We start from the raw sequence: 72,089 nt of genomic DNA on the forward strand, positions 1-72,089 counted from the left end.
CTTCTCTTTATTCCTTCCGGTAGCGTTCGGTTAGTAACCTCTACCTGGCCATTGCTTTGGGGGTATGCCACTGAGGACATACGATGCTCGATCATATATGTTCCACAGAATTGCTCAAATTGTGGACGGTCGGGCCGAGTACCATGGTCGGTGACAATAATCTTTGGAATCCCAAAGCGATATATGATTGATTCAAGCACAAATTTCTCCACTTTTTTCTCGAGTAATTGTCGCCGGTGCAGCTTCTACCCATTTTGTGAAGTAATCAATTGCTACTATCGAGATATTCCCGTCCGCTTTGATGCCTTGGTGAATTTGCCCATGATATCAATTCCCCACATTGCAAAGGGAATGGGATTTAGAATTGAAGTCATAGTTTCCGCCGGGCGCTTCGATCTTGTAGCATGATTTTTGACAGTTACCACATCGACGAACGTAGTCCATAGCAGCCTCTTGGACCTTAGGCCAATATAACCCAAGTCTTAGAATTTTGTGGGCCGGGGCTCGGCCACCCATGTGAGCTCCACAAATTCCTTCATGAACTTCAGCCAAAGCTGATTTTGCTCCTTCGGGGCCTATACATCTCATAAGGGGTCCAGCATAAGATCTTTTGTATAGTCTCCCATTACGAATGACAAATCTAGCTGATCGAATCTTGATCAACCTTGCCTCTCTTTGGATCCTCGGGTAATTTGTCATCCCTTAGATACTCGATTATTGGATCCATCCGGCACAGCGTTACTGCTTCAATATAAGAAATTTCTTTCTCATGATAACTTGGAAAAGTTATCTCTTCAATGTAGACCGAAGGGTCTAGATTCTTTTCCTTGGCATTGGCTAGTCGGGATAGCTCATACTGCCCTTGAATTTTCATTCCTCGAAATCCGAGATATCTTCAAATTCCGAAATTGGTTTTGAAATGCTGCACTATCTCCGATATTTTTGCAAGCGTGGTTCTTTAATGCCATACTCCCCCTGGACTTGGTTGACTATAAGGTGAGAGTCACTATAAATAGTAACATCTGCAATAGCTAATGCTTTTGACAACCGAAGTCCTGCTATCGGGCCTCATATTCCGCTTCGTTATTACTTGCATCAAATGCGAATCTCAAAGCATATCGAATAATAAATCTGCTGGACTTTTTAATAGAATTCCAGCGCTTTGCTCCATCTTTATTACTCGAACCATCCACATATACCTCCCAAGTGGTTGGTATAATGGGATCCTCAATGGTGGGCTCCCTTGGTGCGGTAGTTTCTACTACAAAGTCGGCTAATGCACGAGCCTTGATTGCGGTTACGGGCTTAAAGCTCACTTGGAACTCGTTGAGCTCAACCGACCGGGACACCATCCTTCCGGACAAATCGGGTTTGTTAAGAACTTTACTAAGAGGAAAAGTTGTAAATACCTCAATTGGATGAGCTTGAAAATATGGCCTTAGCTTCTGGCGGCCATCATGAGAGCAGAGCACTGCTTCTCAATCTGCGAATATCTCGTCTCCGCATCTAGCAACACGTGGCTTACATAGTAAATCGGCCCTTGTTTCTTATCTTTCTCCCGAACAAGTCTTTGCCCGACCGCCGAAAGGGACGTCGCTAGATATAGCTGTAATATTTCCCCCTTCTGCGTGCTCGGACAGGATCGGTGGTTGTCCAAGTGCTTCTTTTAATTCCTCGAAAGCTTTCGGCACTCTTCGATCCACTTTGCTTCCTTACTTGCCCTTCGGGTCTTTAAGTGCCTTGAAGAAAGGCAAACATTTTTCTCCAGGACTTGGAGATAAATCGATTTAAAGCGACAACTCTCCTGTCAAACATTGTACATCCCGAACGGTTTTGGGAGCCTCCATATCAATCGAGCTTGTATTTTGGCGGGATTAGCCTCAATTCCCCTCTGTGATACCATGAAACCCAAAAATTTGCCCGAGGAGACTCCAAAGGCACATTTTTTCGGGTTTAACTTCATTTGATGTTTCCGCGATCTTGAGAAAACCTCGATCAAATCTGCAATATGATTTGCTTTTGTAAAGCTTTTCACTAGCATGTCGTCAACATAAGCTTCAACATTCTTTCCTATCGGCTCTTTGAAAATCTTGTTGACGGCCCTACGATATGTTGCTCCTGCATTCTTGAGGCCAAAAGGCATGACCTTGTAATAATAGCTCTCACGATCGGTCATGAAAGCCGTATACTTCTCATCCTCCTTATTCATAAGGATCTGATTATACCACTGAGTAGGCATCCATGAAACTTAAAGTTTCATATCCTGTGATCGCATCTATCAAGAGGTCAATCCGAGGCAGCGGGTAGCAATCTTTTGGGCAAGCTTTGTTTAGATCTGTGTAGTCTGTACACATCCTCCACTTCCCATTCGCCTTTTTCACCATCACCACGTTGGCCAACCAAGTTGGGCACTCGATTGGTTCTATGAAACCAGAATTCTTAAGTTTTTCAACTTCGCTCGAACGGCTTCATACTTTTCAATGGAGAAATTTCTTCTTTTACGTATCCTTTGGTTTCGCCTTAGGGTCTATCCGAGTTTGTGCTCTGCAATGGCCCGATCGATCCCGAGCATGTCCTCGGCGAGACCATGCGAATACATCTTTATTCTGTTGAAGAAATAACTTCAACTCATCTTTAAACTCTTCCATTTGTTCGGACCCGATATAAGTAATCTTTTTCTCATCTTCGGTACACAGCTGGATTTGCTCCGATTTCTCCTTTGGTTCGGGCCTTTGCATCTCTGTCTCTTCCCGATCATCTCGAACTTCTATGGGGGGGCGGTTACCTTCCTCGGACCCTCCTTGTCTTTTAAATAGGCAACATAACATTAGCTGAGAGATCTTACGAGTCGGAGGAGACTTGACCAATTCCCTATATCGTCGGGAATTTTATCTTCGGGTGTTTTGTTGAAACAATAGCACCTATCTTGGATAAAGATGGTCGCCCGAGAATCATATTATAGGCTGGTAGTTCTCGAACCACCAAAAAATTGATTCGGACAGTTGTTTCCTTAGGAAAACTTCCAATGGATAAATCCAACTGAACCGATCCTTCCGCTCTGAGATGACCTGCAAAGCCATATAGGTGTGTAGATGAAGGTTTCATCAAGTCTGATCCACCTTCAATTTTTGATACACTTCGTAGGAAATTAGGTCAGCTGCTGAGACCACTGTATCAATCAAAACTCTATGCACTTCCCGCCGTGCAATCTCTACCTTGATGACTATAGCATCATCATGAGGTAAACAAACGTCTCTTTCGTCTTCCTCGCTAAAGGTGATAGAATCTTCACCATTCGGCTTCTTCACCGTTCTGCGCCTCTCCGGCTCCAACAAATTTGGATTTTGTTTTCGAGACTCCGGAATGATTCGGGCTCTGGTCCCCGAAGATGGTAAGGATCGGTGACCGAGTAGCGGCTTCAATCACCTCCTTGCCTTTTTTAGACTTCGGGGCCTCCCTCGATCGTTCTGAACTAACCGAACGATCCCTCTTTGGAGCAGCCGCACGTGGCCCACGTGGCTCCTCCCTTCTCCTGCTAACAAAACTGGACAGATGTCCCTGAGATATCAATCTCTCAATATCCGCCTTGAGATGACGACAGTCATTAGTATAATGACCATAGTCCTTGTGGAATCGGCAATACTTTTCCCGATCCTGCTGCTCTCCGGGTTTCAAAAGAATTTTAGGCGGCCACTTTAAAATATTTTTTCTTTTGAGGATATTCAAAATATCAGCCCGAGGAGCATTCAATGGAGTGTACTCACTTTTACCGGGGGACCTTTGGCGCCAAGGCTGGGATTTTCCAACCCGATCGCGAACATTTTTCTTTGGCTTCTGCTACCTGCTCGGGGAGCCTTTTGTTCCTTATTGGAGACTTTATTATCTCCTTGGCGCGCATCTAGAATCTCCATGACTTCAGCACTGCTACGGCATCTCTGTACCAACTCGGCATAAGTCGTAGGCATATCCTGTAGTAATAACTCCGGGAGTTTCCGATTAGTGAGTCCTGTGAATAGAGCGATTACGGCTACTTGTTCATCCAAGTTTTCTATCTCCATCGTCACTTTGTTGAATCTTTTGAGAAACTCTACGATCGATTCGCTCTTTCCTTGTTTGACGATAAACAAGGTTTCTTCCGTTTTCTTGACTGTATCCCACTCTGGAATCGCCCTATGAATTGGCGTGCCAATTCGTCAAAGTTACAATCCTTCCCGAGAGGGGAGGTTCGAAAACCACTTTTGTCTTTGCTCCAGTTAGAGATGAACCAAAAAACCACATAAAATTTCATCGAATTACAGAAAGCGCCATGGTGCATTGGTAATAGCCGATGTGAGCTGTTGGATCTCCGGAGCCATCGAATGTTGAGAAGGTAGGCAAACGGAAGTTATGGGGAAACCGATATCCCGCAATTGGCTCGGCAAAAGGAGTCTTCCGAATGGTGAGTAAATATCCTCGATTATTCTTCCCTTAGCCAAGCTGCCCTAATTTCTCATTGATGTTGGCCAATTCTTGACCAATCCGGGTCGGGTGATCTTCGACAATATGATCACGACCTCGATTAACACGATCATCCCGTGCTACTCGATCATCACGAACAGCCCGTCCTTCCCGAGCATTCCTCTCGTCACGAGCTGCTCGATCATCACGAACGGTTCTTCGACGGTGGGTGAGTGAGTTCTTACCCCTGTATCCAACCTTGTGTTTGAATCGGTTGTACTCTCTTGCGGTCCGTCGAACCGATCGCCTCGCCTCGGTTGATCATCGATCCTCCGAAGTCCTCGGTCTCCTTCACGGAAATTCTGATCAACATTCCGGTCTTCGACCATTCTCTGGTCACGTGGCAATGCACGTCTCCCTGAATCGCGTTGATCGGGCTCTTGTGGTAAAACCACTCGTGCAGTGAGCATGCGGAGTGCTTGGCTCACCTCCAAGAGTTGAATCTTTACCTGATCCAATTGATCTTGGATTGTATCGGGGAGGAGGATTACGTCCTCCCTGGCCATCATCCACCTCGATAGGATTTTGGCTTTCTGGGGAATATCCGGATTATTCACTCCAGTGTATCGAACACCGGAATTGCGTTGTGCGGCTGGCTGCTGATCTAGTCACCATGGCTTTTCAAGTCGTTTCCCACGAGACGGCGCCAAATGATGCGTCCAAAATCTGCTCGGCCCTTGGATCTCCACGTGATGTCTGCCAAAACGAAAGCGTCGGATGTGGCCCGACCGCTGGGGTCGGGAGTCCACCTCCGAAGGCTAAGTCGGTTGATGAACTTAATCACAAACGGCTCTGCTAGAAGCACGAGCTAAGGAATGAAGAAGCGGGAAAGGTGATCTAGATAGCGAGATCGGCTGATAGTTTAGGTCTATCGGTATGTATCGAACTTTGAGTCTCGAGATAGTATTCTTTTTGATCGATTGATCCGTCCCTCACCTTGTATGGTAGTGAGGTTTATATAGAGTGTACCTTCGAATCTCCTTCGTTGGATGCACTTGAGCCTTCTTCGGGTAGTCGTTGGATCTTATCAGTTAGATCCGTTGAGCGATAGACTTCTACTAGTTTGGGCTAGTAGAGGACTCTGAGATAACCTTTAGGTTATGCGATGGTTATCCCTTCGATAATGATTATCCGCGGCCGGGGGTTTGGGTGGCGCCCTTTTGGGGGGGTGATTACCCTAATCCATAAGTAAGATTAGGGCACGCTTGTAGCCGAATAAGCTTTCTTCTTCAGCAAGCCATCTTCCGGATCCGGTTCGCTCGGGAGCGATTCGGTTTTCTCCGTCTCGACCGGGGTCGAGGGTCGGACCAGGGCCCGCGGGGGCCGAAAAACACACACCACAAAAAAAAGGGGGGAAAAAAAGAAAAAAAAAACAAAAAAAAAAAGAGAAAAAAAAAGGGGGGGGCAAAACAAAAAAAAAAAAAGGAGGGGGAAAAGGGGTATAGAAAAAAAAGGAAAAAAAAAAAAAAAAAAAAAAAAAAAAAAAAATAAAAAGGAAAATAAAAAAAAATCAAAAAAAAAAAAAAAAAAAAATAAAATAGGGGGTGAGTGGATTAAAAAATTTTTTTCACATAAAAACAATAAAAAAATAAAAAAAAAATAATAACAACATATTTATAAGGCTCACTCGAGTGTGAAATTTATATGAAAATCCCTAAATGATTCAAAATTCCTGAAGCACATAAAAATTCATAGGAAGTTTGTTTAATAATGCTTTAGAGATTATCAGAGCATATATGCTATAATCTCGTTATGAATATTTACTAAATGAAGGATATCAATTATCCAATTTATTATTGTGCCTTTATTAAATGATATGGATCTAACTTGTTATAATAAATGTATATAGTGATACTATCAAAACTCTTAAAGAGTTTCCAATAACAATAGATTATTTAAAGAAAGTTGAAATGAAAGATGTTGAAAAGACAAAATTTTGTCTAAGCTTACAAATTGATCATTTGATGGATAGAATATTCGTTCATCAATCAACTTTTATAGAGAAAATCTTAAAGTGATTTTACATTAATAAAACACATCCATTGAATACCCTGATGGTTGTGATATAGCTTGATATAAAAGTTGGATGTTAATGCAATCGAGATATTAATGCATATTGCTAATATTACACAATCGAATATAGAATTTTTTTTAAAAGTGTATTAGCAAGATTTATCTCTTCTCATATACGAAGACACTGAAATATTGTTAAACATATATTTCAGTACCGTCGAGGAATTATTGATATAATGTTTTTTATAAATGTGGACATCAACTTACTTGTTATGTAGATGTAGGATATTTATCTGATCTACATAAAAGTATATCTCAAACATTTTTTTTCGCTAAAAGGGTCATTTTATAACGAAAAGAAGAAAAAGAAAAGAAATACAACAATTAGTACCTACCTTGCTCACCCACAACAACAGTTGCCCCTAATACACCCTTCCTCATTGGTTCGTACTCATAATTGACGACAACTAACCCATCAGAAACGATATCTAGGACGTCTAAACGCATCCAAATCAAGATCTTTGAGGATGGAAGCTGACCGAAGAATGTTAATTTCATAAGTTTACATCCTAGCTGCTGAAGTCGCCAAAAAATCTGCCATGACTTCCACTTTTAGTTGGGGTAGAAAAAAAAAATGTGGGGGGTTTTTTTTTAAAATGTTTAAAGGCCCCCCCCCCGGAATAATTAAAATAAGTATGAAAAAAGTAAAAGAGAGATTTTAAAGTATTATTGCAATGTAGTACTATCTTTTCTTTTGAGGGGTTGTTTTTTTTTTTTTTATTTTTTTTTTATTTTTATTTATTTTTTTTTATATTCTTATTTTTTAATATTTTTTTTTTTTTATTATTTTTTTTTTAAGTAAAATCTAATTTATGGGAAATATATTAACTAAATTAATGTGTATTTATGATATCTTATAACATAACATATTAAAGTTATCAGTTAGTTATAAAGCATCGTAAAGTGTGGCCTCCTATGTGTAGAAACCAAATGCAAGTTAAGGTTATTTATGAAATCAATATAATTACTAAACTTTATGATGGGTTAAGTTAGTAATTGAAACTGTTCAATATTGAATAGTATAAAAAGGGTCATGGTCCCCAAGCCAAATGCATTACTTTCCTCTTTAAACTCCCGTCATTAGAGAGAGAATAGAAAGATCAAAGATCTTCTCAAAAGAAGGGCTTGCATTCAAGGCTTGGAAGATCAACGATCATCATTCAATCTCAGGGATTCAGATCAACGATCCAAATTGAATCTTTTCTAAATCTTATGGATTCAGGTGAATTTCCGCACTTAATATTTTCTCGATGATTTGACATGTTTGATCCTAGGTTAATTAAGATTCTACAAGTGGCATCAGAGCCATTTCATGTTGAATCATTGGGATTAAGATCATATGAGAATGTGATTTGAGAATTAGGGATATTTTTTTTTAATTAAAAAAAAAAAAAGTGGGGGTTTATTCAGAAACGAAATCTATTCGTGAATTACTAATTTTCTTGTCGGCTACACATTTATGATATTCAGATTATTGTTTTTCATTATTATGGTTAATATGTTATTATTTTGTTCCCTTTATTCATGTCAATTAATATAGTTATTTAAGTGATTAATTAATTATGAAAGTACATTTAGTTAATGTTATCTTCATTTGAAAATTCATTATGGATTAAGTATTTGAATTTTCGTATAATTTATAATTCAAATATTAGTATATGTATTTTGGAATAAATCGGTTGAAACAATATGTCGCCAAAGTGACCTCTTTGTGGAAATTAATTTTATTCCAAATTACAAATAGTTGTGTGCATGTAACTTATGTGAATATTAATCCGCCCAAAGGAAGATTCATATTCAACAGAATTGCATACACATTTGTGGTAATAAGCATGTGACAATTATTCAGTTTTACAAGTGATTAATAAATCGGCCCAAAGGAAGATTTATTGATTCGACGTGTTCTTTATTATCTGTGTTTGATTATCACGCCAAGATATCAATCGTAAGTTAATATTTCTGTTCAAAGACTAAATATTAATGGAACGTCCGATATCTTATGATGGATTACTCTTATTTGAATTTATAAATTAAAGTTATTATTATTTGTGAGCATGTTTATTTGAATTGTTATATTCTCTATTTCAGCTATGGGTTCTGCTTCTAATATATCAGCCAACATTAATTATATTCCTATGTTGAATGGTTCTAACTTCAAATCATGGCAAGAGAACCTCTACATAGTTCTCGGAGTCATAGATATTGACCTTGCATTAAGGGAAGACCCTCCAGCACCTCTTACAAATGAAAGTTCCTCTGATGAAAAAAGGAACAATGAAAGGTGGGAGAGGTCAAATCGCATGTGTCTAATGATCATGAAAAAGGCCATTCCCGAAGCATTTAGGGGCACAATTTCAGAAAAAATAACTACGGCCAAGGAGTTCCTTAAAGATATTGAGCAGAGGTTTGCCAAAAATGAAAAGGTTGAAACAAGTACACTCTTGGCAAACCTAATCTCAATGAGGTATAAAAGCAAAAGAAACATTAGGGAGTACATCATGGAAATGTCTCATCTTGCTTCTAAATTACAAGCACTTAAGCTTGATCTCTCTGAAGATTTGTTAGTGCATTTAGTTCTTATATCTCTTCCCACACAATTCAGTCAATTTAAAGTGAGCTACAACTGTCAAAAGGAGACTTGGTCTCTTAATGAGCTCATCTCTCATTGTGTGCAAGAAGAGGAAAGGTTGATGCAAGAGAAGACAGAAAGTGCTCATTTGACTAGTATTTCCAAGGACAAAGGGAAGAAAAGGAAGAAGGATAATAAGGTTGCAAATACAGCACCTAATAAGAAACAACAAAAGGCACCAGACGGTAAAGGTTGCTTCTTTTGTGGAGCTGAAGGTCATCAAAAGAAGCATTGCACTAACTATCACGCATGGCGTGCTAAGAAAGGTATGCTTCTTAATTTGGTTTGTTCTGAGGTTAATTTAACTTCGGTACCACGACACACATGGTGGATAGATTCCGGTGCAACAACTCATATTAGTGTGTCTATGCAGGGTTGCCTGAGTTGCCGAAAGCCAAGTGATGGTGAAAGATACATCTATGTAGGCGATGGCAAGAAGGTTCAAGTTGAGGCAATAGGAAAATTTAGATTATTGTTAAAAACTGGATACTATTTGGATCTTGATGAAACGTTTATTGTACCGTCGTTTAGACGAAATTTGATTGCTATTTCTACTTTGGACAAATTTGGTTATTCTTGTTCATTTGGGAATGGGAAATTTAATCTGTTTCATGATTCAAAATTGGTTGGTTTTGGTTCTCTATCAGGCTATGATAATCTTTATTTAATTGAATTAGTTGCTTCATTTAATGAATCCCTACAGTTAACTACACAAGGTACTAAAAGAAAATTAACCAGTGAGGATTCAGCTTCGCTTTGGCACAAGAGATTAGGTCACATCTCCAAACGGAGAATTGAGAGACTTGTGTCAGATGAAATTCTTGCACCCCTAGATTTTACAGATTTTCACATTTGTGTTAATTGTATTAAGGGGGAAACAAACCAATAAAAGGAGATTTGAAGCCAATAGAACTTTAGATGTCTTGGAACTTATACATACGGATATTTGTGGGCCATTCCCTATAGCCAATCGGAATGGTCAACAATATTTTATAACGTTCATAGACGATTTTTCCAGATATGGCTATCTATATCTTATTCATGAAAAAGCACAGTCTTTGGATGTGTTCAAAAGTTTCAAAGCTGAGGTTGAAAACCAACAAAGTAAAAGGATTAAAAATGTCAGATCTGATCGTGGTGGTGAATACTACGGCAGGTATGACGGTTCAGGTGAACAACGTCCAGGACCGTTTGCTAAGTTCCTAGAGGAATGCGGTATTGTCCCACAGTACACTATGTCGGGTTCACCCACTATGAATGGTGTTGCTAAGAGGCAAAATAGAACGCTTAAAGACATGGTAAGGAGTATGATTAGTCATTCTACCTTACCTAAATCACTCTGGGGAGAAGCACTTAAGACTGCAACATATATCCTTAATAGGGTTCCGACTAAAGCAACTGCCAAAACCCCTTATGAGCTATGGACAGGTAAGAAGCCTAGCTTGAAGCATCTACACATTTGGGGATGTCCAGCTGAGGCAAGGCCTTATAGGCCTAATGAAAGTAAACTGGATTCAAGAACAGTAAGTTGCTATTTTGTTGGATACTCTGAAAGGTCTAGGGGTTATAAATTTTACGATCCCACTACTAAGACAATTTTTGAAACGGAAAATGCCCGGTTCTTTGAGGATGTTGAGGTTGCGAGGGGAGATAAGGTTGGGGATTTTGTCTTTGAAGAAGAAGAGGAATACGTTGAAATTCCTACAACTGCTATTGACATTGATCAGGGTCCTGTTCCTGACATTGTTCAAGAAGCAGACCAAAATCAAGACAACATCCAAGAGCCTCTCATTCCAGAAGAACAACCTCCACCACCTCAAGAACCTGTGCCACCAAGGAGATCCACTAGGGAGAGGAGAAGTGCAGTGCCAAATGATTGCATCATATTTCTCCAAGAACATGAGTATGACATTGGTGCGGTGGAAGATGATCCAATCAACTTCCGTCAAGCCAAGGGAAGTTCTAAAGCTCAAAAGTGGATCGATGCCATGAATGATGAGATGAAGTCAATGAAGGACAATAACATTTGGGATCTTGTCCCATTGCCTATAGATGCGAAACCCATTAGTTGCAAATGGATATTTAAAACCAAAAGGGATTCAAGAGGCAATGTGGAGAGGTACAAAGCACGTCTTGTTGCTAAAGGCTTTACACAGATAGAAGGCATCGATTATAAAGAGACTTTCTCTCCAGTTTCAACGAAGGACTCTTTTAGAACAATAATGGCACTTGTGGCACACTTTGATCTTGAGCTTCATCAGATGGATGTTAAGACTGCGTTTCTCAATGGGTACATTGATGAGACAATCTATATGGTGCAACCAGAAAATTTTGTATCTGGAGATGCGAAGAAGATGGTTTGCAAGTTAAAGAAATCCATCTATGGACTTAAGCAAGCTTCTCGTCAATGGTATTTTAAATTTCATCAGGTAATCATCTCACACGGGTTTGAGATGAATATAGTCGATGAATGCATATACCATAAGTTCAGTGGGAGTAAATACATCTTCCTGGTTTTGTATGTGGATGACATATTGCTTGCCACCAATGATATAGGTATGTTGCATGAAACCAAGAGATTTCTCTCAAACAATTTTGAAATGAAAGATCTTGGTGATGCCTCTTTTGTGTTAGGTATACAAATTCACCGAGATCGTCCTCGGGGTGTCCTTGGTTTATCACAAAAGAGATATATTGAAAATGTACTTAGAAGGTTTGGCATGCAAGACTGCAAACCAGGTAATATTCCTATTGCTAAGGGAGACAAACTTAGTCTCAAACAGTGTCCCAAGAATGATTTTGAGAAAATAGAAATGCAGAAGATTCCTTATGCATCGGCAGTAGGGAGTCTAATGTATGCTCAGGTTTGTACGCGTCCAGATATTGCGTATATTGTTGGCATGTTAGGCAGATACTTATGTAATCCTGGAAAGGATCACTGGAAGGCAGCCAAGCGAGTCATGAGATATTTACAAAGAACAAAGGACTATATGCTCACGTATCGGAGGTCGGATCAGATTGAGATCGTTGGGTATACTAACTCTGATTTTGCCGGATGCCAAGATAGTATGAAATCCACTTCAGGCTATATTTACCTGCTCGTTGGAGGCGCTATCTCCTGGAAGAGTGCTAAACAGTCTCTTATTGCCTCTTCCACCATGGCAGCGGAATTTATAGCTTGTTATGAAGCATCCAATCACGGGATATGGCTGCGGAATTTTGTCATTGGGCTGCGCATTATAGATGGCATTAAAAGACCACTAAAGATATTTTGTGACAATAAATCAGCAATATTATATTCTAACAACAATAGGAGCTCGACAAAGTCGAAGTTTATAGACATCAAGTTCCTAGTTGTTAAAGAAAGAGTTCAGAGTGGACATGTGTCTATAGAACATATCGGTACAAACTCCATGATTGCGGATCCGCTTACTAAAGCATTGCCACCCAAAGTGTTTCATGAGCACATTGCTTGCATGGGTGTGATTTCACTTGAGGATGTTCAATTTTAGTGGGAGTATGTAACTTTGGATGGTTTCTTTCGTTATAGACATGTTTTAGTATGATTTCGGTTTTTGGGTATTTTAAAAGTTGTTTACTGCAGTAAAGTATTCAATTTATTTTCACTCTGATTTATGTGTAGTTTGATCTCACTAAGGTTTTAGGTGGACCAGTTGGAAATAGGCATGTTAAATCACATAACATGATATTTCCATGCTACACATCCACACTTGATGTTCACCATAGTTGTATAGATATATGTGATCATTGATGGGTCTAATCACGACATATAAGTGATAAAGATCGCCTTGGTCCTATGTCTATATAATTAAAGGAAAGGTTGTTAAGATGCATAATGTTTTGATAGCAAAAATTCATGAGCTCATAAGGTATAATATTCATTTATAAAGTTAAATATATTGCCCAAGTGGGAGATTGTTAGAGTAAAATCTAATTTATGGGCAATATATTAACTAAATTAATGTGTATTTATGCTATCTTATAACATAACATATTAAAGTTATCAGTTAGTTGTAAAGCATCATAAAGTGTGGCCTCCTATGTGTAGAGACCAAATGCAAGTTAAGGTTATTTATGAAATCAATATAATTACTAAACTTTATGATGGGTTAAGTTAGTAATTGAAACTGCTCAATATTGAGTAGTATAAAAAGGGTCATGGTCCCCAAGCCAAATGCATTGCTTTTCTCTTTAAACTCCCGTCATTAGAGAGAGAATAGAAAGATCAAAGATCTTTTCAAAAGAAGGGCTTGCATTCAAGGCTTGGAAGATCAACGATCATCATTCAATCTCAGGGATTCAGATCAATGATCCAAACTGAATCTTTTCTAAATCTTATGGATTCAGGTGAATTTCCGCACTTAATATTTTCTCGATGATTTGACATGTTTGATCCTGGGTTAATTAAGATTCTACACTTTCTTCACTGCGTGAGCCTTCTTCGGATGACCAGGCTTCCGACGAGGAGAACCTTCAGCCCGCACTGATATAGACGAAGACGAAGGTGGAAGAACTACTTCCAATTGCAAAGTTCCATCATTGGCTGAACTCTCCAGCCTGGCCGAATTCTGATGGGCCCCACAACAGTCCAAATCATCCTCCTTAGTTCCTTTTTTTTCGCTAAAAGGATCATTATATTAAGCGAAGAAGAAATATTAAAAATAAATCAATTAATACCATATAAAGAACCAACCTCTTTTACCCGCAACAACTGTTGCCCCCAATACACCCTTCCTCCTTAATTCCTTCATTGGCCGAACTTCTAATAATATTTGCAACTTCAGGTCCCACCAATGAACACCCCAAAGAAGGGTTTCCAATTTTCTTAGAACTCTTACCTACAACAAGCACTTTTTGAAATTCAAATGGACTAGCCGAACCACTTTCGAGCTTATCAGTAGGTCCCACTAGTGAACTCCCCAAAGGAAGTTACCAATTGAATTAAAACACTTTGCCGCATCTAAGGAGTTTTGAATTTCAAAACTAGAGTCCACGGCCAAAGAAGCTGCTTCAAAATTATTCAAATTTTGTTGGGCCCCGCATGACCCCACTTGAAGCTCCAAACTAGAGTTCACGTCCAATGCATTCCAATCTAATCGAATTTTGTTGGGTAGAAGAGTCTTCCACTGTAACTGAATTTTGTTCCATAGAAGAGTCTTCCACTCTAACCGAATTCAGCAAGGCCCCACAAGGCTTCTCATGAAGCTTTTCAAACCATTCAAAAGAGCCAATATCCTTAGTGGTCGAATTAGGTGGAAGTTGGTTAGTCGTGGGACCAGCAAAGGTAACCACATTCTTTGAAAGATTACCAACCAACATCGAACTCTTGCCCTTATTAAAAAATTTTGAAGTTGAAAATGATCACTTTCTAGAGAGAGAGAAAGATCAAGAGAAGAGTTCTCGCTAGATGCAATCACCACATCAGAGGGAACCAACCTTGTGGAATTGAAATTTGAAATTGAATTTGCCGCACCCTCATTGGATGAAATAGAGTCCTCCAAACCCGCCTCCTCTAGAGCCACACAAATCTGATGTTGGAGTGAGCTTGGAGTCTGCACTCTCACACCGTCAGTAGGAATCCCATCCACAATAGGATTATCTACTGGGAGATTTTCTGCAGGAACGATAGAGGGCTGAACCTGCAAACCATCCACAGCATCGTTTGAAGCAAACCTACAATGAAGACCCAAGTGGCCTTCTCGATTACACCGTGAGCACCGCTGAATACCATCCTCAAAAATTACCTTCTGAAGAAAACGAAAAACTCGAAGAGTTCCTGGTTCAAGGTGCTCAATCTGCACCTCATTCACTCGAACAACATCGACCTCCAATTTAACCAAAATTCGAGCATAATGACCAATAGAGCCATGACGAGTTCATCTATCAGGAGAAACAGGTTTCCCAACAGATTTTTCTATAGAAAGAAGCACTTTCTCATGCCAATACTCAAGAGGCAAATCAGGGAAACAAACCCAAACCAACTTATCTACTGGTTGAGGAGAGTGGATATTAAAGTTTGGCCTCCATCGCTGAAAACGGATGTATTGCTTTCCAACATTCCAAAAACCTCTACGCCACACCTTAGTCATATCTGCCTCACTATGAAACTAAAAGATGATAAACCCTTTCCCTGATGAATGTAAGATCACCCCCTGAGACAACTTCCAAGCACCCCTAGCTAGCTCTCGCAATTCATCCATGGTTGTTATGCGAAAATTAGCTTGTCCAATCAACGAAAAACGAAACTGATTTCGTTACAGCTCGTATTCCTGTTGCGAGATTACAATCTTGCAAAACTTACCCTCTTGTATAGGAGAAGGGAGGGAATCGATCTCAGGCAACAATGAACTCCCCACTACTCCCGCATAAGATTTGTCCTCAGTGGCAGGCACCTCAGGAAGTTTCAAACACAGGAAGACCGATTCCCTAGGCACCTCCGAATTTCCTAGAGCTTCCATCTCCTCCATCTCACATCTTACTAGAGCTTCAAACGCAATAAAGCTTTCTGGTTGCCCTCTATCAGATAGATTTTATTCACAAGTGAGTGTTATTTATTCACAAATGAATGTTAGCTATTTCATATCGTTCAACAAAACAAAATAGCTATCATTTCTTAAAATCATGCAGAGAAAATAGTGATTCATGAAGGAGTCGACAATATATTTGATTAGATTAATGATACAACACATTCAGGGAGCATGCGGTCTTCTATTAGAAAAAGGGGTTTCAACAGTATTATATGAAGATAATGTTGCATGTATAGCTCAATTGAAAGGAGGATATACCAAAGAAGATAGAACAAAACATATTTCACCGAAATTCTTCTTCACTCATAATCTTCAACAAAATGGTGAAATCGTTGTTCATTATATTCGTTCAAGTGATAATTTGGCAAGTTTATTTACTAAGGCATTGCTTACTTCAAATTTTGAAAAGCTAGTATATGATATTGGAATGTGCATACTCAAAGATACTCAATAATGTTATCATCGGGGGGAGTAAAATACATGTTGCACCCTTTTTCTCTTCACCAAGGTTTTGTCCCACTGGGTTGTCCTGGTAAGGGTTTTAATGAGACATTATCAATACGTATTATTTAGATATGTATACTCTTTTTCCTTCACTAAGATTTTTTCTCACAGGGTTTTTTCTTAGTAAAATTTTAACGATGTACATTATCTATTGATGGACATCTAAAGAGGAGTGTTATAAATAATATTTATTTATAGATGTCCATTACCCTCAAAGAGATTATACCAAAAGATGTAACTTCCAAATGAAGATCTTAGTCATCTCAGCGTGCAATCTTGATGATTCGCATTTCCATATTAATCGAAGATCTTAGCAATCCATAATTCCATATCAAGATCATCTTATTGTGTGCGAAAATTATATATTATATTTTTTTGTAAAGTCTGATATTTTCATATCAGAGAATATGCTAGTTCCATTATGAATATGTAATGAATAACTCAATAGAAGATTTGAACACATCTTGTCTTAATTTTCTTCTTTGTATTTTTTAATCTTATTTATTTTATAACAATATAGTTTTATTTAAAATTCTTAATTCGTATGATTATGACAACCACAAGAGATTATGGTCCCCCAAAGTCATAGACACTACATTTTTATTTAGAATTCTTAATTCGTCAGATTATGACAACCACAAGAGATTATGCGTCCCCCACTCATAGACATTACTTAGATCTAATAGTTTCATACTATATGATTATTAATTGATTTCCTTCTATGCCAAATGATAATTATTCGTATAGCCCTATCTAGTGCGAAGTTTATTTGTATATAGTTCGTATTGTATGAGTGAGAGAGGAAAGTTTGAGGTTTACGAACCAACCACGTACAATAAGGTCTTGTTTTGCGTAACTGTGGCTGGTTTAATAAATTCTAAACTGGAGTTTGCTTTGTTTAATTTGGGTTAGTCTCAATTTGACTTCACATAATAAAGAAGTTGCACTTTTTTGACTTGTAGTGGCAAGGGTTGTATAACATTTTCAGGAACCAAGTCCTATCTAGTTTCACATAAATCTATGCACCATAAATGATATTCTTAACTTTAATCTTATTTGATCAAAATACATCCCTTGATGATTATAATAGAATATCTATTTTTTTTTCTTTTTTTATTTTGTGTGATAATTAAGGGATTTGTAATGATTAAGAATTTTTGACAAATTTAATTTCCTTGTCTTTGTTGATATTATTTAAACATTTTGATAGGTTGTATATTGTACACAGTTGAAATATCATTCTTAAATTTATTAAAATTTTGTTTACATCATTGACACCACAGAACGGCTAACAGAAGAAATGATTTGACACCATGATGAAAAACATTGATGAAAAAAACCCTTATACTTGAATCCCGTGTGCACGCACAAATTTAAGCATAGTAAAATTGACAATTATGACCATCAAAGGGTTGGCTAAATTATTAACGATCAACACCTCCTAGTAGAGAGGTCATAGGTCAACTTTCATCATTTGCAGAAGGTGATGTCGCTGCTGATTATCTTGTGAGCCATGTGATAGATGAGAATGAAATTGCTTACTTAGTTCCATACTCACCGGAACACCTCTGTGAGATTACTGAGGCAGGGCGGAATGATTATGTGTATTATCGTACAAAGTAACTTATTATGTACCTTTTAAAATTTTAATATAATATGAAGCGTATGTTTATTAAAAAACAAAAATCTTTCGCAATATATATAATAATCCTTCCACCCCCCCCCCCCTCCATATGTATAATCACACTTTCCTTGACAATCATGAACTACTAAAAAAGAAAATTTAAACTATCTTTGACCAAATAAATAAAATTTTGAATTATCAGAACATGGGATAGGTGTTTGTCTCAGATCGCTATATCAATATTGGCCGATGAGGTTTTTCATACCAGATTGATGAATAGAATGATCTTTAATTTAGACAATTTTAAATTTTCTTGTCTTCTTTTATGTTATTTAAATATTTTAGTATAAGGGATTTGTAATGATTTAGACAATTTTAATTTTTCTTGCCTTGCTTTATTTTCTTTAAATATTTTAGTAGTGATATATCTTGTATTGAAATGACATTTTTATATTTACTAGGATAAAGAGATTTATTCATCTCATTAAGAAACTCTTTTCTTTTGAAATGATTTTCAAATTTCACTCTATAATTGTCTCAAGAGACAAGATAGAAACAAGGGGAAAATGTGTATGTAGCTGATCTGTGGACATGTAGTTCACGTTTTTAATATTTATTTCTCTTTCATTAAGGGGGAGAAAAGAGAAAGAAAAAAAAGAAGGTAATCGAAAAACTCATTTGACACCATGATGAGAGATGTGTGATGCACGCAAAAATTTAGACGAAGTAAAAATTGACGACCATGAATTATTTAAAGAAAAGAAATCTGAACTGTCCTTGACCAAATAAAGGAAATTTGAAGTATAGAGGTATAATTTTCAAATATAATAATGGAACATGTTTTCCGACTGGAAAAAGATTTTATATGGTTACCCTAAATCCCAATCTGCAAATTAATATGGAAAAAAGAAATCCTAAAGAAAGTGTTTCTCGGCTGCCACGGCTAAGCATGTTGTTTCGCAGGTTAGTTCAGCTTGCACTGATGAACAGGTTTTTGAAACAATAGACATTATTAGAAACTAGTGTTTGAGTTTGAGAAGAAGAGAGAGACGAGAGTAGGGTTTACATGATTCGGTTGATTAGTACAAGTTATGTCCTTAAGGGAATTTAAGATATTTTTTACTATATTCAAATGAAGTGTTACATGCTCTTTATAGAGAATTCATTAAGACTACAGTCCTTGTCCTCAGTTGTCTAGGACTTTGGTAGCTGTGATCTTGTGGAGTGCCTATATTACAAGTCTTTTAGAGTTTGGATTTACATAAAATATTAGATAAGAGTTTGGATTACGTTTGATATAAAATATTATCTAGGGTTCTACAAGAGTTATAATACTTGAGCTCTGTTTTAGATAAGATAGAGTTCTTGTCACTTTCATATGCAGCATTGGATAAGGTAAACTCCTTATCACCTTAAGGACTTCAGAGTTGGTGATGACTAGGGTTTTACCAGCACTAGGAGAAGCAACCTCAGCCACAGTGGCAGCTAAGGTTTGAACTGAATTTTAAGAAAATTGAGATACACAGAAAAACACGTATGCATTCGTCCCCACTCAATTTTGTTGTTTTCAACTCCTGGTGTTTCTATTCTTCTATTGACGGATCTGGAAGTGATGATCTGCCCAAAACGCTTATCGTTTTCCTCACAAGCTCCTCAACTTCACTTTCGATCTGGAAAAAAAAGGAATTAATGGCTTCTGTACTCATTACTCTGCATCATGAAGAAAATCTAAGAAGGAAAAACCAATAATAGATGGGACAATCACACGCCCCAACACTGTTCTGGCACTCAAAATGTGGTTGTTGCTCTTGCTTATGGAATTTGAAACACGTACCCATGCATGGGCCATGCATGGATAGAAGAGACAAAATACAAATGCCTGAGCACCTGTGTATTTAGGGCACATATTTTAGGAGATAGAAGAGAAGATCCATTCCTGCAATTACTCGGCCGACAAGACTGGTGGATAAACATGAATCTCAGCTACCTTTCTTGGTTGGTCTCAGCCAAGTCTAAGACCCACATCATTCATTCACCTGGGCCAGCTGGTGCTTAATTTGCTTTGAAGTTTGAACTGATTCAAGATTCATTAATTCTGGGTTACTTCCTGGGAAAATTCCAATTAGAATAACCAATAAGACCAAAGACAAAAGTGCTATTAATTTAGTGTTTAATTACTTGCTGGACTTCCAGGAGAAGAGGTGTTCCACCCACCCCACCTCACCTCACTTCACTTCATTTAAGCAGTGATAATTGACTTGGTTTAGTTCCTGAAACGTGTATTAATGGGTATCCAAATGCCACCCAACCAATGGGTTTCAAGTGTTTAATTAAATGGTTAACCTTACCTGCTTAAAATAACAAATATAGAATCAGATTGGGAAGTGTGGAACTGATAGATTAAAAGCTTATGGTCATCGCTAATCGGTTAAGAAGTATTTTAAGATGTTACTTGTATTAACATGAATAGCACTTCTTCCACACTAACTGCTGCTGCTGCTGCGCATGTTCCCTTTACTTCAATGGTAAAGAAATATAGAAACCAAAGCCATTAATACATGCAATTAAGGACTTCAGTTTTGTTTTCTTAGTATCTGTGTGAGTCACATATTTAATAATAACGAGCATCTTGCATTTGGTGGATTTTAAATCTCCAAGCAGCTGGGAGTGTCCTTTGAACTGGGGACAAGGTCACAAGGCACAGGTGATTTTCAATTCTAAAGGTTATTTTATTCTCATTCTTTTTTGTTTTTTTTTTTTTCTATAACCTTAGAGAACTACGTGGTGCACATAAAATGTTCATATTTTATTCATGGCTAAAACCCTGATTGGAAATGTTTTGCTTTTCTGTAAAGTATTGAAAGTGGGGGGGGGGGGGGGGGGGAGGGATTATTTGGGGGGGGGAAGTGCACAAAAAGTCATATTTTTTCTGGCTACCCTGTTGGTTTTTTTTTTTTGGGGGGGGGGGGGGGGCAATAAAGATTTTGGCCCTAAGGGCGGGTTAGGGCCAAAATATTATGGCCCTGAACTAGGGCCAAGGGCGGGCTTGGGATTACTCTCTGGCCCGCCCAGCCCATCCCGGCCCGTCCCTGATTTGTGGCCCTGACCCAGGCCTTGATTTTGTCCCTGATCTTGGCCCTGACCCAGGCCCTGATTTTGGCCCTGATCTTGGCCCTGATCCTGGCCCTGATTTTGGCCCTGATCCTGGCCCTAATATTGGCCCTGAACTCGGCCCTGATTTGAGTCTAAAGACTCTGGACCCTCCACCCACATGGAGAGGAATTAATTGTAATACATATAGGTGGATACTTGACACGTGTCAAATTTTAGAAACATGATCATGTTTTGTAGAAAATTAATAAAAATAAATTATAACCTCGTTCAAATGTAATAAGCATCTATTTGATTTTGGCTCTGACCCTGACCCTAATTTTGGCTCTAATCTTAATATTAATTTGACGATTATCATGAACTACAATACTAGATTTTTACCCTGATCTTCATACTAACATTGATATGAGTCTTGATTTTGACATTTAGTCACTTTGATCATATTAGACTATAAATTCACTTTTTATATTATTTCTAAGGTAATTTTTATTTTTCCAAAAAAGTCCTTTTTAGTTCAATAAAATATTGATTTTGTTTTTTGACTAAGGTGAGATAATATATTATAAATAATAAAAACTATTACATAAAGAATTAATATCTAACAAATCTATACCCCAACTTCTCATCATGAATATCTAACAAATCTATTGTGATATTTCAAAATTTTTTATTAAAAACATATAGCTATGTTTGTAACTAAAACATCATTTTCTTTAACTATGAAATTTTTTTTTTTTTTTTTTTTGTTGAATACTAAATTATCATCGATTTACTTGTTAACAAGGGTTTTGAATATGATTTTTTTGTATTGAATAAAGATATCAATTTATTGAACATTTGTGAATGAAAACATACTTACCTATAGCTTAAGTTCTTGACTTTGAAGATAAAATTTTCATTTATCAGATTCCTTTTGAATTCTGCATCTCTGATGTTTCTAAGTTTAGAAAAAGAGTTTGTGTGACATTCTCTATAATTGACCTGACTTTCAAATATGCCTAAATTTAATTACAATTCTTCTCTCTACTTATTCTATTTCATGAATAATTTTAACTCTTTGCTGCTGGAAAAAAACCAAAGGAAAAAACAGAATAAGAGAGAGAGAGAGAGAGAGAGAGAGAGAGAGAGAGAGAGAGAGAGAGAGAGAAACTTGGGGGGAAAGACAAATTGGAAATTTGGAATGAAGTTTGACCATTGTCTTAGAAGCTAGAAATTAATTGAGAATTGAGATAAATCTTTTTCTTTTTCCCTTCGAGCTTACATATAATAACCATAATTTTCATCGAATAACAAATTAAAAAACCCTAGAAATTTGGATTTCTCCATTTCTCTAAAATCTAAATGTGTATAAATAGTTAAATACATATTGAATATAAGTTTTGGATTATTTGTTGACATCTTTACTATTTTATTTTTCAAAACTGAGTTTGGAATTTAAGTATTTAATTACTTTAATATGTATTTTAATTACTACCTGTCTTACATTTGATATTTACGACCAAAGATATGGCCAATTAAAGCTACGGACAAGGCCAATTAGGGTCAGGGACAGGGCCAATCAGGGCCAGGGACAGGGCCAATCAAGGTCAGGGCCAATCAGGGCCAGAGACAGGGCCAATCAGGGCTAATCAAGGTCAGGGACAGGGCCAATTAGGGCTAATCAGGGTCAACCCATCCCGACCCGGCCCAATTAGGGCCAATTAGGGCGGGAATGGGTTTGACTTGGCCTTGTAGGGCTTAGGGCCAGGGACAATAATCATTGGCCCTGAACTAGGGCCAGGGCGGGAATGGGCTAAAATTATACCATATAGGGCTGGGCTTGGGATTGCAAAAGCCCGGCCCAGCCCGGCCCAGTTGCAGCCCTAGGTCCATCTAGAACTAACAGGTTTTGTGAATTATGTGACTTGTGAAATGATTATGTCTCTATTAGAAAACTGAAAGTAGAGTTCTGTTAATGCTATTTTTTAGAGTTCTGTTAATGCTATTTTTTCATTCTTTAGATCCAATTCGGTTTGATTTCCGATTCACAACCGATTCGGTTCGATTTTGCAGTCGGTTACGGTTAAGGTTTTGGGTTGACACCCTTAAATTTAAATCAAGGGCATGGTTTGTAATAATTAAAAAGAGTATAATTGGGGTTAATAACTTAATATTAGTGTAACGGCTGATAGAGACAGAGAATCCCCTCCACCTTATACGTTGGTCAACTTGGCATCTTTATCCTGAAGAGCTGAAGACTTGGGATCCAGATTGAGGCTCTCTGAAACTTGGTTGTAAGAAGTTTGTGAAGCAGCGACAGTTGAGGAACTGAGGAAGAAAGGAAGTGATGAAACCCTAAACAAGGGATGAATTGAGCTCTGGGCGTTCTGAAATGGAGTGATCTATCTATCGAGTTGTGTTTGTTTTGTGTTTGTAAAAAGGACTGACTATGAAGTGTTTTCTGGAATGCGTGCCTGTTCGACTCCGACGAAAATCGCGGAGGGAACACACACGATCTTACCCTAGAGCGCAGCACTGCCGCAGTTCCAACGATTCCAACTCGGTCTCCTCTTCGGCTTCTGCTTCGTCTTCGTCTTCGTCTTCTATTGCTCCTTGGCAGCCTAAGCTTTCCTCGATTTCAGAGGATAACGTTGCTTCGACGTCTACAGTAGTCCAGAAAGCAGAGAAAGTTGCCACATCTAGCAAGAAAGTAGCGCGCAAGACTGCTCCTAGGGCGAAAATTCCTGTTTGTACCTCATATGGCGATGATTTCGGGTAATTTCTGACTTAACCATGGGTTTTTCTATTGAATTAATTTTTAGATTTCCAAAATGCTTTCTTCAATTGATTCTGAGTCTCTGCCATGAAAATCGATTTATATATGACTTCGTTTTTCCTCTTCATCTTCTTCTCAAGAGAATTTATTAATTTGGTAGGACTCAATTAGATTAATAAATGGTCAACGGAGTGAAATTGAAGAAGGTTCCTCATTATTGTGTTGCAGGCGAGCTTCGGTTCCATTGGTAGTCCCGTCGTTCTCTGCGGCTGCATTATTCATATTTTGATTCATCTCCGATGATGTCGGCCGTCTTCCATCAAGCTGATCGATCAAAGCTTTTATCTTGGCGTTTTTATGGAACTTCCGTTGACAGATGAACATTAGTAATCGAAAGTAGCTTAAATGTTTATTATATCATGCATCTTAATGAGGAGCTGTGTTAAGTCTCTGTCAGTCTCTCACTGTGGAAAGAGATGGGACTTTCAGAGTTTCTTGCCGTGTAGGCTACCAATGACGACGACAACGAAGAAATGGAGATCCAGATTCATCGTTTTCGTTTTAGTGCAGATTAATTTTAGCCTTGCCAATCGATTTCATCGGACATGGATCATGGATGATAGTTGTTGTTGTTGTTTTTATTTTTTTTTTTTTTGGTAAGATATGGATTATAGGTTTTATAGTATTGTGTAGCTTTCCATTAGAATCTCAATTTTTTTATTTTTTATTTTTTATTTTTGGGTAAAAGTTAGAATCTCAAGTAAGGTACTTCCAAATGGATCCGTCATTTATTATTTGGAAAAATAAATTTTAAAAAGTAGGCCACAAAATGTCACTTTAGATTTTTTCCATTTTTCCTTACATAATGATTGGATAATTTCATAATTATCCTTATTCTTATGGGAGTTTACCTCTTTCAACGAGTGAAAAATACATTCATGCATCATGACTCCATTTCTTTCTTGAAATTAGGGAATGTTTTAGGGTCTATTTGGTTACATGAGTCTGGAGATTTCAAATCAATAGAGTTATAATTTATAAAATTAGATGTTTGGTTGTGGAATGAGATTTGTGGATTCATCCTAAAAAATTATTTGATCGATGTGATTTTTGTAAATGTGCAAATATATACTTTTTTTGAAATCTCTGGATTTCACCCCTTACCCATAAATCTACAGATTTACGTTTTTAGTGTAAAAAGGTAAATCTCTAGATTTCATGAATCTAGAGATTTTTACAACCAAACAGGTATAATTCTCAGATTCATGAATCCAGAGATTTGAAATCTCTAGATTCATGTAACCAAACAGGCCCTTATAGGCATCAAGGCTTGAAGCTACCGATCCTGATTTGTGCAAGCCCTAAAAGCTATGGTGCTCTCTCCTAGTCGTTTTCCTCTTATGAAATCTCTATATGGAGAAGAAATTTGAACCGAACACATGGAAAGCTCTGGAAATTTATAATTGAATTGTTAGATCTAAGTTTTTATAAGCTCTAAAAGCAAAGGTGTTTAGATCTCCTCCTTTTCTCTATACTACACTTAATGAGAATACTTCACATGGTATCAGCCTTTTACCAAGGATAACTTCTCTTGTACGAAGCATCTGTATCTAACTTTCTCTGGAACATAGTTCTGAGATTTTGGTTTCTTGAAAATTCATATCTGAATCTTTTTTCGTCGAAATTTTCTGTTTGTATTTGCGATGTGAGCTTACTTGTTGAGTTTCTTGCTTCAAGATGTAGGGGCATCAACTTGCAGACTTGTTCACTAAAACCTTACCTTGGGGAGAGTTTGAGGGCCTTTGTTCCAAAACTATGGTCTGCGTCAATTTTGAGGGGGCTGTTGAGGCATCATATGCATCTAGGGCTGTTGAGGTATCATATGCATCTACCCATATATATATATATATTCTCTTACATTCTCTTAGATGGACAAAATTCTCTCATCTTATGGTTTAGGTTTCCTACATTCTCTTAGATGGACAAAATTCAACCTGGCTGTTGTAGGATTTTCAAATACTGGACGACAACGAACAAGGAATTCTTTTGGTAATCGACATTCGAAGAACTGGCAAATTAAGGGCTGGAAGCTTTCAGAGTTCATTCCTTCACCTCAGACCATGCACGGCCTTGGCAACTTTTTGTCTTCTTTTCCTAGGTTGAACTCACTCTCGAAACAAAATTAATTTTGGTAAAGAAAATGTTCGTGCTAAGCCAAGTTCTATCTTCTGGAGCTAACAAAGATCATCATAGTGTAGTTCTTCTACCAATGGAAATGTTCTATTGCTTCTTTAAATTTTTCTAAAAAAAATTATAAAAAATATGATCTTCAGGAAAAATGGAAAACAATTTTATTTTATTTTATTTTGGTAGAAAAATGGAAAAGAATTTAATGTCACAGCAACTCTCTATATCTATCAAGTTGCTATTATAAGGCTAACTATGATTTTTCGCATCATTTAAAACCGATGCCCGGAACGAACGTACAAGTTGACCCTCCAAAGTCCAAAGTAGTAAGAAAACCACGGATTTCTTGATCAGACGAGGGGTTCTTACTGAGTTGCTGACAACAAAAAGATATCTCTATTAGGAGTTGAGATTCTTTACCTGGCCGGGCAGAAGAAGATTCTACTCCCTTCATACCCTCCACCAAACCAAACCAAAGCTTCAAAGGGATCTCCTAAACATGTAACATGTACTGGAGGCGTATATGAGAGAGACACAATTCTCCACCTGTCCTGATGGGAGATACAGTGATTCACCACATTAAGTCTTTACACCAACAGAAAAAAAAATGAAACATTAGTACCCATTCAACATTCAACATTCAACATCCAACCACAACCACAACAGACATCTTTTCTCCAAAAATATATAACACAAACAAGGAATCTAAATGACACCAGGGGTGACCCGTTCTTCTTAAATGTCTAATTATTCAAACCCAAATGATTGATGTAAGCCTCAAACCTCAGGTTCAAGGCAGATTGGACACGTTAAAGACTCTGCTCTTCGAAACTGAGTTGGATCCAAGATTAAGTGAACCCACAAGACCACATCTCCTATCCTAATCTTGACTTTCACCAAGTGTAGCATCAAATGCCACCATCCTTCCCCAAGTAAAAACCCTATCTATCAGAGACAATCCTTCAATCATCCAACAATAAAAATTGTCAGTCGATCTTATGTATTCTTCAAAATAAACTCCAGAACAGAACAAACTGAAAATGGTGAGGAAGCTGATAACAGACTCACCCAACAATCTGAAGTCAAAACCATCTTTTAAAATCATCTTTCAGCTTGAAAATTTCTCAGATCATCATGTGCAATTGAGAGAAACCAGCTGCCGTTCATCTCTATCAAATGCCCAATGCAATAAATCTAAGTAAAAAATTGCCACTTCTATGCTCTCATACTTAGTAACCATTGATCTGACGCCTTCGCGTAGGCCCTGAATGTAAGTCTCGAGTATCAGTCAACCGAGAAAATGGTGTCTGGTTCCGGCCAGGCTGACTCATCTGGCCAGACAACCGGTCAGCTGCCTTACCATCAGAGATTGACCTAGAGAATGCTTGCGCAAGCTCCAAGGCTGTAGCTGCTTTCCCATAGCGTAAACCTGGAGCATCATCTGGAGCTGGTTTAGCCTGCTCGATAGGTTTGCGCCATGTCTCAGGCTCAGGGCGTCGTTCCTGCTGCTTTTCAGTCTCTTTAATATTCCTCCGGTTCTCATTCCGCCAAGACCCCCTCTGCATCTCCATTTTCTCATTACCTAGTTGGTGATCCTTCCTCCCAGAATCCCTTCCAATTCTTTGATCAAGCATGAAATTCTCAACCCTGTCACCAGATCTGGCAGTGGGGACTGCGACCTCAGGCTTTGTTTCACTCTTGTTAAGTTCATGTTTAACCCTTCGTGCCAAAATATGAAGTTAGAGAAAAGCCAACTAAATATAGGGTCAATCTCTAGGATCAGTTAAATATTACGGGCATGAACATTTTGTCTGATACACATGTTCAGAAAAAATCAACAACGCAAGAGACCACTACTACCTCGAAGGTTGTTGAGTAGTGTCAAAATTGCTAACAGCTACATCATCAATACCACGCTCCTTAAGAACCTAATACAGATGATACAAACATGAGATATGGGGGGAAAAAACCTAGCTTACAAAGAGAACATCACCAATAAAGTTAGCTAATAGATGGGGTAAATCATAGAATTCAGTTAATTCACACCACCCAAAAAAACGAAACCTTGAATAACAACCAAGATGCAGAATTTCATTTGAGAAAAACTAAAATAATTGTGTAGACTTGTATCCTTGACCATCTAATTATATGAGGTTACAACAGCTTACAAATTCTCGCGGCCGAGCACCACCAAACAATGCCTTCCTGCATCAACAAAAAAGATGTATCAAGAAAGTAACCAATTGCACCCGTAGCTCACAGTTTTGACACTTACAAATAATAGTAAACCTATTCGAGGAGCTTGAGGTTTAAATTGCAACACATACAAATATGCATATTTATCAGGGTACTCTTACAAATAATAGTAAACCTATTCGAGGAGCTTGAGGTTTAAATTGCAACACATACAAATATGCATATTTATCAGGGTAGCAAGGTGACCAAAGCAACGGAGTGCCCATGTGACAAGGCATACACCAAGGCATAACACTCCTGTGTGTTATTTCCATTTAACATTATTTTGTTAGTTACAGCACCTTACTCAAAATCAAAATTAAGGCACATCAAGTCATTAAAAATCAACATACAACTAGAGAGCAGCTGAACTGAAGAAACAAGCTATTGCAAGTTGAAACAATCAAAACATACAGTGGATTCTTTTGGGTAGATTCATAATGTTCTCTGAATTGGTCACTGTCATGGTATACCTAGTCTCATATTTGGTTTCACCTGTCCTTAGAAGACATGATCATATACCTGAAATGAATTAAACTGCTCTTGATTTCGAGAAAGTACATGTTCACTACAAAGTTTGATAGCTTATATGATCTTATTCTCAGATGAGACTATTTGTATTAGGTAGAGAACACAAACAGGTCTCCAAGAAATCCAAAGCTGCTTAAATATGATTCCTATTGAAGGAGTTATGCTCCAGTCAAACCCTATCCAATGTGCTCAAATGCTGTAAGAATCTCTATGGAATGAAAATATTTTGAATCAGATATCAAAATAAACGAAAATTTTACTATACTTCAGGAGTTTAGGGATGTATTTAGTGTTGAGAGAAAACCCAAAGCATGAAAGTTGAAAATTTCACCTACTGCCAAAAACGTAGTTTTTGTTGTTGAATTGGAAGGTTCACTTTCTGTCCTTTTGGAGTTCCTACTTTTCAAATATTGTTATTGAATTCAAACATGGGGTATTTTCTTATTATGAATAATAACTTAGGTAAATGAATTCATTTACTTCAAATACTTGAGGCACCCGGCGACAAATTTGACAACTATGATAATATGACAATCATAGTTGTCAAGGAAATGCCTATGCAGTAAGTCTTGGTGTCCAACTGCTCTTTCTGGAAAGGCACTATGGTTGCGTAGGCAAGGCCTTGATGCCTTGTTATGTTTATGACCCGAATTCTTGTACCTGATTTCGAAGATGGACCCGCACCGACGTATTTTGCTGGGCAACCCGAATGACCTATTTTTGGAGATTTGTGATAAAAGCGGAGGGCTTGGGGCCCATTGAAGGAGTTATGCTCCAGTCAAACCCTATCCAATGTGCTCAAATGCTGTAAGAATCTCTATGGAATGAAAATATTTTGTATCAGATATCAAAATAAATGAATAATTTACTATACTTCAGGAGTTTAGGGATGTATTTAGTGTTGAGAGAAAACCCAAAGCATGAAAGTTGAAAATTTCACCTACTGCCAAAAACGTAGTTTTTGTTGTTGAATTGGAAGGTTCACTTTCTGTCCTTTTGGAGTCCTACTTTTCAACTATTGTTATTGAATTCAAACACGAGGGTATTTTCTTATTATGAATAATAACTTAGGTAAATGGATTCATTTACTTCAAATACTTGAGGCAACCGACGACAAATTTGACAACTACGATAATACGACAATCATAGTTATCAAGGAAATGCCTATGAAGTAAGTCTTGGTGACCAACTGCTCTTTCTGGAAAGGAACTATGGTTGCGTAGGCAAGGCCTTGATGCCTTGTTATGTTTATGACCCGAATTCTTGTATCTGACTTCGACAATGGACCCGCACCGACGTATTTTGCTGGGCAACCCGAATGACCTATTTTTGGAGATTTGTGATAAAAGCGGAGGGCTTGGGCCCAGAGCTGATCACTGATCTTGGTCTATGGAGGGGGCATGGGGGTGTAGCCCCGTGGTACGGTACAATCTGACCCGATGGATCGACCGATTTACGCAACTGGAGTCTATATATGTACCTTCTATTATGAGATTATTGAGAGATTTTGATTTTTCAATTTCGGGTTTGGGAGAGAGTTCCTATAACGCCATTTTTGGCAACTAGTTGTGAAATCTCCATTGTTTCTTTCTACTACATAGTTCGCTCATGGACATAGCACACCGCATTGGGGTATAAACCACGTTAAATCTTTGAGTGTTTTCAATTTATTTCTGTTTCAAATCGTGATTTTGTGGTGTTCGTTTAACAAATTGGTATCAAAGCTCTTGGTTGTTTTCGATCTATACATCCAAGGTTTCTATATCAACGAAATACAATATTGAACATCAATTTCAATTTATGGCAAGTTCAAATATTGGCGGTTCTTACTCAGCAATAAAGGAGGCCATACTTGGGAAGACGAAGAAACCTCCAGCTATGTCTGAAGACGATTAGAATGATATGGATGATTGAGCCCTCACCACTATTTAGTTATGTCTATTGAATGAAGTCCTGCAAGAAGTTCTCTCAAAGAACACAACGGCAAAATTGTGGTCGACACTGGTAAGTTTGTCCCGCACAAAGTCCCTCACTAACAGCTTGAGGTTAAAGCAGCAGTTATGTACTTTGCATATGGGTGAAGGCACTTCTCTCAAATCTCATATTGCTACTTTTAACTCTATCGTTACTGATCTGCAAAAGATAGATGTTAAAATTTAAGATGAAGATTTAGCCCTATTATTGTTATGTTCACTGCCTCCGTCAAACAAACACTTTAGATACACTGTGATCAACAATAGAGAGACCATCTCAGTTGCGGATGTCAAAACGAATCTTCTGAGTAAACAAAAAATTGATGATGAATTGACAACAACCAAATATGAGGGTGTTGGTTAAATGGTTAGGGGCAAAACTATTGAGAGGAATTTAGACAATGACAAGAAGAAATCAAAATCAAAGAAAAAAAAGTTGACCTGTAATTACTACAAGAAAAACAGGGCATATCAAATCAAAGTGCTACAAGATTTAGAACAAGCAAAAAGTAAGTGGTTGTGCCAACCAACAAAAGAAGAAGAAAAAAAGCTGCAGAGAGGCCGGTGTTGTTGAAGATGGGAGTGATTCTAAGATGTAGTTGGTGTCCGATGATGAGAATCAAATCACAAGATGAACAGATCCTTGATTTAGAGCTCAATTCCAAAATGACCAACAATTAAATTTAGGTATGGCTTTGTAGAATAAATTGTGATATAAAAAATAAAATCAAGAAAAAAATATTATGTACAAAATATTAAAAAAGCAGCTGCTTTAGCGTCTAAGTAGCAATAAGGCGACAAAGCGGTAGTGCCTGGGCAAAAAACAATAGCACGTCAATTAAGCGGTTCAAAACAAGGTGGTTGAAAAACCGCCTTGCCGCCTAGGCCGACACTTTGACAACCATGCCCTACCCTAAAGCTATGGCGGCTACAGCTGGAGTTGCTATGTGTGAGCGACTTTCAATGATCCTGACATGCTACCACCTAACATTAGAGAAGTAGGACTAGAAGGAGGCCTAGGACGGAGTTGGAGACCCATTAGCTTTGATGGTCTATGATCAGCTAGCATGCGGCCTTACTAATAATTTCCTTGCTTGGTTTTTTGCTTGCTTTGCAATACGAGCCTCATACAAAGCCGTGCCCCTTTAATATAATGAGAAGAGGAGGGGCCGCCCTCTTTTCTGCTTATGCGATTGGGGACAAAGGACGAAAAGCTTGTGCCGATTCAAGTTGATGGAGTAGACTGGGTAGGTTGGCTAAATACCTATTGGGTTAGCTGAATGCTATTTCATGGAAAAAAGCAGAAGTTATTCCAGTGGCTTCCTTCAAAAAGGTTTCAAATAATCATTTGAAGGATTATATCGTCACATCATAAAGCAAAATAGCCCCAAAAATTATTGCACCTTTATCATGGTTGAATCCCACAAACAAACCAAAGGGTCTATATTCTCTGTTGGTGCACCACAAAACTCATAATCAATTAGCACCTATGGATCATCCAAAATATATTTGTTATCCTCTCTTCATTATCCAACTGTATAGAATACGTAAAAGTTGGGTTGAGCCTTGTATGTTCTTCAAAATAAAGTAACAGACTTCCAGCTTTGCCTTGAGCTAAATCACACTAACAGTTGGTTTGAAAATAACATTGAAGATCTTTTTTGGTGTATCTAAGGCAAGGTTTAAAGTATCGGTATCGAGTATCGTATCGGTTAGGTGATGATTTAAAAGACGAGAAGGTAAGACGGGTATCCGGAGTATTGTATCGCTCTGGCTAATGTATTTTAGTGTAATTCAATGGAGAGACGTATCGAGATGTATCGTATCGGTTGGGTCACATATGGATACGTATCGGCTAGTATCGTATGGTATCGTGGGATACTTTAAACCTTGATCTAAGGTTTTCTCTACCAATGGCCTGCATACTGAACAAATTAAATGCTAACTTGCTCCAATTCCAAACATCTCAAGCCAAATCAATTTCGGACCGAACATTGAACATTGAGACCGCATCAAATGTACAATGTTTCTGTGTGAATAAGATGGCTGTGATGTTCAACGAAAGCACAAAATTCATAATGTCTCTACCAATAGCCTGCATACCCAACAAATTAAACACTAACTTGCTCCAATCCCAAACATCTCAGCCAAATCAATTTCAGTAGCTTAGCTACCAGAAACCAGAAATTGAACACCGAGACCGCATCAAATGTACAGTGTCTTCTGTGTGCATAAGATGGTTGTGATCAACAAAAGCACGACATTCATACTGTCCGTCACCCAATTTGATATGTTTATTCTTGTTTGATAGCCAATTCTAGTATCTAAACTATGTTCCATTACCACCTTAACTTTTTTATCCAACCGAAATCCTTCTTTATTACATACAAATCGCCTCTACACGATGATACTCTTATCTTCCTTACTCCTATATACAAAGGCTTTCCTTGAAAACCAATAGTTTACCCATATAGGTTATAAAATCATGAGTTTTATCATCTGACCTAAATGTCATATTATTTCGGGGCTTATATTTATGTTGATCATCATCCATATCCAACCAACTGTAAGTCTGTAACAACCCACTACAAAGATTCATTTAAAATGCTACACAATTTTTTTTACTATAAAGATGTTTGTATCATTCCTATAGAGTCAAAGAATGTGTTTGTATCATTCCTATAGAGTCAAAGAAGGTGTTTATATCATTTCTATATAGTTAAGAAGGTGCGTGTATCATTTCTTTAGTAGAATCATCAAAAGAACTGGGAATTCCCAAAAAAAAACTAATGTACAACTCCAACAAATGCTTTTCTTTTGCAAGAGGAAGCATGGGATGCATATAAGTTACAGCATTTAGTACAATTTTTTCAAGTGCCTAAGTAATCATGTAGTTTGGTACAAATTCTTTATATGTTACAGTATTTTGTATGTTCTTGTTAAATACCAACACAATAACATCTTTGTAGTCTATATAGATGTATTTATCACCTAAAACTATACCATTTTCTTTTCAAAAATCTGGAAAAGAAAGAGCAACCATAACGAGGTACTATCACCCAAAAACATACTACTGTCATTTGCAAAGCTAAACCAAACTTTTTCTCTTAAACTGGAAATGAAAAGACAATCGTGAATTGTATTTGTTGCCTAAAATCATTCCAATATCTCTTGTAAAGCTGGAAAGGGAGGGTAGTTACAAATATAGCAACCTATCTACACTAAGTAATTCTAAAGCATATAATTAAAAAAGAAAAAAGAAAAAAAAATCAAATCAAAGAAGCATTAAAACGTAAATAATCACTTAACAATCACCTTCTAGTTGCAAAAAACAAAAAAGAGGTAGATTAAAAGAGAATATGTAAGATGAAAAAGGGAAGAACCTGCAATGTTGAAGAGTTGCAGCAGTTAGGGTGAAGAATCGTGGAGTTGAAGGGATTCTTGACCTAATGGAGTTTCTCACTAAGAAATGCTAGGGTTCACACCAAGCCTTCACGAAGATCCACGAGATAGGGTTCCAGCAGCAGAAGCAGCTTTCATTCTCTCCATTATTGTTTTTATTTTATTTTTTTTCCTTGCCGTCCACAAGTGAACGATCAACTAGTTTCATTTCAAATGAACTTTGGTTGGTTTTGTTCAAGATAAGCCAGTTACAGTTTGGTTTGGATCAAGTTAAGAGGGTTCATTTCACTTAAGATATCTCAATCTACACGTTTCATTTGAGCAGCTGAGATAATTTGAACCCTAATTGGCACAATCCTAGCCACATGCACCAGGCGCACCCCCACGTAGGACACATCAGCCTAGTAAGATTCAATCATTACCCAAATCAACTGAGATCAGCACTAGCAGAATCCAAGGAACAGGTTCAAGATCAGGTCAAGATATATCAATGAGAGGTTTTAATAGGGTCAGACTAGAGTTTTGGTCAGTATGGCAGTGACCTAAAATTTCAGGGTAAAAAAGGAAAAAGACAGAATATGAGAGGGATGATCAATTTTAAAGGGGTGGTGGCCTTTGCCCAAAACAGAGTTGGAGTTTGGTTTACATCTATTTTTGCAGTACAATAAGAAGAGTAACACTAACAATAAAGAAAAGAGGCACCACAGAGAACCAGACCTAAGAATGCATAACATGAACCAACATGCTTGACCAAGGCTTACACAAAGTACTCTAATAGGCAAACTGTTACATTCTTTATATTTATCACTTGTTTTCAATGGCTATAATATCAATAAGCAAAACCACCAGTTTTTCCTACATAACTGAATATATTAACCAAACCTAACTGGGAAACTAAATATCAGATCTCTTGCGTAAGTCAACTTCCTTGATAAAATTAAATTGCAAGTTTTCAAAATAAACCCATTATCTTGTTAATGCATCAGTTATACTGTGAATGGACTTTGTCTACTCAATCAGAAATATGCGATCCAGACCACAGTTATGAAAAGAATGGTACCCTTGGAACTCAGGTTTCTAAATTCCAAGGTTCCCCATTCAGGCTTCTGGTCTCTCATTATCCCCTGCAATTCAATCATCCTACTGGTGAACTTCCTTTTCTCCCTCTTTGGATCCATTCATATTTAGATGGTTCAGGGTACAATCTATAGGACAACCTGCCCCACCTCCAAACATTCATGAAGAGAAGACCTTCAATTGCCACCACACCTTGCTATTATGTTAACAAAGTCTAGATACACAGAATAAATACCAATGACGAAAAAGCAAAAGATTTTCAATCACACTAGGAACATACAAAGGTCAATGACTTTGAGAATTAGGTTGATGGATTCCAAATTCAGTGAACTCACAGTGTATTGGAGTCTGGGATGATTACAGTAGAACATACCACCACTGTTTTGACCAACCACCCAAAAGCATTATGAAATGCAATCAGAGCCTGAATTAGACCATGCAGGACCCAAAAACTAGAACTTTTAGACAGTTTTGTTTTCCACTCTTGGTTCCAGACTGGCTTTGTGTCAGAAAAATCGGTAAATTACGTCCACCCAACCTAGGTGTAACAGAAATCAGATAATCAAGTGAACAAGAATGGTGGCAGTGGCATTCACTAGCCATGTGGCCATCTGGGTGTGGGAAATGTAAAGCTAATATCAAGGACAACTTAACCCCATCTAAATCCCAAATCAAAAAAATCAGGATTAAAACAGAATTTGAAGCCTATGTTATGCAAATCCAAGGATCCACATATGCTAGGACAGGATCAAATAGGGCCCCCAGCAGTTAAATTAGTAATTTCAGTGTAATTGGATCGTAATACAGAGAGGCACAACGATAACTTAAGTCAGTTTATGAGCAATAAATTAGGTCCACAGTTAGGGTGCTGTTAAGTTGTTAGGATAGATGCCAGTTAAGCAGTTAAGTGCGCTATTAAAGTCAAATTTGGTAACTAAGAAGTCGTTGGAAGTAGGTAGGATAGTTACACTATAGTTAAGATAATTGTACTCTTTGTAATCAATTAGGCTTCAAGCCTATATGAACCTTGATTGAGGAAAGCATTACACAGTATTAACCAGAATCTGCTGCGCTTTGGATTTTGACTCAGCTTGCTGCTAGAAAGATCAAATCCTGGGAGAAGTTTCAAGGTGCAAAGATGATGACCTGCCTCCTACTCATGGGAGGAGTAACTCTTGAGATATTACCGAGATACAGTGAGATATCTCTCTTTTTCTATTTAGCATGACAAGAAGATGTGTGGGCTGAAAAGATGTGCTTCATACATAGGGTCCCAAACCTCGACTCTCAAGTTGTAACTTTGATGATTGGGGTGATCATTTGAATTTTGTAACCTGAACTATGAACATGTGCAATATATTAAACTTGTTTAAAATTTGAACTTTGAGCATTAATGTATGAGTATATGACGTGTACAATAGGCCATCTTAAGGTTTCGCTTTCGGTATGGCTGTTTCCCACTTGAGATCCGAAGTGGAAGTCACATTTACACCATTCTTTCATAAACCCGAGGACATCCATGTGTCCAGAAGGGCTGAAATAGGCTTGTCAGAAGGTTTCAACCCCAAATAACCCGTAATATCCTCAGGTTGGAACCTCAAGTTGAGGAAAAATTCCGCCAACTTAGCAAGATCTCAAACCAATTCTCTTTTTTGAGTGGGTGAGATAGGCCTCGAGATCAAGATCGAGATCTTGAACCATGCTCCTACTGTGGAATCAGCCTACATTCAGCATCCATTATCCGGGCAACATCCCAGCCCCCTTCTTTCCCCTTAAATATTCCATTTTTTCTGAAACCAGAAACCCACCATTGAGCCCTACATTCAACCAACCCCCCCCCCCCCCCCCAAAAAAAAAAAAAAAGCTGAGGAAAACCCTCAAACTTCATACACATTCATATTCCCCTTCCACTAACCTGATCTTCAATCTAAATCACACCTGAATCTGAAAACTAACTCTGATTCTTGAATTTCTGTAAATCAAGAAACAGAATGACTTCTAACAAGCCATTCAATTTAGCGAAAACTGGTTAAGTATTTTCCTTACTATAATCCCTACACTCAGTCCTAGTTGCAGCCATAGAACAAAATTTCTTCCCATTTTGGGAACCTCAAAACGAAAAACTAGGGGACCGAAAAAATTCCCAAGTTTCGATTGAAACTGTCGAAATTTTGTCGAAACTTGGTTCAACTCAGCTAGATCAACTGGTTCATGAGAGAAAAAAAAATTCCCAAATTTCGTGGGAAACATGGGAAATTTCATGAAAACTTGGAAAATTTCGTGGAAACCAAGGACTTTTTCCTACATGTTTTGTAGTTTTCCCATATTTTCAATTTTTTTGTTTCTTTCATATTTCCTCAAATACCCCCTCCATTAGGACTTCCCTATCCAAATTGCATGTTCCCTCATACTGGTTATCTTAGGCATATTGATGACCAGACTTATAAAGTTACAGTTGTCGATTACATTGACAACCATAGGTATAAAATGTCATGGGATGTCTATGTTTGTTGGTTGGAGGAGGGGATGTTATAGGCATAGTACTACTCGACTTATAGGATGGATCCACCGACGCACTCCTCTTGGCACTGAGTTGTACTTTCCTTTTATTGTCAGTTACTTTGTATTTAATGTTTTGAAGTTAGAAATTATATATTAAATGTTATGTACTTAAGCAGTTAAGTTTATAGTGTACTTCTCGAACAATTCTACATTGATTTTTTGTACATTAAAATATGGTAGGATCTTGCTGCCATGAAAAACCGAGATCTCAATCAAGATATGCCATTTTTTAGACGTCAACTCGGTAGCCCATCTCGGTGGATTTTAGTGTCCCAGTTGGGCTAAAACTTGGTATTTAAGGCCTTTTGAACACACTAGTGGCCTTGGATTTGTGAGAAAACAGCCGCAAGTATGATTTCTAAGTCTACCCACAGTGTGAAACCGAAATGCTATAGGATTAGAGAATACAAGATTATATAACATGTAATATAAAACCACTAATGCTATAGGATTAGAGAATGCAAGGTTATATAACATGTAATATAAAACCATTAAGGCAAATAAATGAAAATCAAGTGTATCAAATACATCAAATAACTTACATGTCATCAAGATAACATTCAAATGAGTATTACAATCTTGACTTTCGAGAATAGAATGATAAAAGTATACAACCGTTAGAAGTTCTATATAAGTCATTAACGCATAAGTTCATAAGACAAGTAGAGGATGATTGAGCTTCCTTTGATGTTCTAGACGTGCTAAGAGTAGTTGCAAGTGAAATTCTGGCTAAAATCCGCAAAAAATTGGGCAAAAATTAAGAGTTCCAACAAGATATGGTGAGATTTGGGGCGAGATATGGCGAGATCTCGGGCGAGATCCCATTTTGCAGATCTTGACCTTGATCTTGTCTCGGTTTATGAAAAAACCGAGATATCTCACGAGATCTCGGCGAGATATCTCACGAGATCTCGGTGAGATATCTCACGAGATTTCGGCGAGATCTCCCACCATGCATTAAATGACATATCTACATTGACTTTTTTAGCAAAATATAGCCAATGTGTTCTTTATACTCTAATTAGCTTAAATGCAGAGTCCCACCCTAAAATACTCCCTAAAACCTGTCGAAACTTCATGTTGAAACTTGCACAAAAAAGTCCTGAATCTCCTCGAAATTTCCCAGTTTCCCACCTAGGTTTTTGCCATTTTCACCTAGTCGAAACTTGAGTTTCCCTCAAATTCTTTTCTATGGTTGCAGCCTAATCTGAAACCTAAAACCTATCCGAACACATCTCAAGAAATCATTCCATATTCCCCCATTCAAAAAGTTTACCCTTCCACCTGAAATCCCAACCCTGAATTTTTTAAAACCCAAACTAAACCTCCCATTTGAGATCACCTAGCTTAATTGCATTAAGCATCCCCTACCATAGTCACAACCATGGTTCAAAATCTCGTATCAGACATCTTGACCTTGGCGAGACGAAACATGGTCCAAAACAAGAGTCAGTCAATTGATTGAATCTTGACAAAATCTCAAGAAATATTCAGAGATTTCAGTGAAATCTCACCAACCTCAGAAATTTCAGCGAGATTTTTAAAAATTTCAAGGGGTTGTATAGTATAAATTTTAATTAGTAATTCTTAAGTTATAATTGAGACTTGACTACTTCTCAACATTTGTTCTTGCATTTATATTAAAGTTTCAATATTTTCTTGTATATATATTCATGTTTAGATTTGTGAAAATACATGATCCAGTTTCGCACACAAGAGGCAAGAGAGCATACCCAAAGCAAAGCTTCAATACATCAATCATTAAAATCTTCACTATTGTGAGCCGTTACCAGCCAATTACATACTTATAGAGTAAATCACAACCAAAATAGAAACTCCAATTACTAAGGCTATCTTTGATATCATTTTTTTCCTTTTGATTTTACCAATTTTCCAAAAATTAATGGCAAATTTTTTTTTGGGAGGGGGGGAGAATACGAAATCATTCAGCAACAATTAGAGATGATAAGAGCAAGGAAGAAATTTCGACCGAAACAGGAATTTCGAACTTGCAAAAGGCCGAAATTTCGACGTTTCAGTCGAAATTTCGATCGAAACTGGACACTTTTTATGAAAATTGGAACTTCAATTTCGGGCCTCATATGGACTCAAAATGATTTGGATTCTTGTAAACTACCTATTTCAAGCATAATAAACACAATGGAACTAGTATTTTGTAAAAAACAAAACTATTGAAAATTTATCATTCAAGTATACTAACAAATGACTGGTTCCGACAAGTGCAAACTGTATTGCATACATGCATAGAATCAACAACATACATGAATTGTTTGGTAGAATGGTTACATATACAACAAGTCAACAAAATAAAATGACCGACTAGATCAAGTGATGGTGTCTCAAATATATTAAGCTAAAGCCTATATATCATATATACATAAATAAAAATACATAATTTTAGAAAATAATTATTAAAATAAAAAAATGAAAAAATGGTAGCAAATAATAAAAAGATAAATTTAACAAAACACAATTATAGATCATAGTCCTAGGCTAAACATATATTAATTTCAAGGCAATACAAGATCATTTAAGGCATGAATAAAACAAAAATTAAAAAAGGGGAAGTTTGGAACTGTTGGGTGTGGCTCATGCTTCACATTCTATTGTTGCTGGAGTTTCCTTTGTAGCTGTTGTGGCTTAGGAGATGTTTGGAGGCAACAAATGAGCAAAAGTGGTGTTTGAAGGCAAAGGAGTAGTGAAAATTAGGTGAAAAGGGATAGAAATCAACAAAAACTAAGGAAAAACATGTTTGAATGCTGATATGTCGAAATTTTGGTCGAAATGGTCGAAATTTCGGTCGAAATGGTCGAAATCTCCGAAATTTCGGTCGAAATTTGACACTTTTTCGAAATAATTGAAATTTCGTTTCGTTTTTTAAAAATGCAGACATTTCGACCGAAATTTCGACAATTTCGGTCGAATTTTCTTCTATGGATAAGAGCATGAAATGTGAAATCATTAGGTAATAACCCTAAGTAATTATTACAATACTTTGACACAATAGGGAAGGTATTCTCCCTTCCCTCATCTTCCGTATTAATTCCTTTGCAAAAGCCTAGCAGAGAAATCTGTTCCAGATCTGGTTCTCAGAATTCAAGCCATCAGAGGTTTCTTGCAGCAATTCCTGCAAAGCTAGTCCTGAAAAGAATCAAACATCTTACCCCCCACCAGGAAAAAAAAGCATCCAGAGTAGCATTCTGATGTTAGAATGGGCAGTCAAGAGTGCCATTTATTTCACCCAATAAATGAGAACTCAAACAGAAGCTGTCTTCTTTTGTTATACGATGATAGTCCAGACAGGGACACCCACCCACTGCCATGTCCACCAGTCAGTTTCTTCACTAAAGTTGAGTGAAATCCTAAACCAAATGATTTCAAAAGTAGAGATTCAGAAGAGGGGAATAGCTTTATGCATGATCCCCGTCCACTCATCAAAGCCACGGATTAAAAACCTCACTTGATTGCTATAAATGGCAATTGCTTGGTGATTCTACACTTGTGCTTATGGTACCATTCCTTTCCCTGAGTTTGACAGAACTCACCGTTCCAACCACAACCATGTTCATGGGAAGATGGTAACAAGTGTAATATGGGGGACGAATCAAAAGAGGGTATATAAGAAATTATAAAAGAGTAGACATTTGCCGCTCGATACCCATATTATATCCATTAGAAACATGTGGGTTGTAAACACAGTGCAATAACAAGTAAAAATGATCTTCACCAAAAAATCAAAAGCAGGTTTCAACATATTTTTTATTTTTGCATTTTCTTTTCAGCCGTCTATAAATAGAAATAGGTTCCGTAAACAGTACCAAGCACAACCAAAAACGTTTTTTGGGGTAAAAAGCAAAAACAAGAATCATACTAAAGCCAGCCAGAAAGAGAAACCAGACTTTTGTGAGTTATTTAGCTTATATTCTCAGCAATAACAAAATAAAAGGTTACTAAAATTAAAAATGAGAAACTATTCGACATTATAATTCAGACCACATGCATAATAAAATAGGAACAAAACTTTAGAAACTATGAATAACATGAAATATAGTAACTAAATAAGATCTCATATCTTCTACAAGGCCTTCTCATAATCTGGTCTTGGGCCCCACAAGATCTTGTAGTATCATTAAGACAAAGACCTCTTAATTGAATGGTTTTAGCTGTTGACCCAAAAAAAAAAAAAAAAAAAAAAAAAAAAAAGACAAAGGGCTGTGACAAGAAAAAGACCTCTTCTGGGCCCATCTAGAAGACCCGCTAGACTGGATTGACTTGGTCCAGTTAGTCCATCTGACGCTGGTTCGGTTCACCCAAGTTCCAAATCTTGGGTATGGGAGTGGGTGAGCGGCGGGAAAAGGGAAATTTGTCTAAGGTAGCAAGGGACATACAATGTTAGCTGACTTCTAACAAAAAGAAAGAAAAGTGTCATGTCCACTCATGTTTGTTGTGCAAAGTTTCCAGTCCAGACACAAAGGAGAACCTCCTTTTACAGAAGGAGAAAGACAAAGAAAACAAATACAAGAGACCCTAAAAAGCAACAAATCATCAACCAAATATCAAATGAGAAGAAGGGCAGAGCAATGGTGGTAATTCCCCAAGGCCCCACTGCTGAGAAGCATCACATGAACAAGAAAACCCAGATTGCAGAGAAGCATCGCATGAACAAGAAGGTAAGAAAGAGAGGTGACTCGACATATCCAAGTAGCAAAAGATGCTAAGAAAATACTTATTGTGAGCACACTGAAGATCAACCAGGTTTCCAATGAATGATAAACCTCAGGGCAATCAATTTTGAGTTTGGATTAATAAAAATAAAAAAGAAAAACCTAAAAGAAAAAGACGGTATGATATATGTTTTCATCAGATATAATAATGTTGCAATCTCTCTACTCATTTCTCATTACCTCTTTAATGGACTACCATTTTCTTTATTATTGGTAGTAATTGAGACTTGAGAGGAGAGGCGTAGACAGCAGGTGGAACCACTAATCCGTTAAGAAGGATGGGCATTTTAGCCATTTACTGAGTACTAATACGATATATACATGCGATACTGACTACAATCTGTTGGTCCAATGTTCAAACCACCGTGCCCTCAACGCAACTTCTAACTCATGAAAAACCTGCCCCAGTGGAATGACATTCATAAAATCCTTTCCCTCTCTTCTCCCTAGTATTTTTAATTGTTCAGCTATTCCACATTCCAGTTGGACTTTATGATGTAACTTATGGATTCTACACAACAACAAGCCTTGTCTGAACAGGAAAAAAAATACACAAGCCTTGTCCCAACTAAATGGCATCGGCTATTTATCTCCCTATACTCGAAACGAAAAACAAAAAGTTGGAGTTCAACAAGTATATCAGAACTCATATCATTGACTTATTCATTCAAATGTATATTTCTTCAGATTTTGTATCCAATTTTATCTAAACTCATTTCATTCTAGCAAATAAGAGACTACAAACAGGAAAAATAGACATACATGGACATTTTTTATTGCAAAATTGAATAAAATGGGAAAGAAACTGCACGACAAGTTAACCAACCTCTCTCTTTCAACACTTTCTTCAGCTTGTTCTAGAGGCTGTGACCGGGGTTTTAAATTCAATTTGGGGCGATCAACTGTCTGGTTCCCCATTTCAGCACCAGCTGACCCTGGTTTTGGAGGATATACAGATGATTCATTGACATTTTCCACATGAACAGACTGGTATCCCTAGAATGAATAAATCAGCATGCTTACATTACAGTCATCTCAGAGGAGAATGCAGGAAAGCCTAAATAATTCATCCAAAAATACAAAAAACAAAAAATACCTGCTGCTTAAATTCCACAACTGGGGTTTCTGAACTCTCCAAAGGCTTTGACCTAGGAAGGAGCTTCAGCTTAGGCCTCTCAGACACTTCCAGAGGCACTGATACTTGAGCCGTGGACCCAGCAATTTTACCTTCAGTAGAAGCAGGCCGAACAGCATTGGGATGGATCAACAAACTATCTTTTACTTCTGGAGATATTGGTGACCTCGCCCTGTCTTTTGCCTCCAGATTCAAGGGAGATCTCACCCTCTCATAATCTGGTAATTCCCTCTCACTACCACGAGCACCATCATCAGAAATGCGAGCCCTTTCAGTATAACCTCCACGCGTTGCAAAGCAGTCACCCCTTTCACCGACTGGGGCGACACCGCTATGTGCATTGTAATCTTTCAAGTGAAAACCACCCTCCGCATCAGCGTATCTAATTACTTCAATATCAGGAGAAGGATGGGTCACATGCTTAGTTTGCCATCTTCCCGATGATACCTTCTCAAGGGCACTAGCTTGCGCAATCCTAGAGATAACGCCAGGACCAGACAAGTCAGCAGAAGGTACCGGCTCACACACACCAACAACCTCCTTCCTTGTCCCCCATGCATTTGGATGGGAACTAGCAGACGCCTGACCGTCGGTAACAGAAGCTTGGGTATGTGGGTTCATTCCCACGGAAACATTTCCAGTTGATCTCCCTTGGAAGGAACTGGGAGCCAAACCTGATGAGTGAGAAACAGAGGTTGAAATATGTCCAGTGAGCTTCCCTACGGAGATAGAATCCAGTTTCTGTTCTGGACGATTAGGCGGAACACGGAGGCTTTCATCACTGACGGACCTACGCGGGACAGACGGGCCATCCAATGGCTTGCGTTCATCCTCATCGAAGTTCCGGCCGATGTGTGGAGGGTGCGACAAGAGAGAAGCTTTCTCGTCAAAAGTACGAGTCGCACCAGAAGATCCTGGTCGCGGACGATAATCGGATCTTCCCATATGATTTCCCCATGAGTTCGGCATCGGACGTTCGTAACCAGGACGATCGGTAGGTCTCAAAGTGCTGGAAAAAGGATATAAATTTAGAAGTAGAATAGCAATAAGAGATCTATCATGTACTGATGAACTAGAACAAAATGAATTTAATTTAAAAACAAGCAATGAAATATGAATGCCCTAAGTCGATACTATAATGCAACTGAAAGGAATTCACCGGAAGGAGAGAACAACAAAAATGATATGCTCTTCGAAACAAAATTTTGTAACAGAAAGAACAAAAGAAATACATGTTTTTTTTTCTCCTTTTTTCTCTTTAAACTTTTGATCGATGCTTTTAAAGAAGATAAACAATGAAAGTAATCCATTGAAGAACATACACTCCGGGAGCAGAAGGTAGCGGAAGATCAGAGGGAATGGAACCGCCATGAAAGTCTTTCAGCGTCATGGTGGAGCCGCCGAAAGCTTTCTTCTTCGACATCCTTCACTTCCGCCTCGCTCCTCTCGGCCTCTTCCCTCTTCGCTTCTTTCTTTTTTCAAGCGACGATCAGTGATGCCCTGAGTAATGCGTAATGCGCGCGAGAGAGAGAGAGTGCTCAAGAAGGAAGAGAGAAGATAAAGTACAGATTGGGTTCCCCTGCGTTAAAAGCAACCCGGTTTGGCAAAAAAAGCAATCCGTGAATGGTTCAGAGTTTATTTTCGTAAAAGTTCGAGACGTGCTGGTTTGCCTACTTCCCTGCCCGTGCATCTATTTTTCATTTTTTTTTAAATTAATATATGAGGTTCATATATTCTTTTATACATATAATTTAAATATATAATAAAGATTGGAACTCTTAAGTCTAATACTATGAAGCTATTATATTTCTTCTACTTCTAAATTAGCCATTATATTCAGCAAACCCATGGAATTCGACCACGCCTCTTCTGAAGTCACCTCAACTCACATGCAGAACTATGACATCAGCATGCACTGCACCTCAAGCCCTCGACCATGATTTCATAAAACAAAGCTTATCTCCAGGGTTTCATGTAATGATTTTTCTTTTAAAGAAAGTTCATCAGTTTATTCATAAACTAGAAAGAAAATACAGACACAAACATCAAACAAAAGAAAAAATACAAAAGATAAATGCATGAAATCATAAAGTTCGATCCGAACCATGGAGTGGAAATTAGCCAAGCTGGTGTACATGCAATAAACAGGATAATCCAAGCTAAGGGATGGGTCGAGCCCAATAAACCCTTAGAAAACTGGTTGTAACAACCACAAAACCGGTAAAACACAACTGATATGATAGACATATCCACCACCAATGCTCGCGGAAACACACCACAAAGGCAGACACCGACACAGACACGCTACAAGGGCAGAGATACAACACGCCTCATAGGCGGAGACAAAACACACATCAAGGGCGGAAACTTGTTTGTTGTGGCGAAACATGCCTCAAGGGCGGAGACAAAGCACGCCACAAGGGTGGAAACTCGATTGTTGTAGCAAAGAGTGTTAAATCTCGATTCTGAGCTGCCATCTCTCGAAGCCGCAAACATGGATACCACCAACAGCAGTAGGCGACTAAAATCTGGCATAAAAACACTAGATCCGCAGAATACACGACCAAAGCTCTCATCAACCACCATCTTTTTTTTTTTTCTTTTTTTGGAAAGCTTCTAGCGATTAGATAGAGATAAAATAAACAGAGAAAAGAAACACAAGAAGTGGAGGAGAGGAAGAGAAAACAGAGAGGGAGAAGATGCGGAAAGCCTTTGGCAAAGAGAGGTAGAAAGAGAAGGAGAGAGATGGAGAGCCTCTGGTGGAGAAAGGCAGAGAGAGGCGGGGAGAGAGGCAGAGAGCTCTCTGCCTCCTGAAATGGCAGCTAGGGTTTCGGCGACCAAGCTTTCTCACTAGGGTTTTTTCTCAAGATCAGAGAGAACTTAGTCTACATTTAATTTGCATGTAAGGATTCATTCATGCAGTGTATGTGAAGCTTTTTTTTGATGAGAGATATCTTTATTATTATTACCAAAAAACAAACAACTACAACTTTTACCACTAGAATTCGTAGATCCTTTTGCCATGATTCTTGGGTCCCTGGTTTGCACAACAGTGCATCCAATTAAATTTTTGACCATTTATTGCAAAAATTATTTTATTTCTATTTTCTTTTATTATGATGTTGCACACATACTAGAAAATATTGGAATTTCTTATGAAAATTAAAAAAAAAAAATTCAAAGCACAAAATTATTTTTTGGAGACTATTAAATGGAGGAAAAGAGGTTAAATTCATTATTTCTAAATAGTTGAATGCATATACTAATTATGTCTTTTGTAATACATGTGATGAGAATATATGGCATGTATTTTTTGGTTGTGTTTGGGTTAAATATATTTGGTTTGCAAGTCCCATTGAATTATGTAATGATTTATTTGCAGCAGGCTCAATCTTGGATCTGTGTGCCCAAATTTATTCCTTCTACAAATGCGATAAATCATTTTTATGCAGGTGATTTAATGCTTTTAAGATCACTTGTTTTATGGTATGGCAATCATATTTTATTCTCATCAAAGCCTCTTTCCCTTCTCAAATTTTGAAGTCGGTTAGTTACTTAGATATCTCAGGTTGATAAAGAATCAGGTCTTCAATTTTATTTATTTTTATTTTTTTGGAATGAAGTTCATCCGGGCTAGCTTGCGCGCACCACAACTACATCCTCAAGACGCTTTTTTATATAATTAATATAGGCGGGGCTTCGCTCCTGGCCCCAAGGGGAATCAAGTCTTCAATTTTATAACCCTATGCAATCAAAGAGCTTTTAACGTTAAACACCCTCATTACCTTATTTTTATTGGACTAAATTTCCGAAACATCTTTAGGGCCTGTTTGGTTACATGAATCCAGAGATTTCAAATCTCTAGATTCATGAATCTGAGAATTATACTCGTTTGGTTGTAAAAATCTATAGATTTATGGGTAAGGGTTCCAAAGATTTCAAAAAAGCTATACATTTGCACATTTACAGAAATCACGTCGATCAAATAGTTTTTTAGGATGAATCTACAGATTTCATTCCACAACCAAACATCTAATTTTATAAATTATAATTCCATAGATTTGAAATCTATAGAATTGAAATCTCTAGATATTTAAAATCTCTAGACTCATGTAACCAAACAGGCCCTTATAATCATTGCCTTATAATCATTGCAAGGATACTTGAAGAAGCACAGTGAACAAACAGATGGATTTTTATTTTATTTTAAAAAAAAATTGCCTTATTAATAGGGGAACCTATTGTTCAATTCATAAGGGTTTGATGAATCGTACCCAACAAATAGACTCCTCACCTTTGCTTTATATCACGAACTACAAATAGTTGAAGCTTTACATCTTACTATTGAACCGGAATATTGGATTTCGTGGATTGGGACCAATTGTTACCAACTCCTATCAAGGCATGGCCATATCCTCACTTCCACTTTTGCTAACTACATCTAAATACTTGACCTAAATCACTTTTTTTTTTGGTAAATAGATGTTTCATTAGAAAGCAAAACAACTACCAAGAAAACTATCCAGTTGGCAAAACTACACAACTAGGGATCAAATAATGGCCAAACTGTCTCACACGGAATAGACAAAACCTTCCTAGCTAAGGAATCTATCAAACCAGTGGCATCCTGACAAACATGGAAAAAATTACAAGAAACACAAGTGGAGGATAGTTGTAATGAATCCTCCAAAATACCCTCAACCTCGACAAGACGATTTCCACTCAGAGTACTCAGAAAAGAAGCCACAAATTGTTTATCGGTAAAGACACAAAGATGACGATAACCTCGATCAATAACATCCTTCAAGACTTGACGTATCGCAAGTGCTTCACCAAAGATCCCATCGTGGAATGGTAGAGGTGTAGAAATTGCCATAAAGATCTCCTTTGTTGGAGAGATTAGAGCATAACTAATGCCCCCTGTATTACCATCACAAGTTAAGCTTGCATCACAAAACAACAAAAAATCTTGATTCCCAACAAGAGGACAAAAACTGGACAGCATAGTAGGCGATAAGAGCAAATTAGCCTGAGACACCACATGGGCCTGCAAACGAGAACATGTGCCCTGCCGAATGGAAGATGATGAAATTGTATGCTTCCAAAATCTGAGAATGCTCAGTGACATTAGTAATAAGCACTAAAGGAGACATATTTCTATGAGCATGTGCCAAATGACATCGAGCCAACCAGAGATGCCAAAGAATAAACGGTGCATAAGAACATAAGGTATGGAATTGCTCCTTATTGTTGCATCTAAGACCATTCCATCTTATAATGAAATCTTTCAAACTCGATGATGTACCTAGAGCTGGGGAGAAACCAAGAGTTGATCCATGCCAAACAGCTCGTGCAAAGGAACACCCAAGAATAACATGATTTATAGTTTCCAAATCTCCACAGCAAAGACAATGTGGGTCTAATATGACGGCAATGAAGTGAGTAACCCGTTGCCAAAGCTCCAACACTTCTATGCCATAAGAATCTATAGATCTTGGGTAAAGTCTTACAATGCCGATTGTTTTCCAACAGTATAAAAGAAGTGCTATCAAGGGAATTTACTCTTGAGAGATGGAAGAATCCTTGCGGGCTTTAAGAAGATGATAACAGCTTTGAACAGAGAATTGACCACTCCGAGTAGCACTCCAAAATTGTCAATCCTCTTATGGATAGATCCTCAACTTTATTTTTAGAATTCTACTCACATCCATCGTGTCACACCCCACCCGCCGGTCTCGGTTACCCGCCCGACAACCCATGGGAGTGATCCGTCACAGGATCCACGATTTTAGTCTATCAACAATATTAAATACAAATAAAGATAATCAAGAGCAATAATAGTTCAATAAATGAATTAAAGGAATTACAGGAGTCCAAATACTGCAATAACAATAATAAATGAAAGAATAATGAATAAAACAAATACGAGTTCAGCGGAAGCAATCAAAAGAATTATATCAATTTCTTTCCAGTTTTCTTTTCTAAGGCTAAATAGTGTTTTTCATGAATCTTTAAAAAAGGCGTCCTCTAGTTCTTCTCCATTCGCTGAGCGAACTGTCTAACCACTTTCCGTCTCTGTCCATCAATAGGTGGGATAAGCGCACTCAATGTACTCGCAAGAGCTCCCGCACAAGCTATCTCCATTTCCCACTGCCGGTGCATATCCTCTTCATACGGGAAGGTTCCTTCATAGGAAACCAGTCCATCTTCCGGCATAATTCCTCCATCTGTGTAGGCTAATAAACATATACAAAATAAAGGAGTGAGTTCTAGAGAACTCAATAAGAATAATTACAATTCCCACCAATTATCCAACAAATCAGAAATGCATAAATGATATGAATGAGTGCAAAGTATGAATGATTTCTAACTATGCATGTCTCTAACAGCTGACATGCTTTAAGATATACACCAACCCTCCTCTGGGTAGGTCTAGTCACTCTGATCCAGCAAGGACTGGATACCTCTGTAGGGATCCTAGGAAAAAGGGAAAGTCCACACCTGGCTCTCAAATCATGGCTGGGGTTAAGTCAACACTCTCTTACCATGACCATTGGTAATGAGTACTGGCGCATGTCGGGGTTTCTAATCCAATGCAAGGTCATACTGGTAACATGTCTACATGAAGTCCAGATACACCCCCTATGGCACCAACCAACTCGGTTCAGTATCCTTCGCAACCTAGAAATGAGAATCCTCACGGACTGGCTACTGCTGTTGGACTCCACTCCTAAACCTTATGGTCATCCACATATTATTGGGGCGGAAGCTCTCATGACTCCTCACGACACCCGGTCCATTCCTTGGACGTCCATGAGCCCAACCCTAACATATGCAACCCTACCATTTATATGACTAACAGTGGACCAACGTCACATCACTGTCATCATGGGTCATTCGGTTTCAATCCCCTTACTGAAAGGGTAGTAGCATGTGGGGTACCTAGCCATGCAATTCTAGACTCTACCTAAGAATGTCATCCAACAGTTATGACAGTGCTGGAGACATCAGCAGGCATGTGTCCCATTCCACAGCCTTCTGATATCCCAAGCTAAGATATCCCAAAGGAATACCTCATCCATCAAAACCATATACTAACCATCATCAGTACATAACATTTATAATCAACAAAGTATATATGTAAACAAGACAAACAACAGTAATATAACAAGATTAATATATAAGACATGACTACAGCAACATATATAAAGAAAGACTAATGCTAACAGACACTGGACTAGCATGTTCAAGTCTATTCATAAGATAGGATTGAATGTCCTTACCTGCATATAAGTAAACTATCCGTAAAAAGAGATCCGTAAACTATTACAAGACTTTCTTTTCAAACAGAGAATACCTAAACACAGGGTTACAATAATGTATAAGTTAATTGAATCAAAGTGGATTAAAACCAAAAGTCATTTGGTCACTGTTTACCAACCGGTCGCTTAGGTTGAGCGACCGCCACTAGTGACCGCCCCAAAAACAGAGAGTTTCAATCCGAAACTCAAGCTTCTGATCATCCGTTTTCAATCCGGATTGCTAGTGATCATGGCTTAAGTCTCGAATCTAACACTCCTATAGCCAAAGGGTGAAAGAAACCTAACAATTACCATCATTGGATTACCCATAACTCTCCCCTTGACTGGATTATCCTTTTCATGAAAGCAGGGTTTCTTTTTCGAATGAATCACCTCAAGTAGATTGGAAAGAGAGTCACAATAGATCAAAAAGGGTAACCAGCATGATGAGGGGATGGATTATCACAAAATTGAAAGACAAAGGAGATAAAGGATGAAGGGTGAATCCATTACCTCACTCCAGAATACCAGAAACAGGGAAGGACTGATCTCCAGATCATTGCCAGCACTTTAGATCCACTTTCAGCACTTCTCTGCAGCCGTCTAACCTCCAAAAACGGTAACCACGAATAAAATATTCGTAAGTTGGACGAGGGTTACCTTTTATGGAAGTTAGGGGGCAAAATAGGGCAAAACCCCGAAAACAGACCGGGCGGTCGCTTGGTTTGATCGACCGCCACTAGCAACCACCCCCATGTAATTTGCCACACAATTTGCCATACAAGGGTGCTTTTGCTAGGGGGTTGATATCCAAGTACAACCTAGCCCTAAAGAAGAGATGGGGGAGATCTTACCTTCAATCCGGACATCTTCCGACATCACTTGACTTCTAGAAGTCTAACTACCAAGCAAGGCAGACTCTTCAAACAGGGGATCCAGATCCATGGGTTCAGGGTATGGATCATGGACTTCTATCTGGACACTCCACAAACTTACTCGACTAGACCTTTGGGTTCTCGGACCTGCAATACGGATCTCGGGTTAGAAATACGGGGGTTGTTACACATCGGATCAAAAAAATTATGCAAAACATCAAGCTTCCAAGTCACAGTATGCTGATCTATAAAATCATAAACCAAAATATTATTTGGTGCATTCGACAATGGTCTGGCTGGTTCCATACCAATGTCACATCATAGCCATTTATCTCTCCATGGATCTATCAAGTTTCTTCTGTCAATCGACCAACCAACACCTTCCACCAGAGCCTCCCTTCCTATAGTATACTTCTCCATCCCCAACTTGACCTATGACCGGGAGAAGCCTCCAAGAAAGATGATCTGTGGTAATTTTGTGCACATGATTAACTTGTATCAAAATTTGTGTACCTTCTACACTTGGACATACAACAAAAGCCACAATGTTATTGTAACTAGGAACTCCATAAAACATGTTGGAGATTCTGACCACCTCATTTGCACCCAACTTTATTTACCAATGAAATGAATTTCTAGCAATTTACTCATGAGCCAACCTACAAACTCAACAAATCCAAGTCGGTCATTCTCCTAATAAATAATATCTCTTACAATAGAACCCAAAATACCTTTATGAGCACTTATATTGTTCTTAATCTCAAAGGTGAAAGCCTTCTTGATCTATATCAACATGCAAGTCTTGCCAATCCACTTCTATAGATTCTCCCTTTTCCTATGAATATGGTTTGCCATCGTTACAAAAGCCAACTTCCTCATTATCATACTATCATATCATACTACTATATAAAAGGAAAACCTCCAACACTTGTGGCACGTATTTTCTTAGACCAAAATACCCCTCCTAAATAGACATGAACCTTCTCAAAAAACCCAGAATCAAACAATCGCACCCCTTAAAAACAAGCCAGTGTGGATGCCTTTTACTGCAAAAGTTGTGTCGATTGCTATTCAGACACCTCCTTCTCATATCATACTACAATATCATACTATCATACTATTATATCATACCATTATATTATATTATATCAAAGGAAAACTTGAAATCAGTTGTGCTTTGTCTATAAAACCGGAATTGGCAAATTAAAGCCTCGGTGAAGAATCAAATCGTTCCTTTGAAATCTGAAACGACCCGAAGCTTCGTGATGACTGAAACCTTGATACTAGCAACTGGTTATTGTAACGGTATTGGTGGTGTCTGTACTCCACGGAAGTGTTCAAAGCGAGAGAAACAAAAACCATTAAATGGCAGAGAAGTTGGCACCCGAGAAGCGTCACAGCTTCATCCATGGAGGTCTACTCTCTCTCGTTCCCTTCGTTTATCCGCCTGTGGGTAAAAACTTATCTGGATAAATTATTGAAAAAGAACATATCGTTTCTTTTCCTAAACAAGCTAATGGGATTTGAGTCTAGGGCTTCAATTTTTGACATCTTTGTTTCATTTCTCGGTAGTCTTTTTTGTAAGATTTTATTTTGTTTCTGTTTGTAATTATAATTCAGGTCAGAAGGTCTTTGAATGGGATCACTCTTCCACCCAATGTTCCTACAAAACTATTCTACTGTAAAATACAGTCCAAGCATGTTGAAGTTGGAATCAAAGGAAACCCACCTTATCTTAACGTGAGTTATAAAAAATTGTCCCTTTTTGTTATTTTTAAATGTTTACCTATTTTCCATTGACACAATTCAGGTAATTTTTCATTTATATAATGGTTTTCAGCATGATCTCTTCAGCCCTGTGAAGACTGATTCATAGTTTTGGACTCTGGGTATTTGTTCGTTTTCACTTTAATGTGGTTATGATATCAGGCATTTGATGGTCTATGAATTTTGACAGGTTCCTTTAATCTCAATTCTTTCTCTTTGTTCTCACTTAAATTGTTTATGTGTTTAGAGGATGATACTATGCACATAACACTGCAGAAGAGAGATAAAGGACAGACCTGGTCTTCTCCCATATTGGGTCAAGGCCAGCTTAATCCTCATGCGGCTGATCTTGAACAGAAGCGCCTTATGCTCCAGAGATTCCAAGAAGAGGTTGGTTCAATACCTTTTGTTTTAATTAACCCAGGGAGTACTATTGGTTGGTGCGCCACAATTTGTTAGTTCCTCCTTCATTAGATTGGGTGTTGGGTAAATAATGCTTCACATGTATAGCATTTGGCCATTATGGCAATCTGAAGTGAACTCTTATTTACATTTTTACTTTTCCTGCTTACCTAGACAGCGGATCCATGTCAAGCACCCTCTTATATATGCTAATTGAACAAGAATTTTATTTTCCTAGCCATTGTATGCATATTGTATGGATATGGTGTTTAAGATTATTGACCATGTCAACATTTGTCATAGATTAGTGTGAGATGCAAGAGGCTATCTAGAGACCCTTCGAAATTGTTGCTTATTTTGCAGTATGATACAATAATATATATTTGATGCAGCCAACCAACCCTGATTGTAGGTTAGAAATAAATGATGTGAATGACTGCACCTTTGCACTAGATCTCTGTTATGTCTTGAAAACCAAGAGTTGAAAATGTCGCTGACTTTGATATTCCACTAGAAAGTAGATATAGGAAAGAGGAGAAACCATAAGAAGGAATTACAAATTTAAGACTGAAAGATAGTTCTGAAAAATAGTTCTTTGATGGAAAATCAGATTGAAGTGATAACGAAAACAGAAAAATGAAAGAATGAAAGATTAGATTCACGTAACACAACTAACATAATGAAATCATCAGAAAAAGTGTTAGTATAAACAAAATCATGGTATATCAGATTTGGAAGCAATATCAAAATACGTTACTAATTCTACCTTCACATCTTGGACCTATTGACTAGCAGGAGATTCCAATGAATGAGTTTGAGTTGCGTGTTTTGCAGCTTAGAAAATTTTGAAGAAAAATTTGAAGGTGTTGCTGAGAATCCTAGTGAGACAATAGACAGCAAGCTGCAAGATTTCATGAAAGACAACAGAATTGCTTGCAGGAATTACGCTAGGAAGTTGCATTGTTCTTGAGACAGCTGGCGTTGGCGCTCTGCCCATACTCTATCGAACCATGGAAATGGCATCCCAAAGTCGTTTGCAGGTTCCTTACGCAATGAACAATTCATTTGGATCAACTTCAATTCTGCAATTCCATGTTCTTTTTTTTTCCCTTGGTGACTAGACTAAAATAGTTATGCTTATGTTTTTTTTTTGGGAGTTTCCTCTAGAAGGTATGTTTTTTCATGCATACCAACGAATTATTACGGTACTTCTTTGTCTCTCTATTCTTTTTTATTTTTTTTTATTTTTTTTATAAAAAAATAATTTTTTTTTTATTTTAATTTTTTTTTTTTTTTTTTTTTTGATCACAGAAAATGAAAATATATTACTTAAAATAGATATGTGAGTTACAGGTCTGCTCACTACTAAATTCATTAGTACTGCTATGGCTACATGCAGCCCATAATGCTAACTGAGTCCAGTTTGATAGAAGTGATGGGGATTTAAAAGTACAAAAAGTTGCTCCATGATAGTTAGTCAAAATACTAATCAAGTTTGATGTCAAGTGCATTGGCCAGGGTTGTTGGCACGGTTTAGGCAGCAATTCAAACACCATTTCCAAGTTGCACCAGATTTCGTGTGGTGTTATAGCCATATCTGAAGTTATAGATAAGCCTTCTTGAATTGCCCCTAACAATGCCTTCATGCTGTCATTACCTTCGAATCTCCTTGTTGTCAGCTGATAAAGATTTCCTCTATCTACAATCCCCAAACACCATCCTGATCTGTTCAGAAGTTTGTTAGATACCCCTGCACATAACAAAGTGGGTAAGTGGATAGTTTTGATATAAGACTGAAAATCATATTCCATCAGTGGGCATGACATAAGCAAATTCTCAGGCCCCTTATCCTGTCCTACATCATAGAGATTATTGTTCCACAGCTTATATTCATTTACCCATCTATTAACACTGGTTAAGATGTTGTATGGGTTAGGATTTTGTTTTTTGAAAATAACCCTATTTCTCTCTTTCCAAATAAAATAACATTGTATTATAAAATTCAGAAAGAACCACTGTTTCATTCTTTTGTCTAGCTCTGTGTTAGCCAGCATACTCCTGCATAGGTGTAGAATTGAACATTGGGTCAAATGTTCAGTTCTTAATCCAATCGCTCCTGCAGCCCAAACCCTTTTGGTCCATTCACATGAGAGGAAAACATGCCAATCCGTCTCTGCCTTGTTGCCGCAAAATTCACAGAGAGGATTCGTGTCTGACCATTTGGATAAAACACTCTTAACTGGTAGCCCTGCATTCACAAGACGCCAAAAAAAGCTTTTAAATTTAGGGTGTAAAGGCAGTTTCCAGAAAAATCTCCACCACGAGGTAAACTCATTTTGACCAGTTGGGTATTTTTGTTTCAACAATGCTTGCCCCGCCAGCTTGGCAGAGAACTCGCCATTGGATCCAAGTAATGATACCCATCTGTCAGGAACACAGGAAAGAGATAATTCAGATAATTCAGAGGAAATGTTTTCAGAGTTTGTTAGTTGTGAGAGATACTCCCTGTTCATCTGAACATTTCTGACCATTTCTGCCACAGTAAGATCATGGAACCAAAAGTTTTCTTTAGGGTGTGTTGAAGATATGCTGCGAGCCGTGAGCCTCCATGGGTCAAACCAGAAGAGCGTGTCATTACCATTTCCCACCTTTCTCAAAACCATTTGTTCTAATTGTGGTAAGATACTGCAAATACTTTTCCATGTCCACGATCCAGTCTTTTTTCTTACTCTTGGATCAAATACACTAGTTTTGGGAAAGTATTTTGCTTTCAAGGTTGCTGCCCAAAGTGTTGAGGATTCATTGATTAATCGCCATCCCTGCTTAAGAAGAAGAGAAGAATTGATGTCCTCAAGTTTCCGCAATCCCAGTCCTCCTAAACTCTTAGGTTGGCAACATTTTTCCCAGGATATAAGAGTTAGCTGTCTACTCTTATTAGGTTTCCCAAGCCAGAATTTCTGACACATCGAGTCCAAGTTTTTGCAAACAATACTTGGAAATCGGAAAATCTGCATGTGATACAGAGAGAGTGGTTGTAGCACAGATTTAATGAGAACTTCCCTCCCTGCAAAGGAAAGGGTGTTCGCTTTCCAAGATGCAAATCTTGCCTTGAAATTCCTGATTAAGAAGGCTAGATTCTTAACCTTTCCTCTCCCTTGCAAAAGATTGGTTCCCAGATATACAGCATCTTTTTTTAGTTCAGAAATTTTTAACATTTGTAAAATTTGATTCCGAACCAGTGCCCCCACATTTCTGCTAAAAAAAGCCCCACTTTTTTCAAAATTAATTTCTTGTCCCGTGATATCAGAGAAAAGATCCAGAACACATTTAATAGCAAGAATGTCCTCCTTCTCCGCTCTACAGAAAAGAAACGTATCATCTGCGAAAAATAAGTGAGAGATTTCTGGTGCATATCTTGCAATTTTGATCCCCTTGAAAAGGTTCAAGGTCCTATACTCATTGAGAAGTCTGGAAAGGATTTCCATGACAAGGAGAAAGAGGTAAGGGCTAAGGGGGCACCCCTGTCTCAATCCTCTAGTTCCAGAAAAATTAAGGTAAGGGCTGCCATTGACTTTAATTGAGAATGATGAGGAAGAAACTAACCTATCCACTAGGTTGCACCAGTGCTGGTCAAATCCCAAGAACGAGAAAAGGTGGCGAATAACCGACCACTCAACCCTATCATAGGCTTTAGACATATCAAGTTTCAAAGCAACAAAACCACTCTTGCCCTTGGTTCTATTCATGAAATGGAATATTTCATGTGCCAAGAAAATATTATCCGAGATTTGTCTCTGAGGGACAAAGGCTCCTTGAAGAGGGGAAATTATTTTTGGCGGGAGAGGTTTCGGTCTTCGGCAAGTACCTTAGCCAAAATTTTATAGCTTACATTGCAGAGACTGATTGGTCTAAAATCCGACACTCGCCTAGGGTTTATGGTCAAGTTAAGGTTTTGCATGTTTCGCTTCTTTAGGCTGATTTGATTCGTATACTACTTAGATGCTCCGTAAACATCCATAATGTTGTTGGAGTGAATATACTTTATTTTTTTTCTAACAATGTTACCTTCCATTCTCTCTCATAGCAAACCAAAGCAGAGACCATCCGAAGCACCTTCTCTGTCACCAATTATCATCTCTTATAATTTTGCTTCTTTACAAACTAATTAGAATAAAAGACTAATTGACAAAAATTTCAATTACCAATAGAAGTCTACACGTCATATTATTAACTGATATACAAAAAAATAGAACACTTAAATCTATGTTACCTACACCTACTAAGAAGGGTGTTCTTGAATCATTATGGAGACAACTTAGTCCAAATGTAACTTATAGAGATCGTGTAAAAGTTTCTTTACAGAGTATGTCTCAGTGGCTACAAAGAAAGTTTTATGTGCTTTTTTAGGATTACCTACCCATTATCATGGAAAAGGCAAATCATTGGGAGATTATATGCTACCTAAAATGAATTACAAGCTTCCATATAGGCTTAACAAACAATTAATTAAATATATCCCTGTGAGATGTAAGAAGATTTAAGTTAGAAGAGATATAGCTTATGTTATTGTATAGGTATTGTTGTTCTTAAATCCAATGTGCTATTGTTGCTATAAACACTTGAATGTTTAAAACGTGTTCTGCATTGTAATGTTTAAATATGAAGGGTTTTGCAAACACCAACAACGCTAAATAACATACACTCTAATTTTCGACACCAATATAAATATCACAGCCAAAGAAAACACCAATAAACCTCGTGCATCTGCACGTGGTATTTTGCTAGTATCTACAAAAGCATGTATTATGAATTCCTTCTTAATCTACCCCTAGCTTCTTCTGAAGCAATGAAACCTAGTAGCATCCTCACTACACCTCCAAACAACCTCCTTCCACACTTTAAAATGCTACTAGCCAGGCATTAAGAAAACAAATACTTCAGATTATCCACCCACCTCTAGTAAAGTGAACAAACAAAATTTACTACCAAATCCCTCTCATTTAGAAAACTAGAGCTAGATAAGGACTCATCAATAAAAACTCACAACAAAGTAAAAGAGTATTCAAGAATATGCCCCTTAAACCTCACCCCCCCCCCTCCACCGTGATACAATCTTCTTGTTGTTTTAAATAATATCTCAGACCTTCTTACAAGATAGTTCTCCAAAATAAGGATTCTACTTCAGGTGTCCTGAGAACCACCAGAACCTTAAATAATAATCTATAACTCACTGCATATATCTCTAAAATGAGCTGACAATACTATCCTCAAAATTTAACCATTTGGATTGAGGATCCTCAAAACAAGCACCATCTTATTTATCCTTGAGTCCGCCCTTTCCTCTCATCATATGCATTAGAAGAAAATAATGTGATATCAATTGTTATGAACGTTTGGTTTAAACCCCTAGACCCAAGTAAACCAAATGAACTAGTGCCTCTGGTTCAGTCCTAGTCCATTGAGTTCGTAAGGCACTTCTTGATGAGGCACTTCTTAGCGAACGCTTCGCTGAGAAGAGCGCCTCTTGGTGACGGCCATCTGTAATGGGTGACTTCTCGAATGACCTTTCAATAAGCACCCGACAAGCCATATCTCGGATAAAGTAGCATTGTCAGATGGTTCTGCGCATCTCTCTTCAAACATCAATCAACACATTAATTTCAACATTGAATGCATTGAGATTCATTAAATGCTCTTTGGCAGCCAAGAAGCTTCTCATTCGCCTAAAGTTTCCTCGAGTATTGCACCCTACTATTTTGTTTGCCGAAGATTGGACTTGTTATCATATCTATGTCAGCGTGAATTTGACCACCTTATTTGGTGGGATTATGCATGCTTGCCTTGAGGCTTCTTCAGGAACTTTTGGGCACTTAGCTTGAGGATCAAGCTAGGCATCAAATGCCATCGCCACCTTCCTTCGGGGATCAAGAGATCCAAGGGCCACGATTTGTCTTCACCACCTCAGAGGTATGAACATGGTATATATACAAACACTTTATACTAAAGGGGTAATGCCAAAAACATGAACTCTGGTTATTACTCTCCTATTACTACCCAAGAAGACATACTAATGGGGTAATGCCAAAAACATTGGGTTCACCTTCATTTTTACTTTGTTCACAAATTTGACAAGTGTACGTAATAGTACCTTAGTTCTTTGTTTGTAATTGTGACAAGTGTAATAGGGCATAATGTCTTCACTTTGCTTATAAATAGAAGTGACTAGTGTAAGAGAAGCACCCTTACGAGAAGTCTTCTTCCATTATTACTCTCTCTCTCTCTCCAAAAGTGATGGTGCTCTCTTTTGTATTAAGTGCTTTCCTTGTAACCCTCATTTGAAGAAATAAATCAAGTCTTCATAATGGTATGTGCATACTCTCTTATTTCTTAAGTTTCTTTTAATCTTTTCGAGAACCTGAAAGGGAACCCAAGCACGGTAAGAATGTGAGATCAAGGGCCTGTTTTCTTTTTTTACCTTAATTTCATAGAGGAAGGATTTGAAATGGAATGCCTACAATCGTGCCTCTACCAAATCTTAGGCCCATCTATACCTTTTTGCATTGCACGCATATAGTTTAACATGTAGATTAACATTTGTATATTCTTTAATCCTTCTTTAGTTACTTTCTTGTAAATTTTTGTAAAAATTTTCACGCACGCCACAAGTCGCACAAAAAACTGGCCATGTGAGCGGCATTTTACTTTCTCATGTGATTCTTCGTTCACCTCCCCAATCCTGGTATCAAAGTATGGTTCAGTTCTGGACGGCGCTTCCTTGATCTCATAAAGTATGCCTAAAGTTTGAGGGAACTAGGCGTAAAGTCTTGTAAAACCCTATTTGTTGATGTGTGCGTTGGGAAAGGGCAAGGTGGCCAAAGTGGAAGGACTTAGGCAAAGGATATGAGACTAAGGAAGAGCTAGAAAGAAATGAGCTGTTGTTCTTTTCTCAAAAAAAAAAAAAAAAAAAAAAAAAAAACGCATAATGTAGGACTGCATATGCACCAGGCCTTGATCCCATTAATGCAATCTTCGGTAGTATGGAGATCATTTCTACTTTTGAAGTTTTTCTTTTCAGTCAATATCTATATTTGAATTGGTATAGTGAAAATTATATTGCCGACTCATATTTCCAATATTATGTGGCTATTATAAAAAATATTGAAGTTCCAAAAGAATTACAAGCAAAAAACAAACATTTACCTAAAAACATAAAGATAACAATCCTAGAAAAATTATATAACAGATTTCCTAACAACTTTTTAGAAAATGATAGCTTCAAATGGAAATTATTAGTAGATTATAAAGAAATTCGGAAAAAGTTTTATAAAAGTAAAGGATTAGAAAAAGTAACTAAAAATATGGGCAATAGATATTGCAAAAAATTAAAAAGGTAAAGGACCCCAAAATAGCACTAGAATATAGTTACCAAGTTTTAGAAAATCTGGAATTATTTTAAAAGTTTAAACCAATTATGGATTATGTTGACAATAAAATAAAAAGGGAACTTGAAAAAATTATAGCCCAAATTGAAAACGAACATGAAACGGTTTTAGATTTAGAAAGCTCAGAATTATAATGAAAGACACCATAGAAGCATTTACTATTTTCATATTTTCTTATCATCAAAATCTTTCGGCTTTAGCCTAAGTGATGTATTTTGTTCTATGATTGAATATTATAAAATAATAATTAATCATATTGAACTTCCACAAGAACTTTTAGCACAAGAAAAAAGTTTACCACAATAAATTAAAATATTAATCCTTGAAAAATTATATAATTCCTCATGTCCTAAAACATTCTAAGAAACAAAAATAAAAAGGGATAAATTAAGTCAAGAGACTCGAAAATTAAGGCAAAAAATCTCTTTATATTGTGTAAACAATCATTTTGATAAACATTTTAGAGAATCGCCTCAGTTCAAAAACTTTATAAGAAAATGGAAGAAAGACAAATTACAATAAAAACTCTTGGAGGATGGATTGAAGCTTTAGACACTCATAAAATTGTAGAAATCATAATGCGAGAACTCATGATAGAATTAGAATACTAATAGAATATTAGAGATAAAATAAATGAATCAAATAATAAATATAATGAAAATAATAAAATAGTGAGAGGATTATTAGTGAAAAATGAAAATGAAAGAAATCTTAGACTTTGGACCCCAAGTGACTATGTTTTATATAAAAGTCTATTTAATGAAAATGTAACTTTATATATAGAAATAGAAAATCTAGATAAAAAATTTAAAAATTATGGAAGAAAATTAAAAATAATTTAAAAAATTTAAAAATAAATAAAAAATCGCTAAAAAAAAAGAATAAAATAAATAAATAAAATAAATAAAAAAAAAATTTATTTCCTTTTTTTTTTTAAAAAAAAATATTTTTTTTATTTTTTTTAATAAAAAATAAAAAAAAATTAGAAAATTTTTTTTAAGAAGGGGGGGGGGCTTAAAATGGGGGCCTGAATAAAAAAAAAAAAAAAAATATATATATATATATATATATATATATATATATATATATATATATATATATATATATATATATATATATATATATATATATATATATATGTATTTGAGCGTGGTTCATGCATCCATCTTGCATCCGGATATTATGTAAGGAACGTTTTCTCAGTACCAAATTCTGAAGTTATGGTTCAATTTCTATGGAATGCATCCCCTAGCCCAAAAGGAAAGTCTATTATCTCGAACTTCGTAGAGCGAGCTTGGCTATAAGTCTCGGTTCGATAATTAGATGGAGCCCCTGTAGGCTTTGTGTTTTGCGCCAAACGAAATTTACCATACAATACCGATAAAGACCACGAGAAAACCACTCCTTCGATATCTTTGCATTCATATAGTATAACTTTGCATCGAGGCCAAGATAAGTAAGTCTTAACTACGAAGGTAGTCTTGAGTAGGATATACAACTTTATTGATCACTCTTGTATCCAGTTCAACTGTTCTCTATTCACTATTCACTTTGTTCACTTCTTTGCTAGTAAATTTACTTTTCGGAACTCTAGTAAATTTTCCTTACTATCTTTATAAACTTGATATAATGAAGGAAGTAGTAGATAAATTTCTTGTTTATATTCATCTTTTGCATAATTGTAATAATTTTTCACAAATAAAAGAAGTATTTTGCAGTTTACTTGAATATTACAAAACAATTGTGAATATTATAGAACTTCCACAAACATATGTTGAACAAGGATTAACTCTTCCAATAGAAATCCGCCGAACTTATCTTTGATAAGTTAGCAATTTCTATTAAACCAACCAATCTTGTAGTACAAAAAGAACAATTAAGAAATAAGTTTAAAAATCAAAGACAAAAATATGTGATATATTTGGCAGTAAAACATTTTGATAAAAAAGAAACAGAATTACCGTGGTATGATCTTATAAAAGGAATAAAATATAAAAGTCCCACATCTATGGGATTTGATCCTTATACATATGAATTACTCATGTCTGAAACTCTAGAAATAAAAAAACATGAAATTAAAATAGAAATTTTACACCAAAGAAATATTGGTGATGAACTTGTTTGTATAAGAACTAAAATTCAACAAAATTATAACGAGAATCCATAATATTATGAATAAAGGTCATGGCATAATAAGTAAAAAAGATAGAAAACATATGAATAAAATTGAAAGAAATAATCAAAAATTATTTGAACAAATTAAGAATTTAGTAAAAATTTATGGAAATATTAAACAATATATGGAGCTTAAACAAAATGAATTAAATACCGCAATTGACATTGAAGATAGTGATAATTACGAAATAGAATAATTATGCAAAATTTAATAGAAAAACTCTAATATTTAATAACATTAATTGGAACATGAGTTCTCAAGATAGGCTAAGACAGTTAAGAGGAATAAAAAACTTAAGAGATAAAATAAAAAAAGCAGAAAATGAAGTTAATTATTTTAGAAGAAAAAATGAGAAATAGATCATAATGAACCCTTTGATAATATCCCGGACTATTTACGTTGGAGAATAGATAATCAACAACCAATACTAATAAGAATATACCAAATAGATAGATTAAAGGCTATCTTAAAATATAAACAAAAGAATTAGCACAATTTGCATCATGAGTCATCTTGGTAACAAATTATTCTAAAAATTATGCAAAAACTAGTAGAAACATACAGTATACATATACGCTTTACAACTTAGTGAAACAACTAACGGAAAGAAAGTGGCTTTTTGTAGCTTATTAGAATATTTTAAACATGCAGTAAATATTATTGAACTCCCTGAAGAAACTATTAGTCAAGGAATAACTTTACCCAGTGAAATAAGAGAACTGATATTTGATAAATTAGCATCATCCATAGAATCTACAAATTCAAAATTATTATCACAATATATACAATTAAAAGAAGACACAAGATCAATAAGACAAAAATATTGTATACATAGGATTTCGAGTTATTTCGATCAACTTTGTGAAGACCTCCCCTGGTATAAAAATATAGAAAATATGAAAATGAAATTAGCTATATCTTACGGATATGAACCATTTGATAGAAGTTTAACTTTAATCGAAACAATAAATATAAAAACTCAAGAAATGAAAATAGAAATCCAAAAACAAAAAGATATAAGTGATGAGATAGTAATCTTGAAACAACAAATCAGAAATAATTATGATAGTATACATCGATTAACTGCTCCAAGATATTTAGGACCACGCGGCCCTACCTTAGAAGAAAGAAAACTTCTAAAAGAATTTAGACAACAAAATTATGAATTATTTGAAGAAATTGGAATATTATTAAAACAATTTGAACAAATAATTAGAGTAAATGAAGAAAATGAATGACCTATTTGAAGATTATCATAATTCCGAAGAATATTACTAAATGGACCAAGAAAATAAAAATTATAAAAATGAACTAATAGTACTTAGACAAAATCAAGATTACATAAAAAGTGAATTAGAACAAATTATGTACGTAACAAACCAATTAAAATTACAACAATTACCAACAAGTGAGGATATACATAAATTAATCTTTTTCTTTGAACAAGAGCAAAATAGACATATAAAGCATAAAGAAATATTTAATTTATTGAGCGAAAGATGTGATAAAGTCAATATTAGGTGTGATCAAATAATGGAAAAATTAGAATATTTAGAAAAGATAATTAAACAAATAGGATATTAGGCTATGGAAGACAACCTGATATATCAACAAATTTTACAACAAGCCAAAGAATATCACCCAGAAACGGAAGGCTTATCAAAATATGATCCAGGACAACCCAGCGATAAAATACTCCTTAAACAAAATAATGTAATTATATTATTACATTTAAAACTCCTAAATAACTTAGAACAATTACACAAAGATTTGCTTTTAGTACAAGATTTAATACCAAAGAAAACCACAGTAAATGATATATTATCTCAAATGGAAAATCTAAATATTAACAAGACAACAGGAATAGATAGACTCAGACAACCAAAACCCCTAGCTAAATTTTACGTGCAAAAATCATGAGTAAAATGATAAGAAAATTTTCGAATAGACAACTAGTAGGACAGTCCTCCAAAACTTCTGAAAGCCCACAAGAAAATAAAATAACGAGAAATTGTAGATATAAATGAAAATATAGAAATATTTAGGAATAATGCTTTAAATCTATTAAACCCTAAAACCTTATATAATACTGACAAACTTCCCAAGAGATCTTTGTATTTATAAGACACAAAAACGAAGAAATTGTAAGTTGTTTAGAAGGACAAACCATCGGATTACCAATGGTGGACAAAGAATTAAAAATATTATTAAAACCAAAGCATATTAAATTAATACACCTTTGGAATATTTGTAGTTGGAATAAAATCCCTTACTCGAAAACACTTAGGCACTAAAGCCCTGGTAACAATATATGATTCTAGATGGAAAAACACAAATTCAATAATACAATTAATGGAAATAGATATGAACAATAATGTAGGATTAGTATTCTTCACCCACGATATGTTAATTGATAAAGAAGCTTTTATAAACAATATCTGAGATAGGAATCCAAACTAAAGGATATGAAGGATTTACGGGAAACAATCTTATAATATGTCTTTGGATTTTTAGGAGCCGGAATACAAAATTCAACCACTAATTATAAAATAAATATAAAAGATATAGTAGAAAGTATGGCTAGTAAAGGAGTAAAAGCCATAACACCCCCTAAAATAGACTCTTTTGAATATGCGGGATTACCATGGAACATTTCTCAAATAGTGCAAAACGATACACAAATGACAATAACTCCATCGAACACTCAATGTATCAAACCGCTAAAGGAGAGACATTAATAAAATTCACAAATTATACAACCCTAACTCAACCTAAGACAGACAACATCTTTGAATCAATTAGTGATTAAACAAAACAAAATGGATATCAAAAATACTTTAAAAGAAATGCACCAATCATTAGATAAATTAACAAATAATATAGCAATAATTACCAAATTAGTAGAAGAACAATGTAAAAAAGATATGTTAGAACAAGAAAACAAATTTAAGGTTATAGAAAAAGCAGAAAGAACTTGTTATAACCCCGATACAAATATCACCTATGAATCGACATAGAATTCGAATCGGAAATATCAAATATTATTAATACGGAATATGTTGTAGATCCGAGCACGTGAGTATATACAAGAAATTATAGATAATATAAATAATGAATATATGGAACCACAAGAATCTAGAGCTAGTGCTTCACATCAACCTCACAATACTCACATACGAGATACGGCAATGAGTGCGAAGATGGATCATCTGGAATGAATCTACCTAGACCATCTCGCACAACATAAAGATATATTTTGGTTACCGGGAAATACCAACAATTTTAATCATAATACACAATGGAAATCTAGAGGACAAAGATATCCTACCGATGAACCGATAATATTCCAGAATCATGAGCAAGGAGCTATATTAAATATAACACATCATGATCCACAAAAATGGAATGCTGTTATAGCTATTTGGAAACAAAGAGTTACTAATGATATTTATAAAAATTTTAATGTAGAAAATTTAACAACGGAGAAGAATTATTTGCTAGATTAGAAACATATTTAGGTGACTCTGTTAAAGTGATATGGGAAAAATTTAAACAAGAATATCAACCCACATATCAATATTTAATAAATCTAGGAAATAATCCCTTCAATTTCTTAAATTATGTAGGCCAATTAGTCACTTGGAAAAGACCCAAATTTAGGAAACACCACGAAAGAGGCTGATGCCTTAAAAACATTAGAACAAATGTCTTTAACAGATTATCGATATATTAAACAATTTTGTAATGATTACATGTATCATGGAATAAAATCTGGATTATATTTTAATAAAGAAATAAGTGACAAACTATTCTTAAAATTACCGGAATATTAGGACAACAAATACTCGAAGCTTGGAATAAATTTTTAAAAGACAATCTTTGAGCATATAACTAAAGCGAGATATGCACGGTCTCGGTATAAAAATACAATTTATAATGGAAACACTCAAAGCTAAATGTGCGAGACCAATTAGCACAAAAACAATTAAAGGGTGATAATAGCTATTGCGATATAATGTATGTCCCACAACAATACAATAGAAATATACCATTCTATAGAAAACAAGCTAAACAAAATAGAAATTACCAGAATTCTAAATACAATACAAATCTCACTAAAAGCCAAAATAGCTATACTAGTAAACCTCGAAAAACAAATTCCAATTACTCTATCCGAAAATCTACCGCTCGAAAACCATTTTTATCTCAAGATAAACATGTTCGACGATATGACCCTCGACGGACATATAAACAACAATTAAAGTGTTATACTGCGGCAATACGGGACATTTTAGTAATAATTGCCCAAATCTACAAAATACATATACTCAGAATGCTTATTTAGTACAAAATACAAATCAAGCGTTATTAGAAATTGATAAAGATGTTTCCGACACCGAAAGCATTTATAGTATCATTACTATCCATGATAGGGAAGATATAGAACAAGAAGATCTTGAACAAAAACCAATAGAAGAATTATTCCACAACATCAATTTAAACCATATTTATTAAATGACAAGTTGTTCTCATAATTGGATAAACAACAAAGGCAACCTACAAATAGGATGTCTCTACTGTGGCTTTTGGCCATCTTTACAAAACCGGTATCAATGTAACAAATGTTATAAAGAAGCCTGTAACTCTTGCCTTGCGGCAAAACCTCTCCATTTTTACGCACACCCGAATATTCAAATATAACTCTTCTCTCACCTACCTCAACCCAAAACACACCGATTATCTGAGACTCCCACAGCACCTTCGATCTTCGATTAACACAAATTGAATCAAATAATGCACAACTTCAAACTCGCGTTTCCGCCCTCGAATCGATATCGTCTCTATTAAATCGACATTCAAACCATGCACACAACTCTACATACCTTAACATCCAAGGTCCAATATATTACTGACTTATTACAATTAAAACAACATTCTCAATCACCGCCTACCGAGCTCTACAACCTTTGAATATTCTACAAACTACGACCCCGCTTCTTTTCCCACTTTCCAATGTTCACCTCACCCAACTTTACATACTCTTTTGGTCAAAGTCAAACTAACAATTCTTTCCACCAACAAAGAGATATTTCTTATAGCCCATGTTGACACCGGATGTACAAAAAACCTCCTTTCTTCCCACTTTATCTCCGAACATGATACTCAGCCCATATCGACCCACAAACTACGCTCGGTTATGGTATTGATAATATTCCCCATATATATACTCATCAACTCAAACCTTCCACAATTGCTTTTCGCAACCATTGTAAACAATATTCTCTTTCCTACCCCCTTGACACTTTGTTTATATCAAAGCCGACATGCCCCCTTCTATCGATATGCTATTAGGCCTAAATTTCCTTTTAAATCAAAATGCGGGTCTTCTAATCACCAAAGAGGCCCTTCTTCTCTTTGATGGTTCTACCCTTACACCCACGGTTTCTACCAATGAATATCGCGCGTCACGCCGTCGCATCACCCAATCAGAGTCGGCAACTTCGCGTGGTGGAATCGTTAAGTGACTTCCAAAACTCAAAAAACAAAACCAATTAACATTTCTTCAAACACATGCTTTGTGTACACGAAATCAATGTGGATTACCTCCACTTCAATTACAATATAATGAACATATTGCAGAAACTTAGAAAAAGGAACAATGAATGACTTACGCATAATAGAACACGAACATTTTGAACATCTAATCACGGGTAAATCTTTATATTATAGTCTTGACTCAAACAATGAAATCCAACGAGATAATTAGAAATTTAGAAAAATTAGAAATCATAGCAAATGATAATCCACTTAAACATTGGAATGTTACAAAACCAATTTGTAAATTAGAAATAATTAATCCTGAAATGCGAATAGATACGGGATGAGTGAAATATACACCTAAAGATAATGAAGAATTTCTATTACACATGAAAGAATTATTAGAATATAAATTAATACAAAAATCAAATTCTCGACATTCTAGTGCGGCCTTCATTGTAAATAATCATGCCGAACAAATTAGAGGAAAAACCAGGAATGGTAATAAATTATAAAAGATTAAATGATAATACACATGAAGATTCTTACAAAATCACGAAAGAGATTATTTGTTAAGTCATATACAAGATTGTACAATTTTTAGCAAATTTGATTGTAAATCGGGTTTCCACCAAATAAAAATGCATAAAGACTCAATAGAATGGACAGCCTTTTCTACGACCTTAGGACATTTCGAGTGGTTAGTAATGCCCTTTGGTTTAAAAAACGCTCCATCTGTCTTTCAAAGACGAATGGATGATATATTTTTAAAACATAAGAAATTTGCTATAGTCTATATAGATGATATTTTAGTCTATAGTAAAACACCTCAAGAACATATAAGTCATTTGAAAATAATATTTGCCGAATTTATGAATAATGGTATAATTATTTCGAAAAAGAAAATGGAAATTGGTAAACAATACATTAAATTCTTAGGAATGGAATTAGGCAATGGTACTATTAAGTTACAACCCCATATTGCCACAAAAATACATGACTTTCCTGATAAATTAACATCTATAACACAAATTCGATCATTTTTAGGCTTAGCTAATCAAGCTAGACCTTTCATACAAAACTTAGGAAAATATTTAGGACCGTTACATCATAAAACTTCATCGAATGGCGAACACGAGATGGAATAATCAAGATATTCTTCTTGTACAAAAAATTAAAAATCTTTTCTTAAATATTCCCTCATTAAGATTACCTACAGATAAGGATTATCGAATAATAGAAACTGATGGTTGTGAAGCTGGCTGGGGAGCTATTTTAAAAATTAAACCATCAGAACAACACCCTAAATCAACTGAAGAAATCAGTAGGTATAACTCAGGAAAGTTTAGTATAAAAACATTAACCTCTGTTGAATACGAAATTGAGGCCTTATTAAAAGGACTTGATTGTATGGAAATATTCTTAACAAATCGACCATTTACAATTAGAGCATTTGTGAAGCCATAGTCAAGGCATATAATAATTTAAATGAAAGGAAAATACAACATAGGAGATGGGTTCTTTTAAGAAACCATTTTTATAATAGAGGATATAAAATTACAATTGAACATATAAAAGGTGTAGACAACAAAGCTGCTGATTTACTATCCAGGATACACCAAATTTTACGGGACCCTGGTTAACCACCTTTATTTTATGATTACACGGGAAGATGATATGATCCGAGATCTCATACAAAGGAGTAATACAACTCCGAACAAAGCTCTCTGACTTCTCCCTCGATAACCCCCTCACAATTATTGAATAATACTTTCTCACCACAAACACGGCGTTTACTGCCGGCATAATGGGAACGATCGGTAATTCAAATACCAGTGCAGCTCGCACATTCCCTTCTTTCTCACCTCACAGAATTCCCTCTCCCCCAGAAACTATAAACTTTGGAAAACATATTCTGTTCAAAAACTCTCACATGAAGTTTGAAAATAGCAATGGCTATATGATCAGTGATGAAGAGCAAATATGTTTGGACAACATATGGTACAATGCAAACAAGTGTATCACTCAACATAAAGCTATCTCGGGATTAGCCAATGCCATACATCTTTTGCTTTCCTATACGGACAATTGCGAACAAAGAAAGGCAAGGCGAAGTTCTACGTCGTCTACCAAGGACACAATACTGGCATTTTTCTTGATTGGGAAGATGTTGCAGAAGCTACAAAGGGTTATCCCACTCCTTTCTTCAAGGGATATGAGACCCTCGAACAAGCACAGATTTTTGCCAAGTCGATGATTGGCCCAACATATTACGTAGATCCAAAACTACGTAATGCTCCTCCTCAACAACCTTCTTTCTCCAACATGGCTCAGAGGAACACAACTTGTATACAATGCGAGCCAATCAAGAACAAAAACCGGGAACTCTTGGATCAAGTAGCCAATTGTTCTATGAGGATAAGCAAGTTACAAATAGAAAATGCTACAAAAGAAAGACTAATTCAGCGATTAGAAGCTTCGAACAAAAGCCTCTTAGCTGAGCTACAACTTTACAAAGCACAAGATACTCCATCAAGCAAACGAAGCTCAACAAGTTGAACAAGTATCACCGGGCTCTAGCTCACAATCACCAATGGAGGCCTTCAAAACAGAAATACTTGGAGAAATAGAAGCTCTCCTTCAACAAAAATTCACACAATACGGCGGAAGCTATCGTGGGCCCATAAACCCACGGGACGAACAAGAAAGAACATTGACCCCACAAGAAGACACGAGTATGAAATAGTACGACGAAGACACAACAAAGGAAAGTCTCCGTCAACATCACAAAATCTCTTGGAAATGTAGATTGAACAAAGGGGTGATTCCCTAACCATCCGTCTCACACCCAAATGACGTTAAACTTAGGGATGGTTTTTGTGGACCTTAACAAAACCACAAGGATTTTGGCCCAATCCATAAAGGACCACATGGTTCATAGGACGACCATGTAAAACTACATAATTGTCCTTAACCCTCGATCCGGGCTACAACGGGATC

The 72,089-nt window shown here is 36.7% G+C and overlaps 1 protein-coding gene and 1 long non-coding RNA gene across 2 annotated transcripts; one reads left to right on the plus strand and one right to left on the minus strand.

Moving 5' to 3' along the window:
- Positions 1–23,166: 23,166 nt before the first annotated feature.
- On the plus strand, positions 23,167–24,423 carry LOC148998918 (uncharacterized). The gene is made up of 2 exons (XR_016171086.1): positions 23,167–23,740; positions 23,970–24,423. It is a non-coding gene; the product is annotated as an uncharacterized LOC148998918 (long non-coding RNA).
- Positions 24,424–25,742: 1,319 nt separating this feature from the next.
- LOC148998919 (uncharacterized) lies at positions 25,743–45,194 on the minus strand. Its single transcript, XM_089141609.1, has 6 exons — positions 44,911–45,194; positions 43,550–44,597; positions 43,280–43,449; positions 28,097–28,133; positions 27,789–27,856; positions 25,743–27,647 (listed from the first exon to the last, which is right to left on the minus strand). Exons 1-6 carry the CDS (start codon positions 45,009–45,011, stop codon positions 27,158–27,160), a joined length of 1,914 nt encoding a protein of 637 aa, XP_088997735.1. The 5' UTR covers positions 45,012–45,194; the 3' UTR covers positions 25,743–27,157.
- Positions 45,195–72,089: the final 26,895 nt, after the last annotated feature.

Source organism: Hakea prostrata, unplaced genomic scaffold, assembly GCF_041222555.1.
Source record: "Hakea prostrata isolate BN-2017 unplaced genomic scaffold, UWA_Hpros_2 contig_95, whole genome shotgun sequence".
In the NCBI taxonomy this organism is placed as follows: Eukaryota; Viridiplantae; Streptophyta; class Magnoliopsida; order Proteales; family Proteaceae; genus Hakea; species Hakea prostrata.

Coding starts and splice junctions, on each gene's coding strand:
- LOC148998919 (XM_089141609.1), bottom strand. CDS start 45,011: ATGTCGAAGAAGAAAGCTTTCGGCGGCTCCACCATGACGCTGAAAGAC. Junction 43,450..43,549: donor TTGTGGAATTTAAGCAGCAG/GTATTTTTTGTT, acceptor TATTCATTCTAG/GGATACCAGTCTGTTCATGT. Junction 27,857..28,096: donor GTGCTCGGCCGCGAGAATTT/GTAAGCTGTTGT, acceptor CATCTGTATTAG/GTTCTTAAGGAGCGTGGTAT.